Source organism: Gracilinanus agilis, chromosome 6, assembly GCF_016433145.1.
Source record: "Gracilinanus agilis isolate LMUSP501 chromosome 6, AgileGrace, whole genome shotgun sequence".
In the NCBI taxonomy this organism is placed as follows: Eukaryota; Metazoa; Chordata; class Mammalia; order Didelphimorphia; family Didelphidae; genus Gracilinanus; species Gracilinanus agilis.
The window spans coordinates 87,481,502-87,553,590 of record NC_058135.1 but is presented as its reverse complement, the minus strand read 5'-3'; the positions used below and the strand labels follow the sequence as shown (position 1 = coordinate 87,553,590).

General features: G+C 34.3%; 1 protein-coding gene and 1 pseudogene across 1 annotated transcript; both read right to left on the bottom strand.

Annotated features, from left to right (window-relative positions):
* Positions 1-5,490: 5,490 nt before the first annotated feature.
* On the bottom strand, positions 5,491-7,708 carry LOC123252290 (annotated as a pseudogene).
* A 12,381-nt stretch (positions 7,709-20,089) lies between these two features.
* Positions 20,090-65,101, bottom strand: VEGFC (vascular endothelial growth factor C). Its single transcript, XM_044680728.1, has 6 exons — positions 64,931-65,101; positions 62,914-63,104; positions 41,828-41,979; positions 33,961-34,070; positions 32,806-33,139; positions 20,090-20,624 (listed from the first exon to the last, which is right to left on the bottom strand). Exons 1-6 carry the CDS (start codon positions 65,082-65,084, stop codon positions 20,510-20,512), a joined length of 1,056 nt encoding a protein of 351 aa, XP_044536663.1. The 5' UTR covers positions 65,085-65,101; the 3' UTR covers positions 20,090-20,509.
* Positions 65,102-72,089: the final 6,988 nt, after the last annotated feature.

Genomic DNA, 72,089 nt, shown 5'->3' with positions numbered 1-72,089 from the left:
TGATCTTTAACAGTCAGCTTATAATATCCATTTTAAATTTATTTTAAGGTATAATATATTAAGTCCAATTTCTGCCATACTTCTTTCCAATTTTTCAGCAATTTTATCAAATAGGAAATTCTTTCCTAAATCATTTATGTTTTCAGCTTTAGCAAAGAGTGGATTCTTGAGTTCCATTATTTCTAATTCTCTAATTTGTTCCATTGATATACCTCAATATTAAAAACAATACCAAATGCTTTCAATGGCTACTGCTCTATAATATGTGAGATCTGGAAATGTTGCTTCCCTTTCACTCATACCTTAATTAATAAAAGTTTATTAATGATTGAACTGGTACATGAATTGATATTCTGCATCTTGTGTTTATCCAAATGAATTTTGTTCTTTCATTAAGTTCTTTTGGTAGTTTAGCTATATATTAAAATGCCAAATTAATATTACTCACATTATCATTTTTACTATATTAGAATGGCTCAAGATGTCAATATAGTAAATATTCCTTCAGCTATTTAAGTCCTTCATTACAATTATTATTATTTTAAGAAGTACTTAGCAATTGAATCTACAATGGATATTGAGAGTGCTTTGCTAGATCTGATTATCACTTCATTATTTTATTTCATTATGAAATTGATTTTTCAAGGTTTATTTTGTAGCATGCAAATTTGCTGAATCTATTGATTTTTTCAATGAGTACATTTGCTGATTCCCTAAGAATTTCTGCATAAACTCATCATATTATCTCAGATAAGGATAATTTTTATTTTTCCCAATTTCAAACCTTTAATTTCTTCTTCTTATATGAATTTGTTTGAATTCTCTTGTATTATTGTTATTGATAACATTTATAGAATTATATCAAATAACAGTGAGGTGAGTACATATCCTTTATTTTACTTTTGTATTTATTGGGAAATGTTCTAGTGCAGGGGTCGGCAACGTATGGCTCTCGAGCCATATCTGGTTCTTTTGAGGGCCAGATATGGCTCTTTCTGCAGGAGCCATGAAGTAAATTTTTTTCAGGCGCTATTACAGGAGCGCGCACTGTGAGCACTGTATGGCTCTCACGAAATTACATTTTAAAAAATGTGGCGTTTATGGCTCTCACAGCAAAAAAGGTTGCTGACCCCTGTTCTAGTGTGTATCTTCTTTACATATATAATGTCTGCTTTGTTTTTAAGTAGACACTTTTAATAATTCCAAAAAAGATTCCTCCCTATCTATGCTTTGCATGTCTTTTTTGCATATATGAGTATTATACTTTGCCCAGGGGTTTTTCTGCATTTATAAGGGAAATGATATGCTTTGGGATGTTGTTGCTTTTGGTCAAAATTTGGTTAAATTTGGTCAATTTGGTCAAAATTGTTTCTTGAATTGCTTTAGTAAGTTTGAAAGGATATTATTGAATATTTTTAATTGACATTCATTAACCATATTGGTCTAGAAATCTTTCTTTGCTTTTTCCTTTTCTTATTTACATTTTAAGGTTAAATTTTTCTCTGAAAAGAGATTAGTAGAATGATTTTTTTTATTTTCATAGTAATAGAATTGGGGTGAATTATTTTCTAAAAAAATAATAAAGGTAAATAGGAATCAAAACAATTTTCTTTGTTAGCATATTTACCTTTTTAGTATATTGTAAGCATAGAGCAGTGGTTTTCAAATGTTTTGGTTTTAGTATTCTCTTTATAGTGTTAAAAACTGAGTACTATGAAGACCTTTTATTTATGTCAGTTGTTACCTATTGATTTTAATTGTATTTGAAATTTAAAACAAATTATAAAAACTTACAACATTTAAAAATAATACTAAACCATTACCTAACACCAGTAGCATACTTTAATGACAATAACTACATTTCCTGAAACAGAAAACAATTTTAAGTAACATTGATTCATTTTATTTTAATTTTTGCAAACCTCTTTAATGTCTGACTTAATTGAAAAATAGATGTATTCTTCTATTTCCTTCTACTTTTAATGCATTGCAATATGTTGTTCGTGTTGAAGTATATGAATAAAATCTGTCCTTATATAGGTATATAATATAAAAAGTAAGAGTACAATAGTAGGCAAATAACATCTATATATTTTTATAAAAATAGTTTTGTCCTTACTGATCCTTTGAATGCAACCCAGTGACCCCCAGAAGTACTTGGACAATCATTTAAGAACGATTGTTTTATATCAAGGTTTATTTATCTGCTGAGATTGGAGTGACTTTTTTTTTTTTGTTGTTGTTGTATTTTGCCTTGATTTCATGCTTACTTGTTTATCATCAGTTTGGCTAAAGGTTTATAGTTTCATTAGTCTTTTCAAAGAATCTTTTTTTTAGACTTCATTTCAGTGTCTTTTGAATTCCAGTTAATATATTTCCGCTCTTATTTTCAATACCTCTTTTTGTATTTTTTAGTTTTTTATGTTAAAATACAGTGAATAGACTTCATTATTTTCCTCCTTTCTTGTTTTGCATATCCTATCACACACATACAATTTTAGTGACACAAATTCCACCCCCATAACTAGTGTCCCTAAAGTTTTGCCATATTGTTTCCTCATTAAAAAAGTATTTTTTCTGAATTATTTTCTCACCTACATACTTACTAAGTCTCCATTTGAGATATCTTTTGTGTTCTCTAAAATAAATACTATATTTTTGCTTTATATTTGCTATATATTTGTGCCCTGATACATAGTTAATTTTTGTAAAAGTTCCACATGATGTTAAGAACTATATATTCTTGTAATTGTCCTATTCAAAAAATATCATAACTCTTTTCATTCTGATTTCTCCAACATTTAATTCACTTCTTTATTTTACATTTTATCTTTCTGTTATACTTATTCAGCTCTGATAAAGGAATATTAAAATCACCTATTATTATTGTTTTATTATGTCTTCTAATTGGGTTTATTTTTCATTGATGAATTTCAGTATTATGGAATTTAAAGTATAGAAGTTTAATGTTGATACTGGTTTGTTTACTATTGTTTGTTTCAGTATAATATGCTTACCTTATTTATCTTTGTTTTTATTGTGAATTTTGTTTTTGCTTTTTCTGATAGTATGATTGTAATTCCTGCTTTAGAGTCACTTGATGCAGAATAAATCTGTGTCATTTCTCCTCCTTTTTTATTATGTAAATGCTTTTTCTCCTTTGGTGTGTTTCTTGTAAGTAAAAAGAGTATATGGATTTATTTTCTTATACAATATGCCATCCCCCTTCAATTTATTGAATTGTTTAGTCCATTCACATTTCCAATTATTAGGCATAGTTAAATTTTCTTTCATTTATGTCTCCAGTATTTCATGTCCTGAATTTAAATTCTCTTCTTCATTACCACTCTCCACTGCATTAATAAAATTTCCCCTAACATTATTTTTGTATAATTTACTTTATTCCCATATACTTTTCCTTAACATCAATCCCCATGCCTTGAGTTAACTTTCCCCTAGATTTGGAGTTTTACTTAATATTGATTTCTTTTTGTTTCTTTTTATTTAGTTATGTAATTCTTCTGCAGTGTTTTCCTTTTCATTTAAATGGTCCACTCACCATGTTCCTCCCTTTCTTCCTCTGCTGAGACTGTTTTTTTTTTCTGCTCCTTTTTCTAAAAAGGATTTTTAAAATCTTGTTCTCACTAAAACTTTTCTCTTTCAAAATATTCTAATCCCCCCTTTTATTCATTGTGTTTCTGTTTATTTGTTCTTTAGTATTTTTGTGTTCTTCATGGAATTAAAGCTTCTAGCCTTTTAAGTTTTAATTCCCACTTCCAAATAACTTCTGTTATTGTTTTGTAGATATTGTTCCTTCTTTCCTTTTTTTTCTGTTTTGCCTCACTCATAAAAGAACTAATTCCTTGGGGAAATAATGGAGATTGCCCCATGGTAGAAATTTCCCTCTGTAACAATTCTTTCCCTTAACTTTCCCATAATATTTTTATTCCACTTTTACAATAAAAATCACCTCTCTAGTTCAATAAACTTCCACCTGTATTGATGTTGATTGCTTCTAGAAACTCTGATTCAACTTCTCATATAGAATATTATCCATTATCTTTATTTCTCTATGCCCCCAAATTTCTGAAAATAAGCCCCATTGTAATGCCCTTATCTTCTAACACAGAATTTATCTCTCCAGTGATTGAAATTTTTTTGAGGCCCCCCACCCTCTTTTGTATTAAAATCTTACATATTTTCCCATTTTCAATCCTTCTTTTTGTCCCTTCACCCATTCCCCTATAGCCTCTCTTTTTACTGAGAGTCTTTAAAATTCTTTTTTTCTTGGATGGTTAATCATGAACTCAATTCACTTTTTATCTTCTAACTCTCTCCTTCCCTAATATGCAACATCCAAATTTATAATTTATTCTCTCAAAATACATTAATTCATCAATAGAGTGATTTATGATATCTACTCCAGTGTATTTCAGGCTGACTTTCAGTATCATTTCCCTTATTTTTAAAATACCATTTTCTTCTTGATTTTCTTGTGTATTTTTAAACTAAATCTCATAATAGGCATTCTCTTCTTTCTTTTTTTTAACTTCATAGGTGTCTTTCTAGTTTCTTTTCTATTTTTTTAAAAATTTTTTTTCTCATGACTCACCATTTCCTTTATTTGTACAAAATAATGAATACTCCTACCCTGGCTGAGGAAAAGTGTTGGTTTAGGGTTTAAACAAGTCCTTCTCTCCTGAAGCATTGAATGAATTTAAATTTAGGTTTTTATGATAATAGAAAATTTCTAACATAATATTGTAGTCACCTATTTTAAAATATTACAGCTTAAGTCAAAATGACTTTGAGCAGCTTTATTTACCAAGAGTCAAAGTGGATAAATGTAGATAAAGATATAGAAAGTACTGCCTACCTACAAATACCCTAAGTTTAATCCTAATGTCTCCAGAACACAAATGCGAATCTGAAAGTGAATTTCATCAGAATCTAAAGTCCTAATTGGGAAGTCGAAATCTGAAGAACTGAGATGCTGAAGAATATGCTGAGAACCTTTAGTGCATACACGGTGAAGATCACTAAGAATCTCACCAGAACTCATGCTGAAGGCAGTGTCCCACCAAAGAGCCAATGAGCAAAGAGGGTCTCCTCAGTGCAAAACCAAGGAAGGAATCACTCCATTCACCACACAGGATCCAGGAATAGAGTCTTCTCCTCCTGTCTGGCTCACCAACGCAGAGAGAATCACTGAATCCTCACGCTGACCTCTTTAAAGCTGGCCTTTCTTGATGTCACTTCGTGTTGCTCCCCCACTTTACGGGAACCAATCACAGTCTTTCAATTTGCCTAGCATTGCCCAAGGGGTAGGCAATGGTCTCTGGAGTTGTCACCCACTCTGGCAAGTGACTTATGAACTCTCATACTTAGTGACTGGTAAGGTGCTTAGTAAGGGTACTTCAGTTTTTGATTGATTAACTTAAAAGTTGCTGATTTGTAGACAAAGAGAGCTTGATTCACTCTTCACATCATCTATTTAGAAGGCTTTGGCCTAGAAGCTTTAGCATCAGCATCATTTGGTTTGACGCCATTAGAGTCAGTGGACTCAGCAGGCTTAGCAGCCTTGGCAGAGCTGGGCTTTGTAACCTTGGAATCAGACTTGGTGGCCTTGACTCCTTTGGGTTGGACTTGGTGACCTTGGTGTCAGACTTGGTAGCCTTAGCAACCTTGGTAACAGATTTAGTGGCCTTGGGGCCAGATTTGGTGATCTTAGAGTCAGATTTAGTGACCTCGTGGTCAGTGGGGCTTGGCAGCATTGAAGTCAGTGGGTCTGGCAATCTTGCAGTCAGGCTTTGTGATCTTGGAGCCTGGACGTTTGATGCCAATCCTTGGACTTGGATGCTTAGTGGCCATCTTGTGGCCAGCATACTGGGCATTGGCCTTGGAGATTTTGGGCCTGAGGAGCTTGGCCTTAGAGGCCTTGGTGCTCAGAGCCTTGATGGCCTCTGCTTGGGCCTTAATGACTTTGGTGTTGTTGTTGACCTGCATCTTCTTCAGCCCCTTCTTTTTGTGTTTCTTGGCAAAGTGCATGTTTCTCAGAAGTCAATGCCTTTCAGAGACTCCTATCTCTGTGACCTAGATGTCATTTCTGTGCCATTTTCATGATTGGTCATGGATGGTATGGAAGAAAAAGAGAAAGACCTAGTTTCTTTTCTAAATAGCTGTTGGATATATGGTAAATTATTTGGTTACTTGTGTTTTCCTTTGTAGTTAGGTTTATTTACTTTTCTTATATTTCTACTGTTTTCAAGTATTTGCAAATCAAAAAATATGCTTACATAATTTTTCAGGCATGCTTCAAATGCTTTTTTAAAATTTGATTTCCACTTTTTTCATTGATGATTAGGCTCATATCATTTTGTATATGTTTGTAGTATTTTGCATTACATCTTGAGCTCTTTTTTGATTTTTTTGGAATATCCCATTTGATCCTGAGATTTTAGGTGGATAGATGTGAAATAATTTTGTGCTACTTGAATTTTATTTCTTTATTTTAAAATTTGAACATCCTGTTTGCTTAGAGAAATTCTGTTCAATTTAACTACTATTGGAAGTGGAAGCATATTTCTTTGAGGTAATCTGGGAATCTTTTGATATTCTGTTATCTGGATTCAGAAGTTCGAGGCATTTGAAAATGAAATTTCTTTCATTATGTCATTCAAGTTTTTTGACCTGTTATATGGTTCTGGTATAACATAGGCATAGCTAATTATAAATTGTCTCTAAGCATTCTGTTTTAGAATTCAATGTACTCCACTTGTATAGAGAACATGTGTTCTTTTAACATAATTATTTTTTATCTCTCTTCTTCCAAATTTTCCTTTACTTTAATATTTTTGTATTCCCAATATAGTGTGGTTGTTTTTATTCACTTACAGAGACTTGACAGTATAAACTCTTTCTTATTTTTTATATTTTTATGCTGCTAATGCCATAAATCATTTGTTCTCATCTGTATTCTTCTTTCAAGGCTCTGATTTGTCTTTTGAACCATTATGGAACATTCTCCTGAGATTCCATGCTTTCTTTTGATTTCAGAGTTCTGTGTTTTATCAGGTGTTGTTTCAATTTCCTAAAAGATATATTAAAGTGCTTTAAAGGAAGGACTTAAATTATGGTTGCTGAACTGCCATACCTGACCATCCTGTCTCTAATGTCTTGAGCTGAGCCAACAAACAGTATTAACTATGGTTTGGCTTCCAATTTAAACAAGCCCTCCACTCAGCAGAGAGGTGATCCAGAGATTAAGCAGAAACTGAAGACCAATAGACATAAATGCTTTCACATTGAGAGAATCACATAGGAATTGCTTTAGCAAAAATACTCTGTTTGTAGGAATTTTGACTATATTTAAGTAAGTTTAGAGTTGTGATGATAAATCAATAGAATCCCAAGTTTAGGGATACGTAAGTTATTTAATTTTTCTAGAATCTCATAAATGTTTTCTGCCAATCTGATTTTATTTGAAAGCAAAATCAATATTTAGAAATCTGAATTGATATTAGGGTTTGGCACACACATGGCTGATCTAAAATGTATGCACTCATGGGGCTGTGCTTCTGTGAGTTTGTAGACCTGATTCTTATGTGAACATTCTGTGTTGGCCTACCATGTAGTTAGGAGTGGCCTTTTTTTCATTGGCTAAATAGCTAGAACTGGTGGTATCTTTATAATTCTTGGGTTGAGGCATTTATCAGTCTCTTTTCTTGCTGCATCACAATGAAGATCTCATGAAGTACACAGGGATGGATCTTGTCCTTGCCCTAGACCATGTACTCCTAAGAAATGTGCTTGGGATTTAGTCTGTTGGGATTATTATTTTCAGTTCCAGAAATAAGTGATGGATTCCTAAACTCTAGAAGTTAAGGCAGCAGGTACTTGGAGCCCAAGATTACAGGTTTGATATTGCAACCAGCCTATCAGGGAAGCCCTAGGAAGAATTCTAAAATACAAACCCAAAGTAGGCTCTGGACTTTGAGCTTGGTGAGAATAATATTACATGAGAATTGAGCTGAACTGTGAGCCAAATCCCTCTTCTCTCCCCTGAGTCAAAGATGGTATAGTGAGATGTTGAGGAAAATGTCTGTATGTTTGTTCTTATTATTCCCTTAAAGTAAATATACATTATTAAAGAATTATTCTTACTTTTAAGTTATAGAATGGAAGTGAGATGCTTGGACTCCTCAAATTGGGTGGGAAATAGTCTTGAGCCAATGACATAAATGAGGCATCTCCTAAGTCCTTAAGAAGTTGAAATGTAACACACCTGGCTTTCAGGCAGTTGGGATTAGAGGAAGATACATATATTGTTTCCATTATTTATAGTAATTTGGCATCCTTTGCCCAAGCAATACTTGGGTATGAAGGAAATAAATATTTGTAAGCACTTGAAGCTATGCCAAGAACTTTTCTCTTTATTTTAACTGCAGGAAGACCAAGGGATTCACATAGAATATTAACAAAGTCAGTTAACAAGTTAAATCCTGGGAGAGGAATACAAAAGCATGAGTTTTGGGTGAATTTTTATTAGTTTCATGACTTGCTTTTTGAGTTTTGAATTCTTCTGTCTTGGAGTTAAGTGTTTACCAAAATATATTTATAGAACTCAGCATTGGCCTTCAGAGTCAAAGATGAAATAGAGTGGCTCAAACAGTGGAACACTGGATGAAATGAGCAATAAAAGCTTTGAAAGAGTTGGTAGTTATAAAGAGAGAGAGATAGAGAGAAGCATGATGGCTTACATATAGTAGAAAAAAATAAATCTGGATTTCAGGGCATGGTGGAGAGAGCAACATTTGAACAAAAATTTTAGAGGATATGGACAATAATATTAAGTAGCAAAATATTTCTAAAACAAAATTTTTATTTTTTTCAAATTAGTTTAAAAATTCAACTAGAATTTAATATATGTCTTCCAAATATAACACCCATTATGGGACATTCCTTCTCCCCCACTATATATAATATGATGACATTCTTAATTATTTTAGTTGATCTCTAGATAACTAAACAAATCATGCTATTTAATTGCGATGAAAACTAGTGTGCCATAAGAAATGAAGAGCAGGCTAATTTTAATAAAATTTGCAAAGAGCTACCTGGGATAATGAATAGTTAAATGAGTAGAACCAAGAAGGTCATCTTATACAGCGGTGATGGCAAACCTATGACACCTGTAATCAGCACTGACATGCATAGCCCTTTTCAATGACACGCATATAGAGAAGTATGGGGCCGCATGCTGAGGATGAAACATTTGCTGTAATGTAGTGTAGACACTGTGCACTATAGATGACAATTCTACCAATATTAATTTACCTATTTTGGTTTATTAAATACAGTTACATATTATAATTATACATTTTTGTTATTTAAACTATAAATATTACAAAATTATGTTGTTTTTTTCTTGAAGTGACACACCACCAGAGTTATGCTGGGTTTTTTGACAAATTTTGACATACCAAGCTCAAAAGGTTGCCTGTCACTGATATACAGCTACAGATTTAATTCCTGAAGAATAAATTGTGAATATCACCCCCCAGAAGAACTGGAAGGTGGAAAATGAAAGACCTAATTTGCGTGGAGGTGTCTGTCTCCTGGATGATGCCTTCTATGATATGGGGAAGGTGGAAAAGAACTGGGAAACTTGTGGATGAATTCTATTAATAATAATAAAAAATATGAATGTACTCTGGGGTCAAGAACAAAGCTATTTAAGACTATACAAGACTCTCCTTATTGGTGGAGATGAATTACTCAGTGCTCCATGTGTGCATCAGTAGTGGAGTTGGCAAGAGCATAAGAAAGGAGAATTCCTTGTCTTTTGGCTTAGAGAAAAGACACAGATGTCAGCTTATCATTAGGTAGAAATCATTGGAGTTACAAAAGTTTAGTATTTTAGAATAAGATTTTTGTCCATATCCCTCATAAAATGTCTAAATGGAAGCTAAATTTTAAAATAGAGTCAAGGTTTTCCTAGCATGGATGAAAAAAAAATGAGTTGACAATTATTTTCATCATTCTTCTAAAGTTAACAGGAAACAATTTCATTGGACATGTAGTAAATTTACCCTATAGGGATAATGAATATAACATCACTGTGACAATAAATGTTCTTCACATGCCATTTCTTACATAGAATGAAATATAAAATGATGGAGAAGCTGATAATATTCTATAAACTAAATTAATACATATACATCGTTATTCTGTGAAATGTGTAAAAATGGATAAAAGGGAAACATTGGAAAATATGCCTTGGGATTAAGAAATGCAGGAAAGTAGGGTAAAGAATTGTAAGGGTGAAAAAGGGGTTTTATAGGTTCAATATATTAAAAGATGGTCTCCAGAGGATTGAACTATTGTCAATCTTCAATTAAGAATAATCTTAAATCAAAATTGACTTTTATGGAAATTTATTTACATGAGAAGAGAGAGGAAGTAAGGAAATAAGAATATATCGCACTAATTAATCCAGGTAGATCTTAACCCTCAGCTGAGGGCTAAAGGGCCTGAGGCCCGGAGGTGAATGGAGCAAACTTCATTCACAGAGTCTATAAAAGGAAGTTTCTTAATAGAAGTTCAGGAAGATTCAGTCTTTAAACTCACCATGTGGAAACAGTCTCAGTCACGAACCAGCAAAGCTCCCTCAGGTCCCCTTCACCAAACCAGAAGACCTTTCACTCACTCAACTCCCTCTTTTAAAGGGGTCACATGTGTCACTTCCAGTGCCTTCCCCTAGCCTGCATGTCCAATCACAATAGATGATTCTCATGGTCCACCTAGGAGGCAGGTCAGTCGATTCTGATTCGTTACTCACTTTAGCACACGTGGGTTAGGACCTCCCAAGATTGGAGGGACTCTCACCTTTGGAGATTAAATCTAAAGATGGGCAGTGTAGACTTAATCTAATTATCACAGAATGTTATATTAATTCCAAAGGAAATTTTTATATCATTGAAGAAAATTTCCATGAGATAAAGAAGCTATCTAATGTACTTTTCAATGGTTCCATATCATATACATTCATATAATTCATATACATCAGGTGATTAATATGATCTGGTACTCTATGATTTGAAAGTCATAGTTCTTTTGGGTGAGGATGATGGCTTTAAGGCTAGATAAAACAATAAAGGATTTAATAAATGTTGGCACTGAAAGATGCTATATTTAATTTCAGGGGTTTTTTGCTTATTATTGTGTGGGCATGTTTTAAATAGAGAATAGTTTTCTAAGCAGATATCCAATACTATAACTTCTTATAATGTTTTGATCTATTTTATATATTTAGAGCATGTGACTAGGCTATAAGTTTGGAAATGGGTAAACAGGCTTTGTGATAATCAAAAATGTTTGAGTAAATATTGATTTATAATACTTTGTTCAGTAACCAGTAACCAAATTGATGATTTGCTGTTTACAAACCTAGATGTTTTTGACATGTGATTTTTGATTGTCAATCATCAATTTATTATGTATGTATAAAATTGTGTGCATAGATATGTCCATATGTGTACACACACACACACACACACACACACATATATATATATATTCATATATATATGCAACAAAAGATGTAAATGCTGGGTGTTCAAATTTGGCCTTAGACACTTCCTAGTGATATGATCCTGGGCAAGTCACTTAACCACAATTGCCTATCCCTTATTGCTCTTCTGTCTTCAAACTAATACTTAGTATTGATTCTAAGAGAGCAGATGAGAAGATTTTTAAAATAAAGTACATAAACACTTAGCCTATATTTTATAGCAAATTTTCATCTTTTGACAATAAAATACCTCCTATCGACAAAGATGCAAAGGTTTGCTTCAGAAAAGAAACTGGCAAATTGTTTTGCTTGTAATTTAAACACTACAGTGAATAATTTGAATCAATAATTAAAGATCTTATTCTGATCTGTTATTTTGAAATTTTGAAAAAAGTTCATTTTTATTTCAAACCACCTATTTTACAGTAATTATTCTACCTTTGATTCTATTAATAGTACACAATATTTCTGTTTTATATTTGAGCCAATATGTCCTTTCATTTTATTGTTTTTTTTTGATCCTTATGTGGTTCAAAAAACCAGAATTTTGGACAGAAAGTCTGTGAAATGTGGTATACAAGTCAACATATGAATCACCTTCTGAATGATATAGATAGATGCCTTGCTCATAAATGGATATATTGATGTTTTAATGAGACAGAAAACTTTTTTAGAATAAAAAAACTCAAAAATATTAATACAAATAAATACCATTCAAGGAAACAAAATGAATTGGAGGTATGTGTTGAAGAACTTCAAAGAATTATGCCTCAACCTATTTGCATAAGACTGTTTTATGACTATAAAGGATAAACCTAAAAAAAAAGTGAGAACTCCTAGATCATTTAAAAAATTAAGCTATTGTTTTAAAAGAAATATTAATTAAATAGGGGAAATTTGAGGACTAGATACCTTTTTTTTGCTTGTGAAAGATGATTTAGTAAGTATCAGGAGTCTTTTAACTAAGTCATCAAAAGATGGGAATTTGATATAGAAGGCTGTAAATAAGAATCAGTGGGGAAGATTATGATGGCAGCTAGAAGCAGACATCTGTATTAAGACAAGATTCTTAATTTTGGGGAGAGACAATTGATTAATTTGGCCAAGAGCTTCAATATCAAATATTATGCTTTGGTCTCTCCTAGTATTGTCAAAGGATAGAATTCTTTCTGATACTTCTGGTTTGAGAAGGAAAAGTAGAGGTGAAGACAAGCTTTGTAAGCAAGTTTAGTTCCTCTTCTTTATAAGCTGTTCTGACTGGACAATGCATTATCTAGGTATTATCTGGTATTGTTTGAATCATTCAGAGATAGCTAGCTGGATGATTTCTGTAGAGATTGCTATTTACATTAGGGGATAATCTTTTTAAAGGTGATTGGTTACTTGAAAGAACTTATAAATGCTATAAAACTATATTAGAAGATTGGCCCAGCTGAAGAAGGTTGAGGACCAACTACTAGTAAGCAAAGAACCAATTTTTTGGTCCACTAATTATTCCTTAATATATCAATGACATAAAAGCATGCAATTTAGAGTTGTGAATTACCCCCAAGCTTCTGGGTTTTCTTCTCATATCCTTCTCCACTAGGTTCCAATTAGTAGATGTTCACTTTCCCCAACATACAGTGAATTCAATGATGGTAGAAGGTGACCCCAATCTATCTGTGGATTAGGATGTGCTTTATTATTTGTGCTGTTGCTGTAAAATATGAATATATGTGATAGTACCATTATTCTTCTTGCTTTATTGCCAAGTAAATAACTATTTTTAAGACCCCCAAAGTGCCATTAGTATGATTAGATGGTTTGCATAAACGTAATGGTTGGTATTGTGTTGTTTATACTCTACTATATGGTTTGTTATTTTGTAAATGGCTGATTATATTAAGAGAAAATGCACTGGTGGACTCCCAAGAGCTAGAGAGCTTAGTAGGGATAGTTGTATTTCCCCTTATTAGGGTTATAACTAGAACTTCAGAGAAGTCAAGTGAAACCATGAGATCATGCTCTGTCTCTTGGAACACAGACCTACTAAAGTGAGTGCATGTTAGAGTGAAAAAGTTAATCTAGACAATGAATAGGTATGCAAAGGGTAATATAGGGAGCAAAACCAGATATATATCAAGGGAATGTTCTATGCTACTTTAATCAAACTTACAATAAGTACATATCCTTTGATTCTTTTAAACTGATTTCACATGATTTGTTTTCCAGCTTTCATTTATAAATGTTTACATTTTCTATAGTTATTAATCATTTTAAATAAATTTTTACATTTTCTATAGTTATTAATCAGATGCTTCAAAGGTTATAGAATTGAAAGTGGCCTTGGTGATTAGCTTATTTTAAAGAGAAAGGAATTGAAGCAAAGGGAGAGAAAGTCACTCTTGGCCCCTTGTCTGACAACTTCAAATCCATAATGTTTTCCATTTGTTTTAGAAATTCAGGTTGAACTGGGTATTTTCTTCAAGATCAAGTTAACAAACATTGATAAATCATTTATTTGGTAAGGAACTGTGCCAAGCATATGGGACTCCAAAAAAGGCAAGAATGGTCTCTACCCGCAAGGAGCTTATGTGAATATTTCTACTTTATATTGATATTGATATACTTTCATTGATTTGTACTTGCTGACAAAATTAGCACTTGTTTAGCTACATGTTTAGGTGGTCTGCCTTGGTTTTTTATAAGTTCATTACTTTTAGTATAGCACAAGGGATTATTATTTTTTTATGGTACACATAACATCTTTCATTGTAATCTCTGGAGGCATCTTGTCTTTGTCCACATTCTTCCAGCTTTTGATCCCAACAATTACAACTCAAGGGGTAAATTTAGATGTCACCTTTTCTGACAAAACTCAGGCAGCAATTTTTGTCCCCCTCTTCCCCTGTTTTTTGGTGGAGGAGATTTGCAACAGACCATAGGAAGCTAATTTATTTTATTTATGTCTTTCTTTCAAATAACATATAACTGGATTCATTATTATCTAATTCTAGGATTCCTTACATATCCTCAAAAAGTCACTGGAAGCTTGGAAATTAATATTTATCTAGTTTAAATTGAAAATTAAGGCAATTTTAAGAATCTTCAGGTGGAAGGCAATCGACAGTATTGACAGTGACAGATTAGATCATTCTGAGTTGGTTTTGCTCTTGGCTTAAATGTGATGATAATCCATAGTACATACTCTTTGTCGAATTGACCAGGTTATAGGCCAGCGATTTCTCCTCTCTCAATCAGTTGCAGAGAGATAATTCATCTTTGTCTTGTTGTCTCTTCCCTACACTAATCTGTGCTATTGATTTTTGAAGTTGTTCCCCTGGAGAAATTTTGAGGAAGCTGTAGTCATTTGCAAACTTGGTTCTCTTCTTAAATGCTCAAGATTTTAAAATTACTTTGAAATAAGAATATCAATAGGTTGAACATGAGGTGGGTCCATTTCCTTGTCAAAGGCCTCAACATTCTCAGGTGCTAACAACTAGGGAGTCATATATGATTACATAATAAATTTGTAAAGAGTGTTATGATTTTATTCTCAAAAGCATGAAAATATTTGAAGCTTCTTCACGAATTATACATTTTTCTAGAATCCATTGCTGCATAGGTTATAATGGATATTTATGTTTTAATGTTAATGCTGTCTTTTACTTCTTAATATAAAAGTGACATTTACAAGTTCTTTTCTAAAACCACTTACACAGTTCTTTCCTCACAAAACTCCATGGTAAATGGTTTTATTTACCCCCATTTTAAACATGAATGAACTGAGCAAAATAGAAATTAAATTATTTGTCCCAGTCATATATTTTCTGTAAGAAAAAATGGTTGGAAAGTAGAGTCAGGGAACTTGATTCTAAGTCTACTACTTAAATATCTGTTTGATTTTGGACCATTCACTTAGCTTCTCTGGCCCATTCCTCATCTTTAAAATGAAAGGGATTGGATCAGCTATGGGGATCTTAGATACCTTCCAGCTCTGAGTCTCTGACCTATGCTCTCTTAGCCAGGGATCAAAGCCAGGTTATTTTGGTGTCAAGTTATGTGTTCACTCCACTGTTCTGTTCTTCTCTTCTCTGGCTTTCAAGACAAAGTCCTTTAGAGCAAGAGCTATCTGTTCAAGCATAGAGATAGCATGTTACATTTTCAGCAACCATTTTATTTGATGCAACTTTAACAATTGAAACATTGGCTCCCAAAGAAAAGTATCAACGTGAAACATCGTACACAGATCTGCAAAGAGTGTATAACACTTATATTTCTGTCACTAAAAAGTGGCTATTATCTGTTCCAAGTGCCAGCTAGACTCCCTCCTAGAAAATTAGGTAACGGGTATTGAATGATTTCTTATCATTCTTTCTGTTATCCAAGATAAAGAAATGTTCCTCAAAAGAAACAAACAAAAAAAAAGCCAAGGAAATACAGTACTTCATTATAAGAACACACACACACACATAAGCATTTGCAGTCTGAGGAGGTAGAAGGGAAGTCTTACCTGTGTCAGGAGGTGGGGAGATAGAAAAGTGACAGACAGAGGAGAAAGGGAAGAAGAAAGATCACTGATCTTTTGGTCATAAATGATTATAGGACTCTGCTTAAAGAGGAAACCAGAAATTCTGAAATAGAAGTTACCTTCTTCTTCTCTGAGGAATGATAGTGTGCCCCCACATGCACCACAAATCGAGATATTACATTATCTAGATGCTAAGGGGTCCTGAGGCAGTTCTTTGTTGACCCTATAGCCATGACAAAGGACTCTTCTGTCTTTCCAAATCATATATTCAAGACTTAACAGTATTTCCATCACATTTGATGATTGCTATATTCATGAGAATTCACATGGGCACAGATGATCCTGATGCAACCTAGAAAGTCTCCTTCAATGAGAGTCAGAAGGTGTTAGGGCTGTTGTTTTCACTAGCAGTGTATGCTGACATCAAGAGATATGAGAGAGAGAGAGAGAGAGAGAGAGAGAGAGAGAGAGAGAGAGAGAGAGAGAGAGAGAGAGAGAGAGAGAGAGAGAGAGAGAGTGAGTTGGGGGGGACGGAAGAGCTGGTTAAAAATATATTGTCTGACGACATTTGGATGTCTTAACCCTGGAAATGCAAGGCCCCTATCAAGTGATAGGGTGGTATGAAAATTTTTTTCTGGAATCTGGCAACTCAAATTTAAAAGATTTAAAAATGAAAATTAAGAGGAAAAGAAAAAAAATGATATGCCTATACAGAACTTAAAAACTAGAGAAGATGTATGATATAGGAAGACTAAGGATTGAGAGACCTAGTTAATAAGACACAAAATCCAAGAAAAAAGTCAGTAATAAAATAGGTAGCCTCAGATATCCATGACACAAATGCTCCAAGTGTTACTGATAAGCAAGACAAAAAAGACATGCTAAAATACGGGGGCAACAGGGTCACACAGCTAGGAAGTGTCTGAGGCCAGATTTGAATTCAAGACCTCCTATCTCTAGACCTGGGGGTTTATGCCCTGAACCACTTCATTGCCTCTGAAGAATTTATTTGAAAGACAGTGGTGAAGTCGGTGATAAAATGCTAGACTTTGATTCAGAAAGAACCAGATTCTTATCTAGCTGTCTCTACCTCTTACTAGCTGTGTTACCTAACACTTATAGCAGTGCCTAGCATATTGCAGGTGATTAGTAATGTTTGCTGATTGATTGTCCAAAGGTAAGTCATTTAATTTCTTTGAGTCTAATTTTCTTATAAATAGGAGATCATAAAGCCTATAAGTACATATATTATGTTTTGTTATTGATGGTCAAACAAGAATCTTTTCAAATGTAAAAGTATATAAATACATTTATAAAAAATTCACGTAATTTATATTAACATATTTGTATTAATAAAAATATTGGGGCAAATTTGTCTTTCTTTTTCACTGGTTTTTGATGGAATGAGACCAGGGATTTGAATAAGGCCCAGAAGTATATATTCAAAAGATACAGAAGGGAAAAAAAGTTGCTCAGTGAATTGAGACTAAAGCCTAGAGTCAGGAGGTCCTGAGTTCAAATCTGATCTCAGATACTTCCCAGCTCTGTGACCTTAGGCAAGACATTTAATACTCATTACCTAACCCTAATCACTCTTCTGCCTTGGAGCCAATACATAATGTTGATTCTAAGACAGAAAGTAAGAGTTTAAAATATATACAGAAGAAGGTAAAACAAAAGAAATGAAGGGAGATTAGTGATAGTTGGTGTGTAATAAGGATATCTGAATAAATCTAGGAAGTAAAGAAGAGAAATATAATGAAAAACACTTGAGTGAATATCAACAAAGGAAGGGAAACAATATTGACTTTGGAGTGTATTTGAGAACATCAGGATGGAAAAAGGAAATAGATGTCAAGTTCAGAAATTAGATCACAATCCTGGCACAGAGGCATGATATAGTAGTTTTGAAGGATTTAAATTATCTGGACATTTTTTAGACCTTTCTTTGGACAAATGTACGGCTGCAAATATTTTCCTGACTTGTCTTAATCATCACTTCATCCTCAAAAAGATGGAGGAATCAACAAGGGGAAAATATTTTCTGGATCTGATTCTCAACAGTGGAGAACTGTTACAAAAATGATGAGAACTTTGAGGGAAAAATTTTTAATAGAGAATGAAAAGTAAGTTGTCTATGGTTTGACATGGATCCAAGATATGGAGATTATATTCACCAAAATTCTGAGAGGTCCCGAAGAATGAAGTTTTGAAAATGCAAAAGAGAAATTATTCTACTGAAGAAGGAAAGGGGCACTTTTCTTAAAACTACACTGTGGATGCATAAGGAATTCAATGACCAACTTCTATTTTTAAAGGGATATACAGAAATGAAAACAAAGGAATGAAATGGGACACAAAGATAGCATAGTCTTTTAATAATGATGTCTTTAGTTCTAAATTTGAAAAAGAGCTTATATTAGCCACAAAAAGTTCAGTATAACAGAAAAAGGCTTTTAAAAAGTTATATTGGGGAAGTTAGGTAGTTTAGCAGATAGGGAGCCATGCCTAGAGATCGAAGGTCCTGGGTTTCAAATCTGGCTTCAGACACTTTCTACCTTTGTGGCCTTGAGCAAGTCACTTAATCCCCATTGCCTAGCCATTACCACTTTTCTGTTTTTGGAACCAAAGCATAGTATTGATTCTAAGATGGAAAGAAAGCCTTTTTTATTTTTAAAGAAAGTTATATTTGGGGGGAGGGTAGAACTAAATAAGATATTGGCTATTGATTGAAAGGGATAGGACAATGAAGACCTAAGATAGAAATAAAGCAACCCCCCCAAACTCTGAATTTGCTTCTGTTTTCTTGACCAAGTGATATGATCTTAGGCCTGGAAAGGACAGAACAAAAATGGCCACCAGAGAGCTGGTTATCCAGTATACTCAGCGATAACAAGAGAAAATTTAGCTATCCCCAATGAAACTCAACTCACCTTGTCTAAACAATTTGTCATCTAGGGTAATATAAAGGGGGAAAACTATTAACAATAATAGCAATTCAAAAGAGAATTTACTTCCTTGGGAAGTACTGGGTTCCCTCACCAGGAAGGCCCCCATTAGTGACATCTTGATGATCCTTTATAAGAAATGGGGAATTCTTGTTCAATAATGTATTGGACTGGCTACCTTCTGAGAATTTCTCCAACTCTTGCGATTTTGTGAATTTCTATGATTGAAAACTCCCAATAAAAGCAACATTTCTGTGGTGTAGATGCTATAAATATTTCCTTTGGTTCGAAAAGAGAGGTAAGATAATTTTAATCTTTTTGATTCTTGTTTTAACTGAGGACTTAACTGAGTTGTTTTTTTATCTGAGTTTGCAACTGGCAAAAAATATCTGCAAAAACATATTTCTAGGAATATGTAACTAAATATTTTGAAATTACTTCATTTTATATAATTTATAAGCTCAGTAATTTAAACTATGATTTTTTTCATCAGCAGGAACTATAAATATATATAAATAAAAATGTTTCCATCTCTTTTGATTAAATGACAAAGAAAACAATTGATTAAACAATTAACATTGCTCTCCAAATTAGGTTAAGTTGAGCTGAAGCTATTCTATGTAGACCTGGAAATGGAGAGTTCTCAAAAGTTAAAACCAGGGGAGCATAAGCTCTGGAAGGGTTTATCAAAGTTAGAATAAAGTAAAATCCAAGAGATCAGCTGAGTTCTTCATCAGAATATAAGGCAGTAAGATTTGAATTTTTTCAACTGTAGCAACTCAGATCATTGACTAAATCAGAGACATGTCATTGCCTATGAAAGTAAGTTCAAATATCCCCTAAAGAACTGATATAAATTTCTTTAGCTACATAGTATTTCCAAATGGTAAATATATGACATGGGTGTGGGCTAAATGTAGCAAATGCAACTTCTTCCTTACTGAAACTTCTTATACAAGTCTATATTTTTATTGAAATTGTCACATGGTATTTATTTTCTAAAACAATTTTTAAAAACCTGATAGTAGTGTCCAATGCCAGGCAATGTATATTGAACATGTAATAGGTTAATGGACTGAGTGAGCATTATTAAGAGTTTATAATACATTTTCACTTTATTTTAAACATACTTTGCATGATATAAAAATATTGATCACAGTGAGCTTTAACAATTGTTATTGCTATAAACAGGAATGCTGCACAATATTTTTAGTGGAAATAAATTATATAGTCATTATCTTTTTTAAAAAATCACAAAGGAAAAAAAAAACCTAGGCTGTTTGGTCATTGGCAGAAAATGGGTCCTTAAAATGAGTTCTTTATGCAAATGAGCCCCATCCATATTGTTCAGGAAAAATCATTTGGGTCTTTGTTACCGTGGCCCCAACAGGGTCTCTATCAAGAGTTCCAAATGATGGCACTATAGTCTGATTTTCCTCATGGAAAACTGTATGTTCAACTGGCAGATGGTGCCATCTAGTTCATATGCGGTCTTTTCCAATGTGAAGGGACACAACGACATACTTCTTCACTGAATGAAAATCTTGGCTCACAACGCCTCATTTTAACCAGACATGGTGGTCTGTAACAACTGGGGGGAAAAAGCACAGAAAAAATACACTTTGGTTAAAAGTGGTGGGAGATAATATAGCATATTTACTCAGATTATTGCTGTCAAAATCATATTCAAATGAAAAATATTACATTAATGTAATCAACTTTAAAAGAGAAAAGGAGAACTCTGTCCAGTGTTTTGTGAGATGACTTAATAAATAGAGGGATGTTAATTAAAAGCCATATGATGGATAAAATTGTGAAAAATCAAATCCTTTTGAAGTGCAACTCTGTCTTTAGTGATGAAAGTACCATGTAATAGAATTTATGAAAGGAAATGTTTAAGGGCTGCTGATTTACTGTGATCCTATAATCATGGCAGAATTCACAGGAATTGGGGACTGGAATGAACCCCAGATTTTTATGTTTTCAAACAGAGCCATGCTATGACTGAGAGTGAGCAGCCACACCCTCACTCCTCTTCAGTTACCAGATGGTTTCAGGATGTCTCCCAACCAACAACCTTCTCCACTTCCCTCCCCCCCATTTCCCTTCTTGACTGGTCTTGATGTGAAGCATTTAAAGCAAGAAGGAATGGGATTCAGGGAGAAGAATAAGAACAGCATTCTTTGTCTTATACAATGGAAAAACTAGCAAACTCCACTCCAAGCACAATAAAAACATTCATGAGATAGATAGAAAAACAGAATACCAAAATATATTATTGATAGGAAATAGGATAAATTTAGAGAATTTAGCAGATCAAAATTTAATTATTGCTCTAAAAATTATCGTGTTCACAGATAGATAAATTGGCATTGCTGATAATGTATAAAAACTAAAATGAAAATATTAAGAGAGATCAACAAAGACATTGCATTATGTTTAAATATTATATTGAAAAGAACATATTTTAATTACAGATATACATTTGCATTATAAAATGTGAAAGTAAAAGCTTACAGTCTTATGAAAAGTATTTTTTAAAAAATACATGCAGCGAGAGAAATTATGAAAACACTGACTGGAAAGCCATTTAGTTACTTCATTGGTCAAGCACTATAGGAGAATAATATGATGGCTTGAGAGTTGAACGGGAGGAAGAGAGCAGGCTGTATTGCATTTGGGAAATTTAATAGTACTTTTAATGATCCCAAGTTGCTTCCTGACACATAAGCTCATCTGTTAAACACCTATATTTTCTCTCTTATGTTATATGTCTATAAATAATAGAAATGGTAACCACTACCATTGAAGAAACAGAATTGGAAGTAAATCAAAGGTCAATGGTTTGTCATATACTGGGTTTTAGTAGTTTAGACCTTAATTCCATTCATAATATACTCATATGCACAAATCACTCAGCTTTCATTTGTCAAACTCCTACTTAGTTCTAAGCATGGTGGGGAGGCTCTGGGGATACAAAGGAAAAAATGACCATGCCTCTTCCCTTAAGGAACTTATAAGATATAGAATATCTATGAAATAAACTGAAAATAAAGTTTGTAGTGAATATTGGAATCCGGGGTGTAACATGGTTTCATGTGGCAGGTTAGGTGATGTATGCCTGAGTTGAGTCTTAAAGGAACCAATGTGTTCTAAGAGTCAAATATATGGAGGGGTTGTGTATTCCAAAATATGGGACATCCAGTGCAATGTAATGGAAGTTGGATTATCATATGAGGGGAACAGCAGTAAGACCAATTAGGTTAAACCATAGAATAAAAGATGGGGAATGATATATGATGGGGCTAGAAAGGTAGTTTCTGACCAACTAATTAAAGGCATCGCATGCCAAAGGAAGAATTGACATTTTTTTTTTTTATCTTAGAGGCAATAGGAAAGCACTGGAGTTCAGTGAGTATCAAGAAAGGCCCAGTCAGACCTACTTTTTGGAGAGCTGCTTTGGCAGTTAGGTGAGTGGAAGATGGATTAGAAAATGGAGTAATTAGAGACAGGGTGATCAATTAGGCCAATATTGTAAAATGAAGTAGAATTGAGAAGGGTCTTAACTCAGTGGTAATGTGAATACAGAGAAAGGGGACAAAGTCATAAAGATAGTATGAGGGATATGTGTGACTGGAAGGGCAAACGGGAAGGTCAACAATAAGGAAAAACATAATCATCCAAAGGATTTTACTGGTATTCGCATTATTTAAACTTAGAAATTGACTGTTAATTTGCTAGATATATTCCTTTGTGGCGGATTGGTTAAAGGACTAGAAAAAAATGTTTATTGATGAAAATAAATGGATAGATTTCAGTCTGTATCAGTGTAGGAAGTACCCATATCGATGGGATCATAGACCTATCAAAGATTGACAATGATATTTTGAGATTTTAATTCCATTTTATCAGAATATAATAAATCCAATGAAAAGCGAATGACAAAATCATAGAACTAAGGGAAAACAATGAGAAATTTTTTAAAAATCACTCCTGATTACACATGGAACACATGCAAAATTGTTTGGTTACAATGAAAGCCCTATGGCAAAAAAGAAAAAGAGAAAATTAGTTGAGCTTTAACTTTAAAAAACATAGAAAAGGAATGAATCAATATCTCAAGATGAGGAACAAAAATGATAAGAGCAGAGACTAATATAATTGAATATTTAAAAAATGGAACTAAATATAAAACCAAGAGATTTTTAAAGACATCTGAAACAATTGTTAGATAAGTAGTAAGTCTAATTTTTTTAAGGGAGAAAATTTCTATTACCAGAATAAGAGAGAACAATGCCAATGAAAACAAAATAAATTGTGAAAATTACCAGTTACTACTATAAACAGTTCAATGCTAATAAAAACATAAAATGCAAAAATAATCCAAACAAGAAATATTTAACCAAAATGAACCAATTTCAGAAGGGGAAATAAGCCAAGAAATTAAAGAATTGCCATATAAAAGATACTAAAACCAAATGGATTTGCAAGTGAATTCTACCAAACTTTAAAAGAAGATCCTGTTGTACACTATGTGTATTATTTGTTAGGACTGAGTAAGATGATAGGTTATCTAGTTTCCTTTATGTGGCAAATATACTTTTGATTCCTAAGATAGTAAGTCGAGAGTTATAGGCCAACACAATAAATATAATTACCAAAAGATTAAATAAAATACTTGTGGAAAGAATATAGCAGGGTATCCAAAAAAATCCATGTTGATTTATAAATAAGATTTAAAAAAATCTGGAACACCAGAATGACTTACTACTATGAAATACCATGTTAGTATAATCACATCAAAAGAAAGTAGGGGAAAATATGATTATATTATTAGAAGTAAAAGTTGTCTTTGGGAAAACACATGTTAATTTATGTTAAGGATCCTAAAGTGGAAAAAAATTATCTTTTGTATGTAAAAATATATTTGAAACTAAACTAATATTACATATAAAGGAAAAAATCATTGGAGGTATTCCTACTAAAAGTGGGAGAGTCTAAAGCATGTCTGTTCTCTGAGCTATATCTTTATAGCATGATGAACAAATTAAAGGAATATATGTTTATATATCTACATATATATGCATTATATATACACATATTTTAGAATGGTAAAAATCTCTAGCTTCATAAAATATAATTTGAATACCTAGAAAATTTTTGTCTCGATAATAACAAATGAGTGTCATATAGAAATTTAGCAAAGTAGGGTATAAAATGAAGCCAATAATATCACCTGCATTTCTATATCAAAAGAAAGAGAAATTTCATTTAAAAACAAATATTTTCAAATACTTGTTCCAAAAAAGCTTGCAAGTGAGTACAATGAATAGAGCTTGAGATTAAGAGCTAGGAAGTCCTAGATTTTGAATTCTGTCTTAGAAACTTATTAACTATATGAACCCAGATAAGTTGCTTTAACTTCTTTATGCCTCAAAGTCTTCATTTGTAATATATGTACCTGACTCATGGGATTAGTCTGAGGATCACATGAGATAATATGTAAAGTATTTTGCAAAACTTAAAGTACCATATATATACTAGCTCTTATTAAATTTCATGGGACATTTAGTGATTCTAATAGCATTCAAGATGAGCATAAATAAAAGGGCTATCCATGAAAGTAGGTTATGCATTACCATCTCCTGAAGAAAAAGAAGAGACAAAAATATTTTATTAAGAAGTTCATAAACACTTTGCAAACCAAGTCAAGATACACTTTGATACTTGATGACTTCAATATGAAGATGAGCCCAGGGAGATATGTGGAAATACATTGCGAACTATGGAGTTTAAGCAAAGAAAGGCCAAAACCTTATAGATTATTCAGAAGCTGCCTGTCTATATATTAAGAATACTGTCTTGCTGAAGAAACTGAATTCTCAGAGATCCCATTACATTTATTATATTTATTTAGAATTTTAACACTTACAAAATTCTTTACATACATCCTTTTACTTGATTTATTATAAGATTGATATTACTAATGTATGTGAAATCTAAACAGATGGTTTTGGTTAATAGCATCTTTGAAAAATTCTGTATCCATTGTTATTTGCTATCTTGAAAAGAAAGGAAATCCTAAAAGCAAACATGACTTTTCCATCACTTAAAAAATCATCTGTTGATAAATAACCATGTGATCCAAAGCAAGTTATTTAATCTCTTTGGATCTTGGTTTTTTTCAGTTGTAAAATAATGTCAATGGACAAGGTGATTTCTAAGGCCTGTAAAGCTCTAAAATTCCATGATTTTCCTCTCAGATATATATACATGTGTAATAAGAGTCATCTTTTTTATTTAAGCAACAATGATTTAAGGAGCAGAGGAATACTAGTAGTCCTAGAAGGTTCTAATTAATTTTGTCATTGTCATGAGCAAACATAATTTCAGGTGAGTTCATTACTAAGTCAGAAGGTTAAGAAAGTTTGCCATTATGGCAGTAAACTGATCCATAATAACTTTTCCTATTTCTCTTTCAGAATAAACACCAGAGAAAAAGATATAAGTTTCTCAAAGTTACCCTGAGGTATTATTCTTCAAGCTTGCACCCACAAAAAATATACCCCACATGTTTATATTACATGCAAAGAGTAATGAATATGACATTTCAATGAATACAATTTAATGAACATGACACTGAAGGAAATAAATCTGATTTAAAATTTTTCTACTAGTTTATTTTAAAATGTCTACAGGCAATGTGTTCATTGATTAGAATATGGCACATCCATTAACTTTCAAGGTTATTTTAATGTTCTCTGGTGTTTTCTGCTTCAAGTTGAAAGAAAAAACAGTAAGTTAAATAGAAAACTATAAATATGAGGAAGAAATGAAGCAGTTAATTTGACAGTCTGATTGGATCGACTACATTCTCATATCTCCTCCAGTTCATTTGTGGAATATAATTTTTGTACCAGCAGAAGAGAAATTCATGTAATCAATTTAGTTGGATATATTACTTCAAGCATTAATGAAAACAATATAAATAGATGTTATCCGTTACTTTGACATTTACTGAAAAAAAAATAAAGGATGTGATTATCTACATGTAGGATTCTAGGTTTTCTATGAAATCTTTTTGCTAAGGAACTGACAATTGTCAGTGAAAGGATGAAGTTTAATTAGAGAAGACTGAGAAAGCAAATCAGTGTAATAATGCAGAAAATCTTTTCCTGAGTGGTTCTTGTGAAAATATAACTCTCTACTTAGAAGGTAAAAAAATAATGAAGGTAACAATTGGGGGAAAAAAGAAACTCAATGAAAATAATCATAAGCTCTTGCTTATTAACTTATTAGCCATCTGCAATATTTATTAATATGAAGCAATTTTACTTTTTATTTTAAAAATAGCATGAGGACCTCTTGTGACCTACTTATTAGATGACATGAATGGTCAAATCTTACAATATAGCCAGGCATGGATGAGTTGCATCCTAAAGTGCCAGGGGGAGAAACATACATATTGACGAGAAGAGCTCCATTTTAAGATACAGGAACAGTTGGTTACACAGTTGCAATGGACTCAAAAAGAGAATCAGTATTTTTTTTTATAAAGTAAATTTGTGGAAGAAAGCTCATACTAACAATAACTAAAAGATATTTCTCATCAATTTATTTTTTTGTGGAAGGAGGGTTTAAAAAAAGTCTGCTATTACCATTCATATAAATGTGTTCTGATAATCCACATGATAGACTGTGCCAAATTGCTATTTTTGTCCATTAATGGCATTCTCTGATAATTGGCAGTGAATCAAGATAAGTTTCAGGTTTCAACATGATTGCTGTCTAAATCCTTTTAAATGATTCTTTTTCATGTAAATGGTAATGATTTATTCCTATAATTTTACTAAACATTTTGCTTATATACTTTAGTGTCCAAATACAACACGGTAAAGCCTCGCAGTTCATGAAGTCCATGTTTTCCTTCCTAAAGCAATTTCAATGTGCTTATTTTATGCAGTCATGTTAGAGATTCATTTCAGGGCCAGTGGTGGCCTTACAGAATTGGAAATCTTGTATGCCGCTTACACGTCTACAATCCGGTTCACTAGATGCCCATGCATGTGCAATCTGTATTCAATGCATTAGATCAGTAATAAGGACTTTTTTTAATGGGACAGACAGTTTGTTTGCTCACTGAACAGTGTTTAAATATGATTCTGAAGTACTTTCTGATTTAGAAAGATAAAAATGCCAAATTCTATGTAGGTACTATCTTTTTTTAGGGTTGGATCTTGTCCAGTGTAATTGAGAACGATAATAGACAATGTAGTTCTCTGACTTCTACAGATTTTTCTGTAAGCATTCAACTGACTCTTTAGAAAAAAATGAGTGAATAATTTTGCAAATGCATTAATTTAGGAAGACTTCTAGAGTTGCTATGGTTCAGTTGTGTCCAATACATAATGACCCTAAATGGGATTTTCTTGGCAAAGTAACTGAAGTGATTTGCCATTTCCTTCTCCAGTGGTTTAAGGTAAACAGAGGTCAAGTGACTTACCAAAGGTCACAAGCTAGTGTGTGATTGAGGGTGAATTTGAACTCTAGTCTTCCTGACTCCAAAACCAATATTCCATCCACTGAGCCACCCAGCCTCATTCTTAGTGATACTATGTAAACCCCTATGTCAATGATTATCTGTTTCAAGATAGTAGAGTTATTAGCTAACACCAATTCTCTTGCCTATTTTCCTCTAGACTTTGCTGTCTTAATCACCAAGAGTGAGCAGTTTATATCCCAGGATAATGTGATTTTTGAATGTAAAAAGCAAGAGCCTAACGATTGATCTTTGATTAGACTCTCACTGAAGTTGCTACCACATCTGGAACCAAGATCCTGTAAGAGATTATGTTTTGATATTTTAATACCTAAATATCCTAAACAAATCAACTCTCCTAAATTTTATCTGATTTGTTATTCCTTTTCTTCTAAACATAGCCACTGTGATTATGAAGCAGTTCTCTAGGGTTTTCAACTGTGATGACAATGAATTTAGTTAGCTGGATAGCATTTTATTGGCTTCTAATTCATCAGTATCGATTCTCGATCTTTCCTCAGAACTATTTGGTTCCAATAAAAGCAAGCATTACTTCTTCCCACTGATTATACATTCATAGGGGTCATGAACAAGGAGAAAATATCGATTTCTTACAATCTCTGTCCAAAACACCAAAAGTAGGAAACTCTCTACTGGAAATGATTGATCTTAAACAGGTGAATGATGAAAAACAATGTCAGAAGAAATTTCTAAAGAATTCACTCTAATTAAGAGTGATAGAGTGACCTTACAATAGTGGAAGAAATTTAACCTACAGAATTCATGGTGGAGAGTTGGGGGAAAGCAATTTAAGTTTCATAATGCTTGAACTTAAACTAATTTTTAACTTTGTAATGGAAAAGCTGTATGCTTCTAACAAGAGTTCAATAGATAGAGAAAATAAACTATAGCTACTTATGCTAAAAATTCTTTTATCTTGAAAGTTCTTCATGAATAAAATTATTGTTATGATGCTAATACGTAATCCCTCCATTTTACAGGCATAGACACTCATCTGAGAGTGAAAGGGATATGGCAGAAAGAACAGTGGGCTTTGAGTCAGAAGACTCACCTCTCAGTTTCAATACTTATTTTCTGCAAGACCAGGAACAAATCATTTAAATTTGGTGAGTCTCAGTTTATTTATAAATTGAAGATAACAATACTTGTAATATTTTCCTTCCTGAGTTGTTGAAAGGAGTGTTTTATGAATTGTGAAATACATATCTATAAGCTATTATTATTTGAGTTCCAATTTGAGGGATGCAGTTTGGTTCCTAATATATCTAAATCAATCTAATAATGTGGCTTCTATCCTCCTTCTTTAAATCACTTTGTGTCTATTTTACATATAGCAATAAAATCAATCACTTACATATTTACATACTTATATACATATATATGGATATGTACTTGTTTTCATTCCCAATTATCACCATTTGACAAATGTAAGCTTTTAATAGATTTCTTTATTTTTATCACAGTTTTTACTCTTTTTAAAGTCAGTTCTAGTTTAGTAGTTTTATCTCTCTCCCCTGCCTCTCTTTCCCAGCCAATGAGAAGACAAGACAATTTTGTATAGTCATTATTTTAAAAATGTATTGTCATGCAAAACAAATTATTGGTTATGTTCCAAAAAATAGTGAGAAAAAAGAGAAAAAATATGCTTCAGCCTTTCCTGTCAGTACATTTGTTCTCTATCTGCAGATGGATACCATGTTTCATCATGAATCTTTTAAAATTCTGGTGAGTCATTATGTTGATTAGAACTAGTTTTTCAAAGTTGATTATCTTTAAAATAACTCACAGTGTAGATTGCTCTCCTGGTTCTGCTCACTTTCCTTTGTATCAGTTCATAAAGATCTTCTTGTTCAATGTTTTCAGGTAATCCAATGATTCTCAAAATTATCTCTTCTTAATCTATTTTTGAGGTTAGTTGTTTTTCTAGTGTGTTAGTTCACATTTTATTCCATTTTTTCAGTCTTTTGGCTTTGCTTTATCCTTTGGGATAATTAAATTCTATTTAGCCAGTGTTATAAAAGGAGGTTAAGGTCCTATTATCTATTCATTCAGTGAAGCACTGAAGTTTAACCAAGTTGTGAAAGACAGAGGTTTGCTTCCTACAACTGCCTGATAAAAGCTTCACTGAAGAGTGATGGAATTCTATGACAGGCTTGATGCCCTAGTAACAGTTCCCAGGGAATCAGTTGGCTTAGATGTAACTAGGAAGTTGGTCTTGACTTCCTGGTACCTTAACAATATTTATAATCCTAGACCAAGCTTGATCTTGATGTAATTAGATCAGTTAGGCTAGTTTTCATGATCTGACTATGATATTAAGTGAAGATGACTTTGTCCTCAATAACGCACGCTATCAAGTTATACGTAAAGTCTGTCAGAGGCTTGTAGATTAACAGGGTTTATTGGATTGATTGAAGGAAAGGTAAACTGGGAGGTGGGAGAGAGGGAAATAGGTGAACCCTATTAAGTTTTAACCTAATAATAAGTATAAGAAATTATGGTAATGTCTAAATAGAAAGTTGGCCTAGGTGCTGAGTCCAGGGGACTTTGAGAGTCTCCCCTGGCTCAGAAGCTGTTTTTGATTTTAGATGCTTTGATTAAATAATCTTGTTTGATAATTAAGGCTCAGTGGCCTTTTATCAATATTAAGGTGATGAATGTAGCTAGCAAAGCCCTGCCTGTCTGCCTATACCATTCTTCCCTCCTCCAGGGACCTAGACAGTAGACAACCTCCTGCCTCCCAACCCAAAGAAGAAATGGTCCCTGAGGGGTTTTGCTCCTCAATTTATACTCCTTTCCCAACTGCCAGATTGGCACATGCCCTGGGCTGCCTTGCCAGGTTCTGTGTTCTAAAGGGGCAAACTTCTCTTTTGCACCTACAAAAATGGCTAACCATTTTCTATACATTAGTTCAATTCTGGTTTTTAAGAAGTTATTTTTTTCAACTTTCCATCTCTCTTGCAAAACTGTTAATTCTCTTTTCATAATGTTCTTGCATAGCTGTCATTTATTACTCCATTTGGTCTTCTAATGCTCTTATTTGGTTTTTGAAAAAAATTTTTTCTCTTTTAAAATTTCTTTACCTATTCTTCACTTTTCTTTGATGCTTTGCTTATAAATGTTTTCAAGACATTGTCTTCTTTATGACTTGGGCTTTTCTATCAACATAGCAGCACCTTAGGGTTTGGTTTTTTATCTTTGCACATTTTCCCAGGCTAATTCTTGACTTTGGCCTTTGTTAGTGTTGGACTTGCTTTGAAGGGGGGTGGATAATTGGTCTAAGATTTTTTTCTTTTTATGTTCTGTTTTCATTTTTCTCTTGGGGAGGGCTCTCAATTTTTGATGCTTCCAATATTGGGTGATCTGAGAAAAAGTTTATTTACTACCTTGTTGGTATGAACTCTGCAAGTTCCTGATCCTGGTTTGAATCTGTTGGATTGTATGTGTTAGTTTCAGTAGTCTGCTAGGAAGTTCTATAGATTTAGAGTCACTAAACTGATTTCTTTTTGCTATTTACTTTCCACCCTGGTTATTTCACTGCAGGTTTATGTTTAGGGCTAAGGGTCAGAATTGAGTCTTTAAACTGCTCTTTAATATAATGAAATGAACACATGTTCTTTCCATTATAGAGGGGTTCTTCCTAAATTACTCTATTAAAATTTCATTTTTACCTTAGTTTTGGTAGCTGAATCATCTTCAAAGTTCCTTGACTTGTAGCCACTTCTTTCAGGAATGGAATCACTACACTTTTATTCTTCAAAGGACTAGATCTCTTCTCATTAACTCCATTTTGATGGCAGAATCTCCAGTATCTACCACTTGATGTCTTTGATATTGGCTTCTCATCTGTTCCTTTTCTATTTGCCTTCTATATGTATCTTGCTCCTGTTTCCTGCCTTATCTATTCAGGTCTTAATGGTCTCTGCATCTAAATAATTCCTATTTTCTTTTATGTCCACATCAGTCCAAAACATCCCAGGTCTCATTAGAGAGTGATATTTACCACTATGTAGACCAGTCACTTACCATTCTTGGTCATGTATCAGCCAGGAAATTTAAGCAACATGTACTTACTCCTCTTAAGCTTCAAGTACTTATCCTTTCAGACTGAATTAAATCTATATTTCTCCAAATGATATTGCAGATATATCCCTAAATAGCCCAACCAAATCCTATGGCCATTCATTCTATTCTTTCATGGAATGAATGTTCAAGTCATTGGCTGAAGGAACAAGACATCAGAATTATTATCTATTTGCATTCCCAAATTCAGTCCCATTTGGAATGCAGGAAGGTAACTTTCTTTACTGGTTAGTCTAGGGCAAAGACTCTTAAACTGGGATCTTCTAGGGATTTAAAAATATATTTTAGAGAATCTAAGAACTTGAATAGGAAAAAATCCATTTATTTCAAAGTAATTTGTTCTGCTTTTAAAAATGAATTCCAAAATATTATTCTAACATGGGTTCTTAGGCTTTATCAGCCAAATAAAAAAGTCTATGATACTAAAGAAAAGTTAAGAAATCCTGAGCTAGAGAGTATTTTATAATCATCTTGCCTAACAGTTATAAACCTCAATAAGCCATCTCCCTTCCTAGCTTAGTCCAAGTCTTCTAGATAAATGTGGGGAGTTTTTTTCTAGGCTCATAAATTTTCAAGAACCTTGAATGGAAATACGCTGTTTTTGTTAAACTATCATGGTCTAGTCATTTCTACTTATCTAACAAGGTCTCTTATCTGTCTCCTCTGAGCTCCCAAAGCCTACATCTTTTCCTTTTAATTTTTTTTACTATTAACAAAGACTTATTTTCTCTTCCTGTACTTCCGATCCCACCCTTGAAAAAAAACAACAAATATTTTTTAAACCAATACTCATTATAAAGCAAGATAAATATTCTCACTGGACATACTAAAAAATACCATAGCCTTTATTTCCCAATCCGAATAGATTCCCATGAACCATAAAACATCTTTCTTTCTCCTTTATGGGATTTGAATCTTATTATTCCTACTCTAGAAATTAGTCTTTCCCTGAAATCCCAGTCTTATGTTTATATCCCTGCCACTTGCTTGCAGACCTTTCTGATATCTATGGCTAAAGTCTGTCTGCTCCCATATTGACTGTTATTTTTCTACTTCAGTTATCCTTTCAGCAAGAGAAGAAATTACAAGTAATTTGTGCAAAGTGATGGAAAGATTCAGGTGCTCTTACCTGCAGTTGTGTTGCCGAAACTTCTTTCCTTTTGATAAACATCTACTTGGAGATTCTGTACATTCACAGGTACATTTTGAAGGATTTAGTGGCATATTCCTTGGGCAGCTTTTCTTACATACACACTGACATGTGTTTTCATCAAACTCTTTGTTGGCTCCACATGAGCTGGGTAGAAGTTTGTTTTTACACACACACTGGCAGGAGTTTCTGTCCAGTTCTCTGTGGGGGCCACAGCTTGAAGGTCTCAATCCTCCTTTGCATACACACTGGCAGGTTTCTTCATCCAGTTCTTTGTTGGGTCCACAGATATCATGGAATCCATCTGAAGTATCTAGGGAAAGGATAGACAAAAACCGTTATAAGGATGCCTTCTTTTGTTCCGGGAAAGGGAAGAGCATCTTAGTTTACCTTCTAAAAAGATGCCATTTGTGATTTTAAAAATGTTCGTAAGGAACATTTTTTAAAAGTAAAAATGATTATAATTTTGATGATCACATCTTTTAAATAATCCATAGCAAATACATTTGAGTATTTTCTGTCTTGCTTTAACTTCATTTTTATGTTTATTTCCTCTTCCAATTTACAAATGCAAAATTATTAAGCTTTTATACTTCTTCTTTTAGACCCTTAACTTCTGTCTCAGAGACAAAAGAGTAGTAAGGCCTATGCAGCTGGTGTTGAGTGACTTCCCCAAGGTCACTCAGCTAGGAAGTGTCAGAAGCCAGAATTGAACTAAGGACCTCCTATCTCCAGGCCTTACTCTATCCACTGATCAACCTAGCTGACCCTAATTAATATTTTTAAAAAAATGTTGAGTTTGCAATTCTCTCCTTCCCACTGCTCCTCACCCCTTGAGAAGGAAAGCAATATGATATTGATTATTCAAGTGAAGTCATGCCAAACATATTTCCATATTACCCAAAAGAAAACACAAGCAAACATAAAAAAGAAAAAGAAAGTTAAAAAAAATATGCTTCTGTGCTCAGAGTTCATCCATTGAACTTGAGGTGGATAGCATTTTTCTTCATGGGTCTTAGGGAATTGTCTTGGATCATTGTCTTGACTAGAGTTCTAGTTTGAATTTAAAATCTTATCATTAAAAAAAAAAACTAGAATCTGTCTGTCTAAAATTTAGAAAGTCATTTTGCTTACCACTGTCTCCAGTACTGGAGGAGAAAATAAAATCTTGCTGAGCCAGACATCTGCAGATGTGATTGTTCCAGATATGATTTTTGGGGCATGTCTTGTTAGTTGCATGACACCTTTAGATAAAGCACAGAGTTTAAGGAATAATATAGCAATGACAGAAAAATGTTGGTTGATTGTGCATACTGTATACAATTACTTTTGTATTAATTTTGTATTAATTAATGCCTCTATAACAGTACTTTTATCCTGTGGCATAAAATAAATTGTACAGTTTTAAAAAGTGGATTACATGGAATATAGTTGTAATTTAATAACCAGAAACTCATAAAATGGGCACATCATTTAAACTCTCAGAACCTTAGTTTTATTTTCTGCAAAATTCCTCTCCCAGCTCTGCTTCTGATTTTGAACTTTCCCACTGTTCCCATTTCTGACTTCTCCATTTAAAAGATTCCTTAAGCCTTCTAACCTAGAACATCTCTCTGACAATATATCCTCTTATCCAATTGGTGAATTTTACCCAGAACCATTTTGAGAAAAGGTCCACATCAGCTATCATCAATTCCTTTCCCTGCTTTGCTTCTGACTCTAGTTTGTAAGCATTCTCCCTTTCTTTCATTTTACAGATGAGGAAACTGAGGTAGAGTGAATTGATTTGTCCAGCATCACAGAACTAGTAAGTGTCTGAGGATAGTTTTGAACCCAGGAAGATAAGCCTTCCTTACTCCAGGTCCAGTACTATCCACTGTGCCACCTAGCTGCCCCAGAGTTCAGTGCTATTTAACACTGTATTCACTAGCATCAAGTTCAACTTAAGATCCTTGCTCATGTTCACACAGTAAACATCTGAGGCAGTGTTCAAATCTAATTCTTCCTCGTGACAAATTCAGCACCCTCTCCCCTACGTCACACAAGCTAGTTGTTAAATTTGTCTGGAACACAGCGTGGGTACCGGAAAAATACAGTAAGGTTAGAAAGGTGGATTGGAGTCACATTTAGGATGACCTTAAAAGATGTGGTAATGAGCTTTTCTTTTACCCTATCAGTAGTAGGAAGTCAGAGAAAGCGATTTAGGTTGCATTAGATACTGGAAAAAAATCTCTTAACCACTTGAGTCCTCAGTTTTTATAGTCCTGCGCTGCTGAATATTAATGAGGTGAATCATATATAATTTTGTTGAGTTCACTAAAATTTCTGGTAATGTGATCTCAACTTAGCCTCTCTATATTATATGTTAATCCTATTTCTTTAATTGGCTTTCTCCCCCACCCTCCCCAAAGGGTCTGTTCCAAATCATAGATACTTTCCTCAAGCTACTTATGCCACCTCTTTCCTGTTCTTTCTCATCAGAGGACCTCCCCTTCTACTTTACTGAGAAAATTGAGGCCATCTGCTCTAATCCCCCTCTTTTTTTTTTCCAGAGCTACACTTCAAATCACCAAAAAATTAACCTTCTACTTTCTCTGGTCTCCAAAAACCTACTTCATCGTAGCCTCAGAGGAAGAATGACTGTTCTCCTTAATATCCCTGAATACCCAGATCTCATTTTCTTCCATTTCCTTGACAAGCTTCCCTCCTAATTTGTCCCCTTGTTGACTCCACAATTTTTAATTTCTCTTTCTCTACTAGCTTCTGCCTTACTGCTTATAAACACTCTCCAGATCTCCCCATCCTATCACTTGATTCACTTGATCCTATCAACCAATTCTCTCAACTACTATTCTTCTTGTAACTCTCCTCCCTTGCACAGCCATACTTCTAGAACAAAATACCTGTGTTTTTTGCCATCCCCTTGTTACCTTTACTTACTTCTCAGCCTTTTAGCTTCTGATGTCATCATTCAGCTGAACTAATACTTCCCAAAGTCAGTAATGATGTCTTAATTGTAAACCTGATGATATTTTTGAAGTCTTTATCTGGCTGGAGCCCTCCTCTGCATTTGACATTGCTAACCATCTTTATCTCCTACATATTCATTCCTCTCTTGTTTTTTGTTGGGGTTTTTTTGATACTGCTATTCTCTAATTTTTCTCTTCGTGATCTGATCACTCCTTCATAATCTCCCTCACTGGGTTCTACTCCACTACTTAGATGCAGTTTTATAACTAGAGCTCTGTCCTAGGTCTTTTAACTTTTTTCTATATAGCTTCTCTTTAGTTCACTCATCAGCTTTCATGAATTCTATTTTTATATGACTCACTATGAAGTAGGGAAATGGATCTTAAACAATCAAGACCTTCCACATTCAACATATAAATCAATAATTACCAAAAACTACTTTTCTCTTCTATGAATTCAACCTTAAAATGGACTAGGTTAGCCTTTGAAAAAGTTAATGTTCCTTTCAACCTTTGTATTCAGTCCTTCACTCTACATCAGTGTCTGCCATAGTATCTTGTGAATAACAAGTAATGAGATTGTTGACTTTCCTGTTGAATGGTGCATGGCACTGAATTAGACACGGTGAAAAAACAAGTGAAACAGCCAGACCCAGGCTGTTTACAAGGTTTTAAGCCAAATGAGGAATTTTATTTTTCATTGAGTGGTTGTTCTGAAATCTACCTTCTTGGGTTAAATGCTTCTTTATTATTTTCTCATCACTAATCAGCACATAATTAACACTGCTTTCCTTTATTGCTTTTTAGAGGGTGGAATCTAGGCAACATAGAGGCAACAAAGTACTTTTATCAACCTCTGAATAAAAATTCCTTAGAATCAGACATCTCTAAATTATCAATGATACTGGGAAAGCCAAACAGCTCAGCATTTCAAATCAACATTCATTAAACACCTCTACTGTATTCAACAAACTCTATATATAATAGGTGGTGAAAATGCAAAATATCAATCCTTGCCACATAATACAATCCTTCAGCTCCCTTTTTTTGTTTTGTTTTGTTTTTTTGGCTGAGCAGGACATAATAGGCACTTAATATGTTTATTGGATCTGATTAGATGATTTCATGAATTGTGGTTCAGTGACTCAGTTGTATCCATCTCTTTGTGACCCAGTGAACCGCAGCATGCCAGTGATGTTTATATTTTGTTTTGTTTTTTTTCTTCTTGGCAAAGATACTTGAATGGTTTGGCATTTCCTTTGGCAATGGATTAAGGCAAATGGAGGTTAAATCACTTGCCCAGGGTCATACACCTAATAAGTATCTGAGATCTTACTTGAATTCCATTCTTCCTGACTCCAAGTTCAGTGAACTAAGCCACCACACTGCCTTGATTTCATGAGTAACTGTGACTTAAAAATAATAGATAGCCCAGGCTCTAGAAATCAGCTCTTCTGAATTTGACTAACTGGTTTTCAGACCACTTATGTAGCTGAGTTCATATCTAAAACTGTTGTGGGGGGCTTGAGGTGAACCCCTGAGCTTTGGGATGGGTACCCTTTGCAAGAATGCAAGACTCCAAAACTTAGCTTAAAAATAAAAAGAGAAATTTATTGATTTAGAAGGTAATGTTGAATGGTCGGGAGACAGGCTCAGATGTGTAGACTGCCTCATCGAAGGTATGAATTCTGGATTTTTTAAATTTTATTTACAGCCAGTGGCACATGACTCTAGAAGGGTATGAATTCAAGCAAAAGTAGGGATGGGGGTCACCTGGCTGGGGTCAAGCGGTGTCTTATGTCTTGTAGACAGAGGGTATAGCTTAGATGACAGGCAGATGTCCTAGATTTCAACCAAATGATAATTGGGGCATAACCAGAATATGTATATCTATGTCCATCTCCAAACCTAGGAGAGAATCCAACAGGGATAATTCTCTCAAGGGTCTTTCTCTTTGACGTCCAGGGTCTTATCAGGAGTCTTTGATGTTTTCGGGTTAGAATTCACAAGAATGCAAGAAAGCAAAGGAATTTTTCCAGATTACAGTTTGGCCTGAAGTACTTCTATGATTTGGGGTACAAAGGGAAACCTATAGTCCCATACCAAAACCTCTATAGAAGCTATCAAAGAAGAGGGTCTAGAACAGCACCAGGGCAGATTTTGATTAACTGAACTCAAGGGAGCTCATGAGACCATTATGCTAGATACTATAAGGGGGAAAAAGAAGGTTCAGGATCTACTTGCTTAACCTTCAAAGAACCAATCCACTGGCATTCTGCTCTGGGTTAACACTCCAGAGAAGGACTTGAACTGAGGCTAGCAGAATACTCTAAAGAAAAACTGAACAGAACAAAGGTTATGGCATGGCCAGGAAATGTACACATTTAATGGGCAGTTTGATTACTACTTGCATTTTTGCTACTTTGCATTTTATTGAAACCCCTTTTGCAATTCCATTTTTATTGTCTGACTCTTTTTTTAAATTCCTAAATTAAAAATGAAGAGAAAGGAAACTTAAAAATTGAACAAAAAAACTAATGGAGAGTCAAGTTCCTGAAGCATTTGGGCTGAGTGTCTGTTACAGATTAACAATCCAAAAACACTAAAGTCCCATGTTCCAAGTCAAAGCTGCCCAGCCTATAAATTCACTCTCTGTTCTTCAGTAAAAGGAGACGTGTTCTCATAAGGATGAAATTTTCCTTAATAAACCCACTACTTGTAACTTCTTATAAGCAAGCATGTTTTATTTAGTGTTGCAGTAAACATTGCAGAAATTTTTACAAAAGAATTACAAGATTGTAAACACAACAAATGAGTCCTCAAGCTAGATTTAGCCTTTTGTCCCTCTTTTTCTTACCCCTTTCTTTACCAACCCACACTTCACCCCCACAGCAACTGAGAGTTTCTTGATCAGGTTGAAACAGTGTAAAATTTTTGACTCATTTTATTAATCTTATGAATGTTGGATGGCTTACTTTCCACTAAACCAACATTTGACACAGTTGATCATCCTTTTCTTCTTGATACTCTCTTCTCTCTGGGTTTCTGAGACACTACTCTTTCCTGGCTTTCCTTGTCAGTCTTTTGTTGAGTCTTGTTCCAGGTCATGCCCATTGATGATGTGTTCTCCAATTTTCTTTCCTTGGCTATCTTCTCTTCTCTGTATATACTATTTCACTTGGAGAACTCATCAGCTTCTTTACCTTTAAGTATGATTAAGCTTCTCACATCTATTGATCCAGTCAGAAATTTTCTTCTGATCTCCAGAACGACATTTCTGATTGTTTGTTGGATTTTTCCAACTAGATGTACTATAGACTTCCCAAACTTATTTAATATGTACAAATTTGAATTCATTATCTTTCTCCTAAAGCTTCATCACCTTTGAAAATTCTCTATTACTGTTGAATGGAATTGGCATGTGACTCCGAGTTTCCTTGGACACCCCAAACCCTAGAAGTTTTTCAGGTTAAACAGAAAACAGGAAATTCCTTTCCTTCCTTGCATTCTTATTAATGCTGAGGAAAAGGTGATCCTGAGCATCAAAGACCCATGATAAGGAAAGACCCCATGAGAGAAATATTCTCCTTGGATTTCTCCCCTAGATTCCAAGATGAACACTGATACCATTGGCCATCCCCCACTCCTGCCCAACCTCATTCCATTTCCTCATTTCTGGTCACTGAGTTCCTGTTTCTGTAAGGGTATAAAAGATGCAGAACACATCCCTTTGGTAGGGTGGTATCCCATCTATGCTGTCCTCTCCCCTAGTTCAACATTTAATTTCTCTTTATATTTCTAAGCTAAGTTATGGAGTCTTGCATTCTTGCAAAGGGTATCCATCCTGAACCCCAGGGGTTCATCTCAAGCCCCCTACAACATTTTCACAATATTCCCAGAAATCCAAGCTTAGAACCTCAATGTGATCCTTTACTGCTCACTCTCTCGCAGCCTTCCTATATCCATTGTTGTCAAGGATCCCTGTCGATACCTTTGCAACACCTCTTGAATATGTTCCCTTCTCTTGTCTGATTCTGCCACCACTCTGGTTCAGACATTCATCATCTCACTGCTGAACTGTTGTGATAACAAGAATGTTCTCCCTGCCACAAGTTTCTCCTCTGTTCACTCCATCTTTCATTCCTTTCATTCAGTTGTCAAATTAACCTTCCCTAAACAACAGATATGATCATGTCACCCTTTTTACCTCCCCCAATTCAATTCCATATTCCTTTGAGGATCAAAAATAGAAAATCCTTTGACATTTGAAGTCCTTACCTGGTTCTGTTCTATTTTTTCCATTTCTCTTATATATTCTTCCCCTTTCTTCCTATCTACTCTACAATTTAATGACACTTGCCTCTTCACTATTCCTCAAATTAGACACTCTGATCTCCTAACTCCAAGGATTTCACAGTTTATTTCCTATGCCTGAAACAGTTTTCCTCTTTATCCTAGTCTCCTGGCTTCCTTAAGGTCCCACCTGGAATCCTCTTGTTACAAGAAATTCCAGATGTTTCTCAGTGTTATTGTCTCCCCTCTGTTGGTTATCTTCAGTTTATCCTGCATGTGTCTTATTCCTACTTAGGTATTTTCATGTTGTCTCTCTCATCAGATAGTTAACTCCTTGAGGACAGATACTTTTGCCTTTATTTCTTAAGTACTTATCCAAGTGCCTGGCTATGCATTTACTTGCACCAAATTATCCTCCTTTAAACACTTTAAATTATAGATATTGGTTATAGAATGTTTAAAGAAAAACATAATTGTAACTGATTTATGTAAACTAGTACCCTATACATCTAGTTTATAATTATTAATGCTTTGTTTTTCTTTGTTCATGTATACATTTGTTTAGTACCTAGAAATACCTATGAACAAAATGTTATTTAGAGTTGGGGTGAGAAAGAGAGAAGAGGAAGAAATCAATATCATTTGACTCTCACTTGGTAATTGGTTATGATTATGATCTTATATTGAGCTCAAGATCTAAACCTATGTCCAGACTCTTCCATCTGATCTTGGAGCACATGTGCTACCATTTCTCAAACCAATGGGAAAAAAGAGTAGGAAAATTGAAATTAAGAAATGAGAGAAGTAGGTAGGTTCCTCAGAGAGCCAGGCCTATAGATGGAAAGTCATAAGTCCCAATCTAACCTCAGGTACTTCCTAACTATGTGACCCTGGGAAAGTCACTTAAACCCCATTGCATAGCCCTTACAGCTCTTCTGCCCTGAAACCAATACACTTTATAGATTCTAAGACAGAGCTATGGGTTTAAAAAAAATGAGGGGCTTCTATGGTTCTTCTTGCCATTTAAAAATTATCTATCTATATCTATCACTGTATATGTATATATGGTCTGGACTTTTAATTTCACAAGAATGGGAAATGTCATAGAAATAGAAAAACAAATATAAGTAAAATGATTACAGTCTTCTTGACATGAAAATGATCCTCAATTCATGAAGGATTTGCCAAGAGAATTCAAATTCCCATAGGTCCTATAAATTTGGAAAGGATTCCAGGATAGGTCTAGCAAAAGACTGTATTTCTGTTATCCAAGTAATAGCCCAGATAAATTTGAAAAGATACCTCACTAGGCTGAACATAGAACCTCACAAATACAGTGCTAAAAGACTTAGAACCTACACTGATTAAATCATGCATTCTACAACAGAGTAAAAATGATTTTGATATTAAATAAAATTTATAACATTTAGTTTAATAGAAGACCAGGTATGGATGGTAATCTCTGTTTTATAATTTATTTAGGACATTGCACCTATGGATGCTTTTCTTTATGAATTTTGCCTCATTCTTCTATATGCTATTCAAAACTATATTATCCGCTTTTAGCTCAATTATCCTTTCATAGCATCTTGTACATTTGACTTTATTTTAGCTTTATACATTAAGTGAATTGGATACTAGAAACTTCCCTAAAGATTGTTCTGATCAAGTTGTGACTTTCTGGTTTATTTCATGTTGGTGGCAGAAGAATCAGAAACAGAAACTCAAATGATACTTACTGTGACTGTGTTGCTGGCAGGGAACGTCTAATAATTGAATGAACTTGTCTATAAACATCCAGTTTGGACATGCATCTGCAGGAGGTATGATTGGCAAAACTGATGGTAACTGGCTTGGGACCATGGGAGAGCGGCACTGTAATTTCAAACAACTACAGAGAAAGGGAAAAAGAAAAAGGAAACAACAATTTTTATAGATTCTGTAAACAAATGTAAGTGAAATCCATGGTTTTTGGTTTTATTATATTTTATTATGATACATGAGATATCTTTGTCCTTGAATGTAGGAACATTTTATTTACTGCCACCTTTATCACATTATGGTGAATATTTCATATCTTTTTAGTGATAAAGAAAAACAATTTTGGCATTATATTATAGTAAATAAATGTTAAATAATTTTAAAGGAAGCTTTTTAAAAAGTGCCACAAATACATTCATCTTGGTCATTCAGTTACAAAATTATGAGTTTGACACAGAAATAATGAGTTTAACTCAGGCCATTTTGTGTCATTTGAGTATGTATGGTTTAGTTACCAATTTATTTTATGATTTGGAATCAGTTTTAGATGATCTCCCCAAGAGACTCCCAAGTACTTTATAAATTCATTCCCATTATATTTTTTTAAAAAGAAACACCAATGAATGCTTACTTACATGCATTTCTAATGAATAGACAATGACATTTTAATGGAAAGCAGGTTCAATTATAGTGAATAAAATTAAGCTGGAGATTAGACAGATCATTTTCTTTAATACTGAGGGCAGAGATCTTAGACATAACATGTCTGCTTTGGATTTCCTATTCACAAAAAATTCCAATTTTATTTCCCTTTAAGAATACTTCTTGTGAAATATAAAAATGAAAATGTTTAAATAAAATAAAGTAGATTTGGAATTCCAGAGCCTTCAAATATAAATTCCAAAAGAATGATTAATATTGGAAAAAATGAAATTAAGAGCTAAATATCTGATGAAGTTAGCCTTAAGTATATTTAGATTCAGTTTTCATACTGGCATTTACTATATTGAGATAATGGAAATCTCATCAGAACTAAGAAAGCTATGTGCCTTTTAGTAACTTATTATGACCTCAAAGTTAATGATGGGCTTTGATTTAGAAGAGAGATTTAGGGATAGAGTTGCATTAGTCATTGTTCCTCATTGCTATAATTACCTGTGGTAGTATAGATAATGGTAAACTCAATGATCTATCTCCATCCCTTACTCTACTTTCTAAGCCACATTTCTAAGATGTTTATGTTTGCATTAACAAAATATATAATGCGAATATGTTTAGATATATGCTTTAAAATATCTTTCTCTATATACATTTGCACTTATATATTTGCATGTACATATATATTTGTGTTTATTGGGATAGTCAAACCTATGATTTCACAGTCATAGAAAACTTCAACTGTGGAAGTGATGTTACAATAAGAAATTCTGTCTTTTGATTCATACCACTAATTGTATATGATATAGTTTTAGAGAGCTACAAGTGGCCACTAGTATATGATAGAGAGAGGTCTTGAATTTTGGTTTTCCTTGCTCTGAGGACAGTTATGCCACATAATTAGAATATAGAATACATTTATTTTTATTCTTTAAAATATTCTTTTTCAAGTAGGAATAGGAATTAGACCTATGATGTTATTTTATGTGGAACTCCCAGATGAAAAAATACTTTCAGAAATGCAAGCTATCATCTTGTGATACAGTGACTTAGAGAATTATTTAGACCATTGAGAGGATAAGAGACTTGCCCAGGTACAGAGATAGCTAGAAAGTGTCAGAAATAGAATTTAAACTCACATCTTCTTGGCTCTGAGGACAGCTCTCTACATACCCTTCTTGTTATTCAGTAGTTTCAGTCATATCCAACTCTGCATGACCCAATTTGAAATTATCTTCATAAAAATACTTGGGTGATTTGCATTTTCCTTCTCCCACTCATTTTATAGATGAGTAAACTAAGGGAAACAGGCTTAAATGACTATCTAGGGTCACACAGCTAGTCTCTGAAACTGGATTTGAACAGAGGTCTTCCTGATTCCATAACTGGCACTCTATCTACTGTACCACCTAGCTGGCCTCTCTATCCACACAATCCTAGCCAAACTCAAATTTTTTTTTAAAAAAAGTGATTGTCACTAAGAGATTTAGCTACTCTAAACATATGTTTATATTTAAATGATTATTATTGCTTCTATTTTTTCTGCATTTTTCCCTGTGCATATTTGTCCATGTAGAATGGCAGTTATGAGGATATACTAATCAAGATCATCTTTATAACTTTTTCCAGTTTTATTTTTACAAACCTTTCCTTTCTGGTACTGATTTTGATTAAATCACCTTAAAAAGGTTTTGTACAAACAAAATCAATGAAACTAAAATTAGAAGGAAAGCAACAAACATTTTTATAATAAAACTCTCTGACAAAGGTTAATTTCCCAAATATGTAAGAACTAAGTCAAATCTACAAAAAAATGAAACCATTCCCCAATCGACAAATGGTCAAGGAACATGAATAGGCAGTTTTCACAGGATGAAATCAAAACTACCAATAAGCACATGAAAAAGTGTTCTAAATCCCTCTTTATTAGAGAAATGCAAATTAAAACAACTCTGAGGTACCACCTTATACCTAGCAGACTAGCCAATATGGCAGCAAAGAAAAGTGATAAATGTTGGAGGAGATGTAGCAAAATTGGGGGTCTAACTATTCTGGAGGGCAATTTGGAACTATGTGCAAAGGGCTTTAAAAAAATTCCTGCCCTTTGATCCAGCCATATCACTGTTGGGTTTGTACCCCAAAGAGATAATAAGGAAAATGACTTGTACAAAAATATTCATAGCCACGTTCTATGATGTGGCAAAAAATTGTAAAATGAGGGGGTGTTCATTGATTGGGGAATGGCTGAACAAATTGTGGTATATGATGGTGATGGAATACTATTGTGCTGAAAGGAATAATAACCTGGAGGAACTGCATGTGAACTGGAAAGACCTCCAGGAACTGATGCAGAGTAAAAGGAGCAGAACCAGGAGAACATTGTACACAGAGATGGATACATTATGGCACAATTGAATGTAATATACTTTTCTACTAGAAGCAATGAAATGACCCAGGACAATCTAAAGGAACTTATGAGAAAGAACGCTATCCACATCCAGAGAAAGAACTGTGGGACAGAAATGCAGAAGAAAAACCACATGGTTCAATGGGGACATGATTAGGGTTTCGATGTTAAAAGATCACTCTACTGAAAAAATGAATAACATGGAAATAAGTTTTGAACATGTATAACTCAGTGGAATTATTTTTCAACTCTGGGAGGGAGGAGCTAAGAATGGGGAAAATCATGAATCATGGAATCATGTAAAAATATTCTAAAGAAAGAAAAAGCAGAGAGGAAATGGTGTTATGAGTATGAAATGTGGTCACTGGATTATTTGTTTTACTTAACTGTTTTAATTCGTCACAAGAAATGTTTAAAAAATAAGAGTAATCTTTACAAAATGCCCTATAGATAGATTCTATTTTATTCCTATTTTATAGGTAAGAAAACTAAGGTGTTCTAAGGTGAAGTGACTGACTCAGGATCACAGACTCAAATATCTAAGGACAGATTTGAACACAGATCTTTAGAGTTCAGCATTCTCTATCAATGGCACATGTTTGTATAGACTCATATGTGTCTACATTAGTAACCTTGAGTCAGTCATGAAGCACTTATTCAGTGTTTACTTTGTGTGAAGTGCTAGGCATGCAAAGAAAGGCAAAAAAGCAGTCCCTGCTCTCAAGGAGTTCATTGTCTAATGGGGAAACAACAAACAAACAAATATGTATAATAACATATGTAAAATCAATTGGAGAAAATAAGCAGAGGAAAGATACTCTCATGAAAAGGAGTCTGGAAAGGCTTGTTATAGAATGTAGGTTTTACCTGGGACTTGAAGGAAGCCAAGGGAGTCAGGTGGCTGAGGAGGAGAACATTCTAGTTTTGGGGAACAGCCAGTGAAAATGTCTGGCCTCTGAAAATGGAGTGGCCTATTCTAGAAACAGCAGAAGTCAGTGTTATTCAATTGCAGTGTGAGGGTGTAAGGAAGGTGTAAGAAGACCAGAAAAGTGTGGATAAAGGAAAGATATGAAGGGTTTTGAAAGCCAAATGGAGGATTTTGTGTTTTTATTCTGGGGAGCCAAGGAAAGTTATGGAATAATGGAGGAGGTTTGTGACATGGTGTTGTGTGCAGATGCAAAGCATGGAATCCCTGCAAAGGTACAGGGAGAGCCTCACCCAGAATTCCAGGGGACCCCCTTGGAGAACTTTGGGTGAGGGGCAGTTGAGAAGGGTTGAAGACAGTTATTTGGTGGGAGTGGAGTTGAGCAGACACTCTGTTTGCCACTGCTGACTTGGGGTTTCACCTGAGGTGGTCATTGTAACATAAGCTAGTGATTTCTACTCATAGGGTTAGCCTATTTGTTATTACTATTCTTCATTAACATAATTATATAATTACTTAGTGATTAGAGAGTAAGATATTTATCAATAGCAAGAGAGCCAGTTTTAGTTAAATGCTTCATTCCCTCCAGTGAGGACCACTGAGTAGAGATGATGGCATGAAGTGGGGAAAGGCTTGAGGCAGACAGACCAAGCAGCCGGCTATTGCAGTTGTCTAGGCTTGAGGAGATAAAAACCTGCACTTGGGTGATGCTGGCTTGTAACCTAAGTGGCATACTCAACTTCTTACTTTCTCTCATCTCCATTCTTTTGCCAAGACCTATTAATTTTATCTTCATAACATCTCTCTCCTCTATGGCCCCTTCTCTTTTCTGCCATTGCTACCACCCTGACTCAGGGCTTCATTTCCCAGTTCCTGAATACCTGTAGTAGCCTGCTGTTTCATCTCTCTTCCTCTAGTTTCTTCCCACTCTAGTCCATCCTCTATTCTTTTGTCAAATTAGTTAAGTTAGAGTTAACTACATTACCTACACTGCCCCTGTTCAACAAATTTCAGGAATACCCTATTATATCTAGAATATAACATCCTCTCTTTAGTATTTAAAGACTGACACAACCTGGCCCACTCTTGATTTTCCACTCTTCTTATACCTTACCCCCCAGTTTATATTCTTTAATCCAGTGACATCAACTTCCTGTCTCTTCCTCATGTAAAACACCCCATATCCTGACTGAGCATATTCACCAGCTGTTCTCCATGCCTGGAATTCTCTCCTTCATTATCTCTTCTTCTTGACTTCCCTAGCTTTTTAAAGTGCTGGATAAGATTCCATCTTCTACAAGAAGCTTTTCTTTCTCATTCTTAGAATTACTGCCTTCTCTATTGATTATCTCCAGTTTATCATATATATATATATATATATATATATATATGAAAATAGTCTGAACAAACAAGACCATATATATGGTCTTGTTTGTTCAGACTATTTTCATAATGCCTCTCTCATTAGATTATGAGATTTGAGACCAGGAACTATCTTTTGCTTTTCTTTTTATCTCCAGTCCTTAGTCCAGTGCCATGGCACATAGCTAGCCTTCAATTAATGAGTACTAACTGACAGATATATGGCATGCTTTGAAGGTTAAATTGATAGGAATTAGCAACAAATTGGATATGGGGATGAAAGAGTGAAGAGTCAAAGATGACACCTAATTTCTGAGTCTGGGTTACTGAGGGGATAGTGGGCCTTTCCCCATGATGAGGTCATTTAGGAAGTAGCTTATATTCTATATTTTTAAAATAGCTTTCTTTTGTTTCTGCATATAGACTCAGACACTTGCAATATGTTCTTAAAAGTACAGCATTCTGTACTATAAAACTATGGACTGTTCTTAGTGAAGAGGCATTCTGGGTAGGTGTTTAATTCATGTGTATTAAATTACTCATTAACCTAGATTGGTCATCTCCTATAATGTTTTCTCACCATGCAAACAAACATAGCCCTAACATTTAGTTCCAGTATACGAGTGGAATACTTTCAATGAAAAGTTAGAACCAGCCATCTCACAGTTGGTCTTATGGCATTTTGCTAAAGTAAATGTTACTTACTGACCTGTGAAAAAGCAGTCAGAGCTCTGTAAGCAGAATGAGGAAGAAGAGTTATTGCAGAAATTACCTAGTGCATTTGAAATAATATAGACTAGAGTATTGTTTTCCAGAGTGGGCCCTACGTATTATCGGGATGTACACATGACAACTTCTATTTATATTTATTTTACCTTAAAAAGAAATTAATTATTGCTCACATAAAACAGACTGATACTGTCACCCTAATTAAACCCATGTCAGATGATCATGTAGATCATAATATGCCAGGAATACTGAGGAAGGAGTAGGAATTCAATAACAAAGCTATTGACCCTTGGCATGTTACTTAAGCTCTTTTAACTTCTGTTACCTTATATATAAAATGGGGATAATTATTATTAGGTATAATAGTGTCCTCTCCCAGGGATTTTTTGAGGATCAAATGAGATAACATTTATTTTTTTGTTTTGTTTTGTTTTTTGGTCTTTTTTTTTTTTAAACCCTTGTGCTTCGGTGTATTGTCTCATAGGTGGAAGATTGGTAAGGGTGGGCAATGGGGGTCAAGTGACTTGCCCAGGGTCACACGGCTGGGAAGTGTCTGAGGCCAGATTTGAACCTAGGACCTCCTGTCTCTAGGCCTTACTCTCAATCCACTGAGCTACCCAGCTGCCCCCATGAGATAACATTTATAAAGCACTTTAGAAAGCTTAAAGCACTATATAAATGCTAGCTGTTAACTATTGCATGATTACATTAAAATCTCTATATCACAATGTATTGAAAACCAAGATTTCAAAAAATAATGAAATGTATTCAGTCACATTTTTCTCTTAACAAGAGGGTCTTATATTATTAATAGAATAGGATGTTACACATAAAGTATTTAATAAAATATTTTAACGTTGCTTATTTCATTTTAAAGTCAGTCTTATATATGTAGAGAGAAAGCATCTTTTGTAATGCACATAATATTTGAATTATAGAACATTTATATAACTTTTAAATAAATACATATGTACTGGAGGTACGGAGTCAAAAAAAATCTATTGATAGAGATGTGAAAGAAAAAGTTTGAAGTTTTTACATTAATCATTCTTAGCTCATGGGCCATATAAAAGAAGGCCTAGGGTGGTAGTCTGATCATTCTGATCTAGACAATCCATCCAATTAATTTTGAGAAAATGCAAATATATATATGTATATATATATACATACATATATATATATATATATGAGTATAACTCTGGGGAAAATATATATCAAGGAAGATCATCAGTTATATATTTCCGCTGTCTTTTTTACGATTATTGGATATATTTCATTTCAGAATTGCAGTTCTATCTGAACAGTATATAAAGTGAATCCCTTTTTCATTGTGATAAAAAAGAAACATGGGGGCAGCTGGGTGGCTCAGTGGATTGAGAGCCAGGCCTGCAGATGGGAGGTCCTAGGTTCAAATCTGGCCTCGGACATTTCCTAGCTGTTTGACACTGGGCATGTCATTTGACGCCCATTGCCTAGCCCTTACCACTCTTCTGCCTTGGAGGCAATAGACAGTATTGACTCCCAAAGACAGAAGGTAAGGGGTTTTTAAAAAAGAAAGAAACGAACATCCCTCTCCAATATCTCGTCATTGTGACATAAAGTTGTCAAAATGGCTCTCAAAATTGGTGGTTCTTAAGAACAACCATGCCTACCGAACTAGAATATTTGAAGATCGGTCTGGAGATATTGGTCCATTGGCTAAGAAGTGGCCTAAATAAGATCAGAGATCTTAGGAGGTGAAGACCATCATATAAATGCTGAGAGGGTTTATGATATGCATTTGAAGAAAGATCAACTGTTGAAAAGATGAAGCCAATATGTACTGCCTCTGCTTTAACTGTATAATTGATCTTAATGTTGTTCATTAAATATCTTTTTCTTCTCTCACATCAATCATTACTTTTTATAGTTGTCATTTTCTTATTCTCCTAGGGGAAAAAAACCCAAAGCTTCATACTCCCTTTCCCTCCCCTTCACTTTTCAAATTTAACTTCACTTTTCCCTATAAACAAGTGCCAGGACTACTTGGCAAAGGCATCTGAATTGAGAAATCACTTTATAGTTCATAATTGAAATACTTATTTGAGTCAGTGGGATTATTGAGCCAAAAGCAGAAGAAAGGACATAATTATTTTTAGAAACGAATAAATCATTTCTTTGGAACCACATACCTGTTTACTTAGAAATGGAAAAGAACCAATAGTATGATCTAAAACTTGTAACTTTAACTGTATAATTCTTCAATTTCCACTACATTTCAAGTCTATAGGTCATATCATACATATATATGTATGTATCATATACATAGCTAACTAGCTATTGGCATTTATCCATATGCCATGTAGTGATAACTTTAATCTGGCACATAGAAGAGTTAGTTTAGTGAAATAGATAGAGTATAGAAGAAGAAGTTAAGGAACCTCATCCACACACCATCTTTTTCTCTCCAATTAGCTGTGTAGCTATGGGCAGCAACCTTCATCTCTCTGGAAATTCCTTTCCTTGTCTGTAATATGGTAATATTTGACTAGCTAGATGTTTAATAATGTCCCTTCCAGTTCTAATGTTCTATGATCCAGAGTAGTGAAAGCTAAAATTTTTTGATGCTAAATATTTATTCTCTTTTGATGAATAAATACATTTAAAGCAAAATTCTATTTATCCAGATGGCAACATCAGCCATCAAAAATAGCAGTGAATCTTGAAATAAAAAATCATCTGAATGCACAACATGATGGAAAAAACAGATGTTTAAAAGCCCAACTATATTACTCTGTAAAAAATTAAAGAAATAAATTTTGGTCAATTTTACATGAGAGGTATAGAGTAGAGATATCTACAACAGATTTAATAGTAGGGTGAGGGAGTAGAAGGTGACCAGTAGTCAAGAGCAAGAAATGAGAACAGAAAATAATAATAACTTCCTCAGAAGAGCTAAAGAAGTGAAACACTGCAATCTAATCTGAAACAGTGGCAAATAGTCTTATATAACTCAATAGTCTCTGGAGTCACCAAAGACTAATAATAGACACTACTAAAAATGATAGTGAGTTATCAATGCAAGAGTTAAAATCAGGAAATCAAGAAAACCTGGCTTCTCAATGCATTACAAATGTGACTCTGCACAAGTTAGTTCCCTTCTCTGATTTTCAGCTTCCTCATCTATAAAAAGGGAGTTGATCTAGTTGATCTCAAAATCTCTTAAAACTCTGTGGTTTTAGTATTATATTGAGTCTAATAATTATGTGAAATATTCCCTGTCCTACTCTACTGGCTCAAGGCAGCATGGATTTCCTTGGCTTTGCTAAGGCTATTCCACTGTCCATTAGACCACAAACTCTGGTAAGACCTTTCAATTTGGAGTGGTTGCACTTAAGGGCAGGCCAGTTGATTACATGTCCCTATCCAAGGCTCCAATGTAGTTATCATGAGAGAACATAATTACCTACTTTATGTTGAATGTCTTTGGCCACAGAAATTCATGAAGATTTTTTGTAAGAGCAAAAACTGACTACAATCTTTTTTTAATTTTTTTTTTTATGGAGGAATAAATGTCCACATTGACAAACTCACAAATCCTTGAAGACTGAAGCAGATACACTTTATATATTCCCAAAAAGCAGATAGATAAAGATATAGAGATCCCTTTAATAAGAAATAGTTTCAATTCAAAGATTGCAAAATTTAAATGGGAAAGTCTTAGTTATTTGGAAATTCAACTCATTCAGAATATCTTATTCCCAGGACATTTCAGCTAACTAGAAGCAATATTGCATTCATTATATATAAATTGTGTAACTGTATCTGAAACATTTTGAGATTCAAATTACTCAGATTACATAAAATGGTTGGAAAAGTTTGTGCTTACAAAGACCTACAAAAATACAAATTATTTTGTATGCTTTTGTTATAGATTATATAGATGTTTGTAAAACTTATGCTACATGTAAATTTTTATAGCTTTCCATAGACATGTATAAGATTGATTATCTTGTCTGTACCAAGATCTCTGATATCAAAATTATTTATTATGAAAAGAACAACACATTTGGAATTAGAAGGCATGGTTTTAGATCCCAACTTTACCATTCACAAATTGCATGAGCTCGGGGCAAGCCATGTGCTTACCCTATTACTCTGTTTCCTCATTTTTAAAGATGAAAGGATTAGATTCATTGATCCATAAGGTTTTTCCTACCTCTGAGAATGTATAAAATTACCTTTGGAAAATTGTACGGCACAATGAAATCATGTTACTTTGGCTATTAAAGCCTCTTTTATTCTTTTCTAAGTAACTTTGATGTATTTTAGATTATCTACTTCCCATTTGAGTATTTATTTATTTTTATAAATATAAATCTACTTATATAAAATTTTCAGGTTTGTAGTTATATGTTGCAATGAAGGGGCAGCTGTGTGTCAGTTTGAAGAGAGGGCTGGACTTGACTTGCACTCAGGAACATGTAACTTCAAGTCCTTCCTCTGACATAAACTGTCTATGTGATGATGGGTAAGCCATACAAAAAAAATAAATAAATCAGTCATTGATACTACTATGAACTATACTACAAATCACAAATATGGGGGTGATTCCTACAATTCATAACATATCTCAATTAAAATATTTGTGGAAGGATTGTGTCTTAAATGTTCAAAAATACAATGTTTATTAGCTGAGGAGGTACATAGTTGCAATTTGTTGTTTTTCATAAATGCTAATATATTTAAATGCCAATCAACATTTTGTCAAAATTTTGGTTATTTCAATTATATTTTATTCAACAAATTGTTTTTTTAGTTTGTTTTGCTCTGTTTTTTACATTCAGGTGGAGAAATGACTAGGGAGGAAAAATGGGTCTCTGACCCTGGGCACTGAAATTTAGAGGGTGCTAATAGCAGTCTTTTAGCAACACAGAAACAAATGAGTTTGGCACCTCATTAGCCAAAATCATTAGTTAAAATTGGCAGAGGCCATATGGCACATGTTTTTCTTTTGTGATACATAGAATGGGAGCTGGATTTGGAATAGGAATACTGAGGTTCTTTTCTCACCACTGCCACTTACTATGTAGGAAATTTGAGGAAAATCCCTTCACTTCTTTCAACTTGAATGTCCACATCTATACAATGAGAGTGCTGGATGAAAAGAGCTCTAATGTTCCTCCCAGATCCAAATCTATAATTCTATGAATACACTGCAAAGATGGGAGAGTGTAACTTTCTATTCTCAGCAATAGATGGATACTAGGATCTAAAATGATATAAATTGCTTAGAGTGACCATTCAGTGACATAGTAGTAAAAAAAGTTATAATTGTTACTAATTAAACTAATTATAGAAACTAAGAAGGGTGTCTTGGTTCAGTGGATAGAAAGCTAGCCCCAAAGTCAAGAAGCTCAGGATTCAAGTACCCCCTTTTCACAAAAGTGGATTTATTTTTGTTTCTGTTTTTTTGTTTAAACCCTTACCTTCCATCTTGGAGTTAATACTGTGTATTGGCTCCAAGGCAGAAGAGTGGTAAGGGTGGGCAATGGGGGTTAAGTGACTTGCCCAGGGTCACACAGCTGGGCAGTGTCTGAGACCAGATTTGAACCTAGGATCTCCTATCTCTAGGTCTGGCTCTCAATCCACTGAGCTGCCCAGCTGCCCCCAAAAAAGTGGATTTGTGACCAGGGGGAAGTCACTTAACCCTTTACTGCCCTGAGTTACTCTCTAAGCCTACAAATTGTAGAGTAAGTGCTAACCTGTTTTAGCATATAGTTACTTCCTCCAGAGTTCTCTACTCCAATGACATCACAGATTAGATCTCAACATAGAAGTCAAACTAACTTGGAACTCCCCCAATTACTACCAAATACTTTACACACAATGAATTCAGACATACTGTCTCAAAGATATCAACAACAACAACAACAAAAATCACACATTCACTCAAATTCCTTAAAGATGATTCAAGAATTTAACCTTCAGAAGCAGTAGCTGGACAAAAATGTAAAATAAGTTATGCTTAATAATGTTGTTCCACATATCCAGCTTGTTTGAACTTCTGAATTAAACTGATCAGTTACTAGTGCATCAAATTAGTCTAACAAGCACCAGCAATTGGTTAGTGTCTATCATACTACAAAAGGCTATATAGGATACAAATTTGAGACTCTTGAATGACTTAAACAATTAGAAAGAATTACCCGACAAGGCTGTTAAACGTGGAGATACTTTACTTACAGCAATAGTGACACCTCCTAATTTGGAAGTTTTGTCTGTTTTGGACAGTTAGTGAAACCCTGCCCTAAAGTTACCCAGGGTGTCTGTCTTAGACTGACTCACTCTCTCTCTCTCTCTCTCTCTCTCTCTCTCTCTCTCTCTCTCTCTCTCTCTCTCTCTCTCTCTCTCTCTCTCTCTCTCTCTGCTTGAGAATGGCAATATTTTGATAGGAGATCCAATAGTGGCATGCCAGTATGTTGTCTTTCTAGATTATAATATTCTTCATCTGTTTTTAACAGAAAAGCCCTGCTGGAATTAATTTTAAACTCTTTGGAGAAAGATGCTTTTCTTCAGAGATTGCCTCTGATAACGTGAGTGTTTTAAATAGAGTTTCTAAGAAATTACACCCTCAAGGTTCACTGCTCAATTTTTCATCTCCCTTCAAAAAATGTTGATCCTGAAAGATTTACAAAGCTTTTAAAATAAGGTATGTGTTGGCCAAATTACAACTACCCTGCTGGGTGAAATTAAATATAAAATTTCTTCCTTTTTTCAGATCAGAATTTATGAAAATGTTGAGTACTTGGACTAATAAAATAGATAGGAAAGAAATGAAACAGGGAAATCTCAAATAAAAGCATAGTTTGTTCTTCACTAGTAAATGCTAATAAAGAAAGAGACAAATCCTATAAGTTAAAAAAAAAGATAACGCCAAAATTATTTTTAAAGGTAATTTACAGTGTATAAGTGGGTTATATTCTAAAAGGTTGCTTAAAAATCAGAATGATATGTTAGTTAATACATATATTCTTCATGGAAACAATGCTATAAATGATTGTTAGGTTCTTAGGCAATACAAATGCAAATTTAATCAATTAAAATTAGTTTTTTAGTTGCCTTATACATGTGGTACCTGTTTAGAGAGACTCATCATAAAGTAGTGACAAGATGATTTATAATTTGATATAGTCGACTCTCAAATGTCAACCATTAATAAACATTTATTAAACACCTACTATGTGCCAGGTACTGTACTAAACACTAGGGATAAAAAAAAGAGGCAGAGCACAGTCCCTGCCCTCAAGGAACTCACAAATGGAGGAGACAAAATGCCTGAAGCTGTGACAGTGTCTTGTTTGTGGACTAGTGAGGAGTCCAAAGATACTGGATCAAGGAAGTAAGCTCTGTGAAGACTGGAAAGGCTGGGGGTTAGGTTATAAAGAGCTTTGAATGCCAATCAGAGCATTTTATTTTGAATCCTGGCCACAATAGAAAGCTACTGAAGTTTTTAAGGAAGTGTGATGACATAGTCCTACCTGTGTTTTAGTAAAATAATTTTAGTAGTTGAATGGAAGGTGGATTGGAACAGGGAGAGACTTGAGGCAGGCAGGCCTTTTAGCAATCTAATGTAGAATTTCGGGTATGAGGTAATGAAAGCCTGTACCAGAGTGGGAGCTGTGAAAGAGGAGAGAAGGAAGCATATTCAAGAGATATTGCAAAGATGCTATCAATAGGCCTTGGCAACATATTGAATTTGGTGGATTGAGAGATGGTAAAGAATCCAAGATGGACACCTAGATTTCAAGACTGAGGGACTAGGAGGATGTTGCCCTCTACAGTATTAGAGAAGACAGGTCTGGGGGAGAGTGTAGAGGGAAAGATAATAAGTTCTAATTTTGGATATATTGAGTTTAAAGATGTCTACTGGACATACAGTTTGAAATATCCAATAGGCAGTTGGAGATGCAAGATTGGAGGTCAGCGGGGAGGTTAGAGCAAAACACGATAGGTGGATTTGAGAATCGCCAGCATAGAAATGGTGATTAAATCATGGTAGAATCACCAAAGCAAGCAGTATACAGGAAGAAGAGAAGGGTACTGAACCTAATGGGAAAACCTAAGTTTAGAGGGCACAATCTCTGTAGGCCAATAAAATTTCTTATTTTTTTCTACATGGACACTGAGACAAAATGATTCCTATCTTCAATCAGAAATTTATGTACATGGATAACTATAATATAGCGAGAGATTGTAGTAGAGAGGCAGCCAAAGGGCTCTAGGAATATTTTGTGAGGGAGAGAATATTTTAAACTCTGCCAAATGGGGAATGTTTTATGAATGCCCATGTTGTCTCTGAACTGAGCCTTCAAATAAGATAAAAATTCTGGAAGGTTGAGCTTGCCATGCTGAGGGTATACAAGAAGATAAGAAATAATGGGTTGAGTTGGGAAAACTACTAGTCAATTTTTGATATGTAATCAGTCTTAGAAGTTAATATAACTGAAACATCATAAATGTGAAAGGGAATAATGTGAAATAAATCTGGAACTAAGGGAGTTGGCACTAGATTTTAGAGGGCCTTAATTGCTGGGTTGCTGGATTTGATCTTAGGAATAATCAACATGTTTGATAGAGATCTGTGTTTGTGAGGCTTATTTTGTCATCTATGGGAAGCATGAGCTTGATAGAGGAGAGACTGGGATTCAGAGAAGGCAACTGGGAGACTACTACAATAACTCATATAAATAGTAATTGGGGATGAAATTAAAAATGACAGTAGCATGAAGATGCAATTGGTAAATTCCAGGGTTATAGGAACATTGCTCTAGGGCTGGAAGGGACCTCAATGGCATCTAATATAAGCCCTAAATTTTACTAATGAGAATACTGAGGTCCTGGCAGGGTTAAGTGGTTTGCCCAAGGTTGCAGGATTTGGTAAATGACTTGACATGAAGATGAAGGATGGAAGGAAGGGTTATTGGTTAAAGGAGAGAGAAGAGTCAGTTTCAAACTTGGTTGATTACAAGGATGCCCTAAGTGAAGACTTGGTGAGGGTCAAGGTTATGGGGAAGTTTTTAATTATAGTTTGGGGCATATTGGATATGAGGTTCTGGTGACAAGGTGACAAGGTAGTCAGAGAAGTAGGACTTGGAGATAGATTGGGGCTGGATATAGATAGGTCATAACCAAACCCACAGCAATGGATACCAGAGCCAAATAAATTAATTTAACAGCAACAACAACATCATCATAATTTTTTTATTTTTTTATTTATTATTTTATTAGCTATTATTTTATAGCACTTTAAGTTTTGTTTTATATATGTTAGTTACATTTGATTTTTATTTCAAACCTGGGAGGTAGCTGCTATTAACGTCCTTGTTTTACGAAAGAGGAAACTAAGACTTATAAGTGACTTGCCAAGGGTCACATAGCTAATAAGTATATGAGGTGAAATTAGAATTCAGCTTTTCCTGATTCCCAGTCCAACGTTTTTTTCACTTCACCATCTAACTAGCTGGTAGAAAAAGAGAAGAGAGATCAGGACAGAGTCCCAAGTGATATCCACTAGGCATACAAGGATCATTTGGACAATTCAATGTAGAACATCATTTGTACTTAGCCCTGGTATAGTCATGCAGACATACAATAATATGCTTGAACATCTTTAAAAAAAACAACAACTTCTCTATGCCTAGTTTGACCCGAGACTTGAGTGGCAAAGCTGTCATATAAAAACATCTGTGTATATTTGACTGTTAAATGCTATTACTGTTCATTTCAGGATTGATGATTCCTTTTGAAATTTCTCAGCATAGGGCTCTACCTAAAGCAAGAGCTCTTAACACTTTCTAGGCTATGTCCCATTCTGGCAATCTTATAGAACCTCTGGATTCCTTCTTGGAATAAGGTTTTTAAATGCATAAGATAAAATATGCAGTGTATAACCCAGATTGAATTGCTTGTCAACTCTGGGAGCGGGGGAAAGAAGAAGGAAAGGTGACAACATGAATCATATAACTTTGGAAAACTTATGTGGAAATTTGTTATTAAAACAAAATAAAGAAAAAAGAGGGGGAAAGATAAAATATGTAAGATTACAAAGGAAAGTAATTATATTGGCAAGTAGTTATTAAAATAATAATTAAGAAAATCAAGTTAAAGAACCTAGGTTAGGAAGCCCTGACTAAAACTTTAGGTTCCCAATTTGCTGATATTAAAAAGAAACTGAAATAATATTCAGCAGAGAGAATGGAATTTGGAGTTTTATTGACATTACATAATATGTGGAAGATAGCGTATTTCCCTCACTTTCAAAGAGGAAAGGCAGTTAAAGGAGACACACTTGAAATCCTCAACAACAAATCGTTGAAGTATTTTTGTTTGATGAAAAGGTCAGTTTTTCTCATGGTAACACAGAAGAGGTAAATGTAGAGCCAGGAAAATGTTTTTGTACATTTTTGATGAGCTTTGGAAATTACTCCCAGTAGCACTCCCAAACCCCATGATTGAAAAATTGGCTGTATATTTGCTATTGCCTACTGAAGGCTTTGAACATTCATTAAACACATGCGATTTGCCTTATCATGAAATAAATGTCAATGTGTCGTGGAAAGTGGCATTTTCTTGGCATTAAAAATAAAAGCAGTATTTAAAATATCCCTTGTGAACTTCTGCAAACTATGTCCCAAGTATTAGCTTACTTTTCCTACCCCTATTTGCAACTCTGTTTAAACTAAAATGTTCATGGCCCAGACAAGCAGGAAATAGAAAACTTTAAGGAGATGATTTTGAAAATATTATAAGAAAAGTGATAACACATTTATAGGTGTTGGGCAAAGTGCTTTCATCTCAAGAATGCTGTTAAAGATGAAAAAAGTTTTATCTCCATTTTACAGAAGTGAAAACTAAGACTGCGAAAACAGGCAATTTGTCCATAATGCATCAGCTATGAGGTGTCTAGGACAGAATTCAAACCCATTTCCTGACTCCAAGTTCAGCATTCTTTCCTATTTGCCAATGTGCCGTCAGTACCCAAGCCAAGACTTTCAAACGAGCTTCTGACCCATTTAGCCCCAAATTCATTCCCCTTAGAAGGTATTTGTCAGACTTGCAATATGCCATTTGTGCAATGGCTAAGTGGTCTCAATGTAATGACACAAAGTAGGAGGAAAAATATGAAAACAAAGGGAACCTAGGTACTAACAATATCTGGATACTCAAATATTAAAAATATGCAGTCATTTGTCATTATTCAAATTATTTGACTGGGGAATACTGATAATACAGCAACTAAAGCAAGACTTGGGAAGTAAAGTTCCTTATCATTATGGCTAAAGATATAAAATAGTCTCAAAGCTAGAGAAGTTGCTTAAAATGTTGTATAGCCTTTAGTGTTCTAACTACTAACAGTATTAATACATATTAGACAAGTTAGTTAAAGTAACTTTAAAAAACACATTTTTCCTTATTTCGTAAAAGGATCTTCAAAACTGTTATCCCCACAAATCTCTCCATTGAGCTTTCTCCAGTATGTATGTGCCATTCATTAAGTCAATGTAGATGAATAATTTCTCTGTAAAAAAATAAATTTATAGTTACCTAATTCACTGAGAAGTTAAATGACTTGTCTGCCCAGGGTCATTTAGCTATGATGTATCAAAGTACTGTCTTAAAGTTGTCTTCCTAAGTCAAGAATGGCTTACTCTATGCCCCTTGGCACATTTAAAGATATATACATACATATATATATATATATATATAATCAGATGTTCAAAAATACAAGCTTCTGAAGATCAAACAATTTGATATGGCTTTAATTCAATGCTAAGACAGGAAGTGATATTGTCTCAAATTAGAATCATGTTTAAATTCTAGTTTCATGGATATTCCCCTTAAATGAAACTGAAACTGAAATTTTTAACTAGACTTTGTAATGGGAGAACCTTTTGGGAAAAAAAATTTTTTTTGAGAAGTATACTCTGATATTATAACCAGGAAAATATTTAGCTTCTGATTCCTCAAGGATCTGGATCATCTCTTTATTTTTAGGATTAAATGATCAAAGATTTAGAGGTGGAAGGGACATTTGATGTCATCAAGTCCACCCCCATATTTTACAAATGAGAAATAGAAGAAGAGCAAGAAAAATTGACAGAATCACATAGCTGATGAATATCTGAGGTGAGAGCTGAACACAGGACTTCCTGACTTCAAGTTTAGCAGACCATCTATTTCAACATTTTCATTTATTTAAAAAAAAAGGGGGAAGGTCAGCTGGGTAGCTCAGTGGATTGAGAGCCAGGCCTAGAGATGGGAGGTCCTAGGTTCAAATCTGACCTCAGACACTTCCCAGCTGTGTGACCCTGGGCAAGTCACTTGACCCCCATTGCCTATCCTTGCCACTCTTCTGCCTTGGAGCCAATACATTGTATTGACTCCAAGATGGAAGGTAAGGGTTTAAAAAATTAAAAAAAAAAAGGCAGAGTCCCCTTAATAGAGGAGAAGAAAAGGAATGAGGCTAAATTCTTGTAGGTGTAACAACATTAATGTAATGATGATATATTTTGCATAGGGATGATTCTTTTTGGAGAATATTTGAGCAATATAATCATTTTCTTTTTAATAGTGGAATGAATCAGTGACTTAGAAAATAGAGATCCCAAGTACTTAATTGATAATGCAGTCCACCCTTACCAAATGCAGGGATTTTAATATTTATAAAAGGTTTTTGGAAACGATGTTTATACTTCAGTAGTAAGATTCTTGTTAAGCTAATATCAGCTTATTCAAGATAGTACATAATTTCAAGCAATAATTTCTTAGCTGATTGACTATTATTTTAATAAAATATTTTACATAATAAAAATATTTAAAATTCTTATTTTTCTGGTCTCTTGCATTTAACATTTGTATAATTTTACTGTGTTCTCTAATTTTTATGTACCAGAAGTTTGTTAACTAATGAAAAGCCTTCCAAGTTGATTATAGCTCCTATTGCTAAAAAATTCCAAACAAGACCCTATGGGTCTTCTCTTAGTAGTTTTATGAGAGAGAAAATAATTAAATTCCTTTATGTGTCTTGCAGATAAGTCTAGCATTTTTGCTATCAATAAATTCATTTAGGAAATGAATGTTTAAAGACTAGAATATTTATGGCTTTGTTTAACAAACTATATATAGTGAGACAAATATAGGAATACTATAAGATCCCAAATCACCATATAGAATTTTTATTCCATAGAGCTGAGGCCCAGAAAAGTTGAATAGAAAGTTAGGATTTATAGAGTTATTTTTCCTTGCAATTCTTTTCTGAAGAGGATGGAAAGAAACAAACATAGAAGGTGTGTTGATCTGTTTCTTGAACAAGTTTATGAGGGGATAAGTCAGAAAATGAGGCAACTAGAATTTTATATAATAGGATGATTGTCAACTTATTTATTGCAAATATGAAATTTTCCATTTCATTGAAGAAATCATTAGTACTATAAAAAGTTAAAATGTTTTTACTTGGGTGACAGACTGCAGGCGGGGAAATTAAGTAAGAGAGCTCAAGTCTGATAAGAGTTCAAGCTTCTCATATTAGACTTTTCCTTGTTGCTCTGATATGTCTAGTGACTACTTCAATGAAAAAAATCCCACCCCACCCTGCCTCCACAATAGTAGCTAACATTAGAAACATGTACCAAATGTGAAAAAGAAAGATCAGATTTTCAAATTACCATGTATTTTAACATAAAAGATGAGTTGCTTGATGTGTTTTTGCAGGCAATTATACTAGAATATGCCTAGATTATAAATTAAAAATAACAAGCTTACCTCCATCTTAGAATCAATGCTTTGCATTGGTTCCAAGGCAGAAGAGTGGTAAGGGTTAGGCAATGGGGTTAACTGACTTGCTCAGGGTCACACAGCTAGGAAGTGTCTCAGATTAAATTTGAACTGAGGACCTCCAGTTTCTAGACCTGGCTCTCTCAGTAGAGCCACCTAGCTGCACCTGCCCCAGATTACATTTTAAAGTTGATCTGAATTTTTTTTTCTTCCAACTCCAGCCTTTAGAATAGTCTGGAAAAATATTTTAATGCCACAAAAATTTTTTTGTGTGTAGAATTTCAACTAGTCCTGCCAAGGATCACCGGTCCCCTACATATCTTTGCCTATAAACACACTCCATTTCAAACTATATGATGCTCTCTTGCATCATTCTAATAAGCTATATGCACAGCTACTTCAACTGTTAGCCTTTTCCTCCATTTATGACCATATATATATATATATATATATATATATATACACACACACACACACACACACCTCCTCCCATGTACAGTGATTATGAACGACTTATAAGTATAAATTTTAGACAAGTTTTCCTATACACTAAAACTTTAAATTAGAGAAATCACAAATTACACAAAACACCCCAGATATGACGCCAGTACTATTTGTTTTGGGCTTTAAATTCCAAGTCCCCAGCACAGTGCCTTACAGACAGTAAGTTCTTAATAAATGTTGGAATGATCATGATTTTATTGAACCCTTTAACTTACTTAATCGATTTCCATTCCTTTACTCCATATAACCTAGTAAAACAAATTGTCATATTTCCATGTGTAGAAGAGATAACTGAACTTAATTAATTTTCTATGTGTATGTACATATATGCACACATATAAAACTAAAGTTATTTGACATATATTAAAATATGTGCATAAGAGCAACTTTTATATTTTTAACCTAAAAATAATTTTCATTTCATTTTATTAGCCTTGTATCAATCATATCTTGATTGCCGCCTCTCTTTGAAGCTTCCTAACAAAAACCTCCATCACAGTCTGGTAAGAAATACTGTAGTACTTCAATCCCCCAAGAAAATGCACTGTACTTTTCAGATTGGTGTCATCTCTATCCAAAGCCCCTCTCAGTGTATCAGAGAACATGTCAACTGTACAGGCACGTATTCATCAAGAACGATATCAAAGCTCAGCTGAAATACCTACCGTCTTGCTGAGGTAACTTGTGCTGGTGTTCATACACTGCAGTCCCTCACTGTTGCAGCAGCCTCCACATCTGTAGATGGATACACATGGAGGTTTAAAGAAGGTGTTTGTTGCTGCTCCAAACTCTTTCCCCACATCTATACACACCTCACGTGGCATGCACTGAGTCTTTCTCCACTCATTATCAATACCTGCCGAGTCATAGGGAAGTCCATAAGTTATAAGGAAAACATAGCAGCAGGAGGTCACTCACATTTAGAATAAAACCAACATGTTCATAGTCTTAGATTCTTTATCTGGTGAAATATATAATTCTTAAGAAGAAGTGGAAGCTTGGATCCCAAACATTGGGATAAGGAGCAAAAGACCTTATTAGAATACCACCTGAAGAATTTTTCTTAGGGAACTCCTTCCTACAAATTTCAGACAAAAATTTTATGCTTTATGAAAAAACACATAGACCAGCCCATGGAATCAATGTATAGTTTTTTCTTTGCTTCAGAGAATGAGAGTTTAATATTTGGTTGTTTACAAATGCTACAGCAATGTAATCATGCCAGTTTTCTTCAGCATGCATTGTCTTCATGGTTTTGAAGCAAAAACAAACAAAATTATCGCCTTGTTCTCATTAAACTGAATGAAAATGAGAAGATGGTGCTGGACCCTGTCCAACATCATCCTCAGAAGAGCTTTCTGGGAAATCTAGAAAGTGGTAATGCTGCATCTGTATTAAGTGTACAAATACAGAAGCATTCCCCAATCTATTTCTTTTTGCAAGATGAGTCATCTTTGCCTATGTGTGAGAATGTAAAGAATCATACACTTGTAATCTAAAGACTCATAAGACTTGGATTTGAATCCCAGCTCTACTCTTTATTGGGCTTCAATTTCATCTGTACGTCTACTTTTAGCTCTAACATTCAGCGTTCTAGGCTATTCACTTCGAATTACTTTATGGTTCCGAGAATTTAAAAAGGTCTACCTGTTCCCCCAAATGCTTAAATTATAATCCTGTTATGATTAATGCTGTGTCCAAAGTTCTAGTTTGTTCCCTACAACTTAAAAAAGGCATTATTATAGAAAAACACATAGATTTTAAGATGCATTGCTTTTTACGTCAGACAAATGTTAATCCATTCAAATCTATTCATAATATGATGAAACTTACTGAAAGCTGTCTATAGTACCATTAATTTAATATAACATCACCAACTAAAAGGAAACTGAGGAACAGTGGGCAAGAAATACCTTACTTATTTTTTTATATGCCTCTAATTTTCCTCATAGCACTGACATAGAAAATGTCATTGGGTTCTCAATGATCTAGAATCACAGATTTCAGAAGTATTCTCAAAGGCCATCTAATTCAACCCTTTAGTTTTAGAGATGAGGCACAAGAGTCCAAGAGAAGTTGGGAAATTTGCCCAAAGTCACATAGATACTAAGTAAAAGAGGCAGGATTTGAGTCCAGTACCTCTGATTCCATCCCGTATTGTTTTGACTATATCACATTGAGTTCATAGAAACTAATCATTTATTATCTCTGGAAGATCAACCATTAAATAACCTCGGAACTCTTTTCTCTTCTTTGTAAATGTAAATGGAGTATTTATGAAACCCAAAGCTGAAGGAATGATCAGGTGCTTTACAAGATAGAGAATACTTATATTGGTAAGAATGATTATTCATATAAAATATATACAAATGTGTAAATAGGCATAAAAGGCATTTTCAAAGAATACTGCACCATCCCCTAGCAGGACCACCAGCAAATGAAGAAATTAAAGTATTATGTGAAATTCAGAATTTATTTCCCACCCATTCTGAGTCAGGAACCCTAAATTAAGATATAAATGCTTTCTTTTGAAAATCAATCCCTTTCTTTCAATATATGAAATTCTAAAGATTGTATGCAAAAGTACAAATACTCCATGGGGGAGGGGGTTGAGGAAGGATTGCCCCCTCCCCATTTGTTTCATTTCTAGGGTTCTTTACATGTTTTCTTTCCTGCACTTACTTTTCAAAATCTCTGCATTATAGTGTGCCGCAGCAAATTTGACATTATCTTCTTTCACTGTGTCGGGATCGGAGTGCTCTCCATTTTGCTGCCAGCCTCCTTTCCTCAACTGACATTTGAACATTTTCCAATATTCTGGATAAAGTACTGTCATGAGTTCATCCACACTGGACACAGCTCGCAACTGGTCTTCCAGATCTTTGCTTGCATGATCCTGTTAAAGAAACACATTCAATCAGTTACTTTTCCAATTAAAGGATTTGGGGAACAAGAAGCTTAGAAAGCTAAAGTTTGCTGTACAATGATGCTTTTCCTTGAATCACAAGTCTATAGTGTAATGATGGCAAAACTTTTAGAGACTGCATACCATGTCCTGACCCCACCCTTTACCCCACACAGGGAAGGGAATGAGTGCTTCCATTGGGTTGCTGGGCAGAGAGATCAGTGAAGTGAGGAATGTCATCAGCAAGTGTAGAGAGAGGGAAGGGAATGGCCCAAGAGCTCTGCTTCCCCTCCAGCTCTACTGCCAATAAGCCAACCACATTACCCCCTGGGCACTCCCATTGGGCTACTGGGCAGAGGGGTGGGTGTAGAGAAAAAATATCATCAGGCATGGTTGAGAAGGGGTAGGGAGCAGCTTCACCCAAGTCTCTCTGACTTTCTAGTAAAGGATTCAGAGGGAGAGAGGTTGGAGATTGGGAGGAAGACATTGAGTATGTCCAAAGAGAGCCATCTTTGGCACCCATGCCATAGGTTCGCCATCACTGCTATAGTGGCTTAAACATATATTAGGTGCTCAATAGATTTTTAAAATACTTATTTTTGTCTTGACTATGATAAAACATTATTTTAAGTTTTTAGTTAATAAATTCAAAGCTTTTAAAATTAGGTGTGGCCTTTTAGACAATTATTGTTTAGAGCTATATTTTGACAATTTAACCTTTTGTTTATTTCTCTAATAAATGCTCAATAAATATTTGATAAATGAACAAAATATTTATTTTGTCTTAGCTACAAAGTTCATGTTGAAAACAACACTTTAAATGCTTAGTGATCAAATTCAAAGCTTTTAAAGCTAGGTCTGACTTTTTTAGCCCCTACTATTTAGAGATATAATTTGATGATTAATTTTAACCTTTTCATTCTTTCATATGGTTTTTATACTAAGGTATTCTTCTAGCTATAAATCTATGATACTGATTGTAAGTTTTTAGATGTTTACCCTTCCATTACTCCTCAGAGTAAGTCAAGAAAAGTAGTAATCTGTTATATTACCTTTATTTTACTCAGAGGTATTAGCAACAAGCACAATTTAAATAGAGATTTTGAAATAATATCAGAGTCTTTACTTAGAAGTTGCTGCCTTAGAGTAATCAAATGAACAGAGGGGTACAAAATTCCATTTAAAAATGTGATTTCCTATGATACTCATGAAAGAATCTTGAAATTTTGGAGGAAAACAAACTCTTTTCCTAGAACAGTACTAAAATTGTTGGGCTATCAAAATGAAAAATGTATATTTTTTTAAACATGAAATAGTTCAAATGGTGTATAATGGTGGTTACTAGCAATAAAACCCAGGTAGCCTTACTAAATTTACTTGAAAAGAAAGGAAATAAGTTTAGGGGTATAAAACATTTTTTTAAACTGAAAATCATAGTGTTTATGTATTGTATATGTGTATAAATACATATATGTATATAATTCCTCTGCCTACAATTATCTTTATTCACTTGGAAGGGATTAATGCATCCACCTACCATAACAACAGAACATTTCCACATGATCAATTTTTAAAAAGCTTGTTAATGTCTAACTGACAGACTGATAAATCAAGATTATTAAATGAATTGCTGAAAATCAAAGCAATTAGAAAACTAAAAGAATTTAAAATTTTCAACTTAGTTTAAATTAAGATAATCATGCTATTTTCATTCAGCAAGGATATAATTCTTGTTCAAGAGCCATAATATTTGGAGGTACATAATTTTGATATTTTGTAGTATCTAGGATCTCATGGATTTCAACACCATCTGTTATGTGCTACCCATTTTATTTTGTGGCATAATATCAAAGGAGCAATGAAAAACACCTTATAAATTGTATGGCTCATAATATTAACCATTATGTGGCATGTAGGTCTTTTCATTTCAGCTGAGAACTTATCCAAAATTAGTTCTTCATGAAAACGTATTAAAATCAGTTAATAAACAAGCTTTTCTCATGTATCTACTACATACAAGGAACTGTATTAGGCACTGTGGGTAAATAGGAAGAAATTAAACAGTTTCTGCCCTCAAAATGCTTATATTCCATTGGAAGAAGCAATACGAACTATATATATGCATATATACATACATATGTATGCATATATAAAGATACATGAAGAGATACATGTAAATACATTTACATTCATAATTCTTTCTGGTATGTATATGCAACAAAATACAAAGGTTTTTGATGAATCAAAGGGATTAAATCATGTTAATTATTTACATATGTTAACTGATTGCTTTTTTCAAATAGGAACAGAGCAAAATCAAGGGAAGAAAACATTTGAAAGATATTCAAATGAAGGATTATAAGTCTTAATTACAATTTGGCATTTTATATGTTGCTAGACCACTTCAATATGTAATATTTAAGAATTCCTATTTTTACCTCTGATATCTACACATTTACTAATTAATAAAATGAGATTATAGTAAAAGTAGGTCATTTCATCACTCTGCTATTGTATGAAGAGCAATACTAATAAGATCAGAATAAAAGGCAACTGTATATATTTGTGTATTCATATACAATATATATACACCACACACATACATAGATACATATGTTACTTCAAAATTTATTTGCCAATCTTAATTTGTATAACAAGAGCCTGATGGAAAGTTACTGATGATTTGCTAAATCTAAAGTACGTACAAAATGTCATTTTAGGGGGAAAAAAATCCAAGAATTTGGGCCTTATTTACTATTCACATTTCTACTATCAATTTATTTTAGTTAGGCATACATATATCATGAGTAAATTATTTTAAATTGTAGTAGATGTCATCAGCTAAAACATAGGCTAACAATAGGATTGAACATATAGAATAATACTCAGGTACTTGTGGCTGATTTAGTGAGCCCAGTAGGGGAAGAGAATAGGTATGTGACAAACACCTATTACAGGTCAAATTCTATACATGCTTTACACACATTAACTGCTTTAATTTATGCCAAAACCCTATAAAGTAGATACTATCATTATCACCAATTTACAATTGAAGAAACTGAAGCAGAGGGAAGTTAGGTGACTTGCCCAGGGTTACACAGCAAGTAAATGTCTGAAAGTCGATCTGAACTCAGGTCTCCCTGAATCTAGGCCAGTGCCCTATCTATTGTCTCATCTAGCTGCCTCATTTGGCAATGTTTAAATACTATCTGAGTGACTGAAAGGAGGAAAAATAGATTTTAGGGAAAAGGTCTGTTGCAAATTTAAGGAGATGACCTCTGTGTCATGTTGAATTATTCTGATTTTCAAGGCAAAGCCAAAGCAAGCAAACAAACAACTCTGTAATAATTATCTTTCTTTTCTGCTTTGAGGGAGCAGTAGAAAGCAAATTGGTTTTGTAACAAAAGGGGGAGAGCCCTAACCAAACTATTATTCAATTAACAATTTTCCTGATTGTCTGAAAGTGATTTTGCATTTGGAAGAAGGAAGCAATGAGCTCCCTTGAATCCAGATCAGGCAATTCTTTTTTTTTTTAATTTTATTTTTTTAAACATTTATTTATATTTATTTTTTAGAAAAGTTAACATGGTTATATAATTCATGCTCTTACTTTCCCCTTTATCCCCCGAGCTCCCCCCACCGTGGCTGATGAGTATTTCTACTGGTTTTAACATGCATCATTGATCAAGACCTATTTCCAAATTGTTGATCATTGCATTGGTGTGGTAGTTTCGAGTCTACATCCCCAATCATGTCTGTCTCAACCCATGTGTTCAAGCAGTTGCTTTTCTTCTGTGTTTCCACTCCTGTAGTTCTTCCTCTGAATGTGGGTAGCGTTCTTTTCCATAATTCCCTCAGAATTGTCCTGGGTCATTGCATTGCTGCTAGTACAGAAGTCCATTACATTCAATTTTTTTTTACCCTTGTACTTTTGGTGTATTGTCTCATAGGTGGAAGATTGGTAAGGGTGGGCAATGGGGGTCAAGTGACTTGCCCAGGGTCACACAGCTGGGAAGTGGCTGAGGCCGGGTTTGAACCTAGGATCTCCTGTCTCTAGGCCTGGCTCTCACTCCACTGAGCTACCCAGCTGCCCCTATTACATTCAATTTTAACACAGTGTATTGGTCTCTGTGTACAAGGTTCTTCTGGCTCTGCTCCTTTCATTCTGCATCAATTCCTGGAGGTCTTTCCAGTTCACATGGAATTCCTCCAGTTTATTATTCCTTTTAGCACAATAGTATTCCATCACCAGCATATACCACAATTTGTTTAGCCATTCCCCAATTGAATGACATACTCTCAATTTCCAGTTTTTTGCCACCACAAAGAGCGCAGCTATAAATATTTTCATACAAGTCTGTTTATCTATGATCTCTTTGGGGTACAAACCCAACAATGGTATGGCTGGATCAAAGGGCAGGCATTCTTTTATAGCCCTTTGAGCATAGTTCCAAATTTTAGGTCAGGCAATTCTTAAATCAACTGAGGTAGTATTCTCTGAATAAAGTTGTTAGTCTTATCTTAGGCCCATGTGGACAGTATAGAATTTCATGCCTGAGGAGGTAATGGGTTGCTCTTATTCAGTAAGAATAAAGGTAAAAAGCTTGAGTGTTACTCAGTCTGGAAAAAGGTAGATTTTTTTTAAAGGTATACTTCAAATTGTTGTGTCTTGTGGTGTTATTTCTGCTTAAAAGCCCTAAAAAATTTCACTCTTGTGGAGAGAATTAGAGAAACTAAGGTACTTGAAAATGAAGGCATAAGAAGAAGAAGGGTTAGGTGCAGATGATCACTGCATGCCAAGCCAGATGAAGGATCAGGAAGATTCAGCAGGCTTAATGCCTCAAGGGTTTGCTTTTAGGAATAAAAGAATTTTAAGAAGAAAGTTTTGGTTCAAAGAAGATAAGCTAATGCCCCAAAAACGCAACATCGAGGCATTAAATCTAAGGCTCAGGGTCAGATCTTTATAGAAGTACGTCACAGCTCTGTCTTCCAACCATGAGTGAGCCTAGAAAGCTCTACTTGCCCCAGGAGTCCCAGTCACTCCATAGCAATACTTGGCCATTCCTTCTTTATTGTCACTATTAATGGTCATAAACCTGTCAGTGAAGCAGAATTAGGCACTCTTGAATAAGAATCTGAAGTCAATGGTCCATTCAGCTGACTTGCCAAGATCACCGTGAATTCTCTATATCTCTAAGAACGTCATTCACTGACTGCTCCCAGGAATCTTTAGAAACTTGTGGGGAGGAAAAGGACACACATGGATCATGTTAAAGTAATTTGCCACACCTAAAAGCACATGTCCTCTTCAGATAGTGAGCATCAGAGAAAAAAGAATTGGTAACAGACAGTGAAGTTCCCAGCTGCAGCTATTCACCAAGGCCTGATTCCATAACTACATCCTCATGCTATGGCTATAGAGGGTCAACTAGGTGTCTACCAAATCTGCATTTTTAAAGGTGATCTAATATGAAAAAAAAATGCAATTTTTCTTCCCTGGGGAAAGATACTTAAACACCTTTAGGGCTGAATGGGATTTCTCAAAGGCTGTAATGTTAAAAATGGAATAAATGCTCTATGGCATAAGCCCTTCCCCAGGGTAAAAAGACAGATCCTTGCTATTCCCCACAAGAGTTTGCTGTTCAAAGAAACAGTGCAAAAATATAGACTTCCTTTACTTCTTTCCACACAGAGGAGGTGAAAAAGAACATTTTGTCAAATCTAAAATAACAGCTTTAAAAAAGAGATATCTGTTAATCTTTTTGGGGGAGGGTGGGATGAAATGGAAAGGAGTATAGCTAGATGAACCATATACCTTACCTCTTCCATTTCTATAGATCAAGTTTCCATTTTCCTACCAGCCTTCAATAATTCCAATTATAATCATGATAACTACAGACAGCAATTAACCCAAACCTCTCCCAATCCCCCCTTCATCCTTTCACATTCACCCCTTTTATTCTTTGCCCTCTGACAGCTGGAGAAAACTCCTACCCCACTACAGTTAAGTGATTCCTGCTTTAACCCTTCCCCTGAAATTAATTCAGCAGCAAAAGTTTTTGACTATCCCTTCTTCTCACCTGACCTAGGCAATATCCCCCCTAAAAACAGGTGAGTGTAAAGGTAGTTCTCTACATTTTGAGGTAATTAATAATGACAAGTAGAAAAGACAAAAGGTATATGGATAAAGAATCTGAAGACATGGGTTCTAGTTATGCTTCTGCTATGTAGAGAGCATGGGATCTTGATAAAACTAGTTCATCCTTTTGAAGTTCAGTTTTCTTAGCTATCAAATGAGAAAATTGAACTAGAAGATCTTGAAAGTCTCTTCCAGCTTTAAAGTCTATGACTTAAACATAGTGTGATTTTTATATATCAAAATAGTTTAGAGATTTAGGAATTTTTATGGGAGAGGAGAAATAGGGAACAAAGTGGAAGGGAGATAAGGAGAGATGCCATCCAATTTTATACATTCTAGACCAGTGATGGGCAAACTACAGCCTGTGGGCCAGATGAGGTCCCCTGAAATGTTCTATCTGGTGGTGGGACATTATTCCTAACCTGACGTATACAATGAGTAGGATACAATGCAATGAAACTTCTAAAGAGTTGCCTTAGAAACAGACTGAGATGAGCATTTCCTTTCCTTTGGCCCCTCTTTAAAAGTTTGCTCATCACTGTTCTAGACACATTGGCATTCTCTTCTAAAAAGTGCCACCTTGAAAATAGTTTTCATTTATTATTATTTGTCCTATTGTTATCAGTGAAAGTAATAATGCATATTTTCACAAGTTTCTACAGTTTACAAAGAATTTTTCTGATAACATTTCAGTAGGCACAGTTGTGGAAAATGACTACAAGGACACAATCTCAATGATATTTATCTCCCTCAAAGGAATTAAAAATTAATGATTTATTCAAATCCCTTTAGTGAAT

Coding starts and splice junctions, on each gene's coding strand:
- VEGFC (XM_044680728.1), bottom strand. CDS start 65,084: ATGACAGTACTTTATCCAGAATATTGGAAAATGTTCAAATGTCAGTTG. Junction 34,071..41,827: donor CTGCCAGCAACACAGTCACA/GTAAGTATCATT, acceptor CTTTATCTAAAG/GTGTCATGCAACTAACAAGA. Junction 20,625..32,805: donor TTTCGGCAACACAACTGCAG/GTAAGAGCACCT, acceptor TTTTCCCCCCAG/TTGTTACAGACCACCATGTC.